General features: G+C 32.5%; 6 protein-coding genes across 6 annotated transcripts; all 6 read right to left on the bottom strand.

Annotated features, from left to right (window-relative positions):
- Nucleotides 1-8,728: 8,728 nt before the first annotated feature.
- On the bottom strand, nucleotides 8,729-11,718 carry LOC149896949 (uncharacterized). Its single transcript, XM_090117151.1, has 3 exons — nucleotides 11,659-11,718; nucleotides 10,939-10,995; nucleotides 8,729-10,873 (listed from the first exon to the last, which is right to left on the bottom strand). Exons 1-3 carry the CDS (start codon nucleotides 11,716-11,718, stop codon nucleotides 8,729-8,731), a joined length of 2,262 nt encoding a protein of 753 aa, XP_089973277.1.
- A 631-nt stretch (nucleotides 11,719-12,349) lies between these two features.
- LOC149896948 (uncharacterized) lies at nucleotides 12,350-15,437 on the bottom strand. The gene is made up of 3 exons (XM_090117120.1): nucleotides 15,378-15,437; nucleotides 13,910-14,779; nucleotides 12,350-13,794 (listed from the first exon to the last, which is right to left on the bottom strand). Exons 1-3 carry the CDS (start codon nucleotides 15,435-15,437, stop codon nucleotides 12,355-12,357), a joined length of 2,370 nt encoding a protein of 789 aa, XP_089973246.1. The 3' UTR covers nucleotides 12,350-12,354.
- Nucleotides 15,438-16,562: 1,125 nt separating this feature from the next.
- Nucleotides 16,563-20,614, bottom strand: Glo1 (Glyoxalase 1). The gene is made up of 5 exons (XM_090117167.1): nucleotides 20,477-20,614; nucleotides 20,271-20,343; nucleotides 19,693-19,916; nucleotides 18,193-18,303; nucleotides 16,563-17,149 (listed from the first exon to the last, which is right to left on the bottom strand). The coding sequence occupies exons 1-5, from the start codon at nucleotides 20,584-20,586 to the stop codon at nucleotides 17,023-17,025; spliced, it is 645 nt and encodes a 214-aa protein (XP_089973293.1). The 5' UTR covers nucleotides 20,587-20,614; the 3' UTR covers nucleotides 16,563-17,022.
- A 1,297-nt stretch (nucleotides 20,615-21,911) lies between these two features.
- Nucleotides 21,912-23,161, bottom strand: LOC149896946 (uncharacterized). Its single transcript, XM_090117331.1, has 2 exons — nucleotides 22,873-23,161; nucleotides 21,912-22,304 (listed from the first exon to the last, which is right to left on the bottom strand). The coding sequence occupies exons 1-2, from the start codon at nucleotides 23,063-23,065 to the stop codon at nucleotides 21,970-21,972; spliced, it is 528 nt and encodes a 175-aa protein (XP_089973457.1). The 5' UTR covers nucleotides 23,066-23,161; the 3' UTR covers nucleotides 21,912-21,969.
- Nucleotides 23,162-30,595: 7,434 nt separating this feature from the next.
- Nucleotides 30,596-52,468, bottom strand: LOC149896944 (uncharacterized). Its single transcript, XM_090117191.1, has 6 exons — nucleotides 52,200-52,468; nucleotides 46,851-46,985; nucleotides 40,318-40,492; nucleotides 38,659-38,718; nucleotides 35,815-36,500; nucleotides 30,596-31,025 (listed from the first exon to the last, which is right to left on the bottom strand). Exons 1-6 carry the CDS (start codon nucleotides 52,211-52,213, stop codon nucleotides 30,866-30,868), a joined length of 1,230 nt encoding a protein of 409 aa, XP_089973317.1. The 5' UTR covers nucleotides 52,214-52,468; the 3' UTR covers nucleotides 30,596-30,865.
- Nucleotides 34,666-35,767, bottom strand: LOC149896945 (uncharacterized; the record flags this gene model as incomplete). Its single annotated transcript, XM_090117189.1, has 1 exon — nucleotides 34,666-35,767. A coding segment is annotated over one exon (870 nt), but the record flags the coding sequence as incomplete, so codon positions are not given.
- Nucleotides 52,469-68,711: the final 16,243 nt, after the last annotated feature.

Below are 68,711 nucleotides of genomic sequence, written 5' to 3'. Positions count from 1 at the left end.
AAAACAGTTTAAAAAAGTTCTGTCTTGGACGTCCGTGTGTCTGTATGTGCGGATCCTTTTTCTTGTTAACACGATAGCGACCGAAATACTTTACTAATCGAGTCTTTTTTAGGGTTCCGTAGCCAAAATGGCAAAAACGGAACCCTTATAGTTTCGTCATGTCCGTCTGTCCGTCTGTCCGTCTGTCCGTCTGTCACAGCCGATTTACTCGGAAACTATAAGTACTACAGTGATGAAATTTGATGGGAATATGTGTTGTATGAACCGCTACAAAAATATGACACTAAATAGTAAAAAAAAGAATTGGGGGTGGGGCCCCCCATACATGTAACTGAGGGATGAAATTTTTTTTTTCGATGTACATACCCGTGTGGGGTATCAATGGAAAGGTCTTTTAAAATGATATAAAGTTTTCTAAAAAACATTTTTCTTAAAGTGAACGGTTTTTGAGATATCAGCTCTCAAAGTCGTAAAAAGTATGTCCCCCCCCCTCTATTTTTATAACTACGGGGTATAAAATTCTAAAAAAAATAGAGGTGATGCATGCTAATTAACTCTTTCAACGATTTTTGGTTTGATCAAAGTATCTCTTATAGTTTTTGAGATAGGTTGATTTAACTGTAATTTATTATATTTGCTGCTACGGAACCCTTTGTGCGCGAGCCCGACTCGCACTTGGCCGGTTTTTTTCTCTTACGCTTGAGTATGCTCAGGAATAGAACCCTTTCATTTTTCAGGGTCTGATTCGATGTGGTTTAATTGTTATTAAATAAACAAAAATAATAATTAATAAATATTTATTAAAAAAAAATTATGAGGCGTGCACTTTTGGATTTCCAAATTATTTATTCAATTACTACCTACTCCTTGAAGCACTTTTGAAGTTTTGAACCGTCATATTAAACCATATCCAAACTGTTATTGCTTGGTTATTTGCGATTTGACCACGGTTTGACCTTGATTATTTTTTGGCAAAGTATCGGGTGGGACCATAAACAAAAGAGACGAAGAAAGAAGGTTTTATTTAAAAAGAGACTAATGTTATTATATTCGGTACCTACCAGAACTGCTTGTTTTAAGTACTATGTGAAAAACGAATATCCATCATAATTAATTGAGGTAAAAAATTTTGTTTATTATTCGAAAATCGAATAAAGTTTACACTTTAGATCACGGTTTGCCTTAGATTAATGTACTCGTACTAATACCTAATCTGTGGATTAATGATCTAAGCGGTTTGCACATATTTTATGTAGAGAAATGGAAAGAAGGAATAAGTAGGTAATGAAAAACATGAAGAATACCTAAGTAAAATCATAATTAATTTCAGATTTTCATCTACCTAAATGAGATCTGTAACATTTAAAATTATTCGTATTCAATCATCGAGATATATTACTATCTCGATGTATTCAATGTTCATATTTTCAAAATGACGTGTCATATTATCAATTATTGTTACTTGATGTTACCTGCGTTTCTAAGAAACAAACAAAATATATATTAATAAATATCAAATAGTTAATCAAATTAGAACTATACTTAGGAGTTAGGAACTCAGGAGTCAGAGAAACAACATACATATCTAATCATCGATTGAATTTTCATACTTTTTAAGAACGTGTAACCACAGGTGTAACGTTGTGGTAGGTAATCTCTATCTATGTTCTATTTATCTTCGATACACCGTGATTTTGTTTATCCTGTTACTAATATTATGAATTTTTCATCCATTAATTCATTTTATATTTGTCATTTTTTAACTCAAACAAAATAAATAGGTAACCACGCGGTAATCGACTTGCCTGCAACATCGCTCGGAGCGCGTGACCAATAGGAAACGACGAGATAGGTCCCGAACGGAATGAAATGGCAATGAAATAATTCTGTGCCTCCAGTGAATAAGGGAGTAAGACGAGTTATTCCCTTTGGTTTTTATTGCAACATTGGATTCAGCTCGTCAAAATACACAACATATCAAAAGGTCATATCTCTAGATGCGTCCTAACCCATTTTTTCGAATGACCCAAACGGTATAAGTAGGGTGTGATTAACGGTATAAGTTACCTTATCCATCATTTTAGGCAATCGCAAAGGAACTATTCGTCTCGAGTCAAAAGTACCCACGAACACAAAGACGTATGTGTAGTTATACTTTTTGAATAAAGACTTAATTCATTTTGTTCCATCAGTCCTAACACTATTTTAGTATAAACGCATTTGTGTCATTTTTCTAACATGAGCATAAAGGAACAACTCTTTTAGTGTCATTGGTTCAAGTGACGACATGAGACAGTTTGGCATTAATGCCGTGTTGCTATTGGTCTATTAATTGAATACTGCACGGAAACAACACACACTATTCCTTATTATTTTTAAATCGTTTTTTTCAATAAATCTGCAACAACAAATCTTTATATTTAAAAAAAAAAAAGGTATTTATCAGTTAACTTGGGATACTAATATATCTGTGCCTCCAGTGAATAAGGGAGTAAGACGAGTTATTCCCTTTGGTTTTTATTGCACCATTGGATTCAGCTCGTCAAAATACACAACATATCAAAAGGACATATCTCTAGCTGCGTCCTAACCCATTTTTTCGAATGACCCAAACGGTATAAGTAGGGTGTGATTAACGGTATAAGTTACCTTATCCATCATTTTAGGCAATCGCAAAGGAACTATTCGTCTCGAGTCAAAAGTACCCACGAACACAAAGACGTATGTGTAGTTATACTTTTTGAATAAAGACTTAATTCATTTTGTTCCATCAGTCCTAACACTATTTTAGTATAAACGCATTTGTGTCATTTTTCTAACATGAGCATAAAGGAACAACTCTTTTAGTGTCATTGTTTCAAGTGACGACATGAGACAGTTTGGCATTAATGCTGTGTTGCTATTGGTCTATTAATTGAATACTGCACGGAAACAACACATACTATTCCTTATTATTTTTAAATCGTTTTTTTCAATAAATCTGCAACAACAAATCTTTATATTTTTTAAAAAAAGGTATTCATCAGTTAACTTGGGATACTAATATCTATATTTCTATGGAAATTAACTATTTTTTGCAATAGATATTAAAAATACAGTTAACACATTAAGTGCATTTAATGATATTATACTCTTTGTTTATATAAATACAGAACGATAATTGAATCATCTAAAAAAAGCCAACAAAAATGTTAAACTTATATTTTCTTCTTATAATTGGGTAAGTTTTTAAAAAATAACTCGTTTTTAATCTTTTTTTTTTTAAAAATTATCTAACTACAATAATCAAGGCAATAATACTATAGTCTATAAGTCGCATAAAAAAAAAGTATTTATAACCAGTCTTGACAATTATGAATATTGTTTTCTCTGCATAGCGTTTTAGCCACTGTGCTTTGGTAATTTGCCTTTTTTATAGGAAAAAAATCCGCAATATCGATACTTTTTGGTCCTGCATTTTCGTAAACATTTTATGGATACTCTGGTACCACATATTTTGAAAAAATTTGGCTATTGTCACGTAGAGTCTCTTCAAAGTGCGTGCCACAAGTCGTATTTGCATCCAAGGCACCTTCAAATCTGTGCTTAATTTTTTCATAAAATCTTTGCGGCTCATTGTATTTTCTTTATTTATTTTTTTATTGTGTGATAGGGAAGCGCTTGACCACGATCTCGCCTGATGGTAAGCTGAGATGTGGCCTATGATGGAGCGCGCTTCCCTAGAAGGAAGCATTAGCATTTATCTACATTATTTTGATATTATATGATATAGAAATTGTTAAAATTCTATATCATGACGTAAAATATCGCCACTGACCACCTATAACTTTTCCTGTATTAACTGAACATACAGGAATATGGTTTTCGGGCTTCTCTTATCTCTTTATAGTGCTTGTATCCTCAATATATACCACCATGACATTGTGGCGTTGCCACTTTTATTATCTATATTTTATTATGTGTGGCGTTCCGAAACGGAACGCACTTGATCGAATTTTAAATTGATTCGACTATAGTGAAAATGATTCACTAGGACAATAGTTAATAGGCAAAACGCAATACGCAGTTGATACGTATTTAATACCAATACTCAATGATTGTCTCCTGCTAACCTGTACAGACTAGACTCATTGTGGTGACTGGTGAAACATTGTATAGCATTAACAACATAGTACTGTATTATTGAAAGATCGATTAAAGGTTTATTTTACAATCTACGACTTTCATTATACATGGGTAACAAAACCCCATAACATATTCGGTTTTACTCCGGACAACATCTTCAGCCACCCAATCCCTTTGCTTGAAGTCCAAATCCAGCGGAGGACAATAATCGTCATTTACTAAAATTGAAGGTTTTTCGTCCTAGTATAAAAGTTGTCTGGATCCCATTTAATACTCAATCTATAGTATAATACTATAGATATCATGTGAAACGTGACTTGGAAAAAAATTATTCAAATAAATCACAAAATAAAAATTTGAAACAATTTTAAAAGTTATGAAAAGCCCAATTATACGTCAAAATGACGCACAACATCCTCTTTACAACCAAATGGCGGAATTTACATGGATGAGCCAACTATGTACTGCTAGGTCTCGACGGCTAATAAGTTGGTTCTGGATTTTGCAGCGATTCGATGGTAAATATAGAAGAGTTCATACGTCAAATTTACGTAGATTGGACTTCTAGGGTTAAATGCATAAATACCTAAATGATGTTTTGTTTTTATTATCTAATAACGATAAAAAAACCCGTTGATTTCATTCGTTTTTCAAGCTACGTGCATAGTTTTTCCACTAAAATGCCTCAATTGAGTCATAAAGTACACAAATTTCAAGCATAATAAGTCACATCATTTCTATAAAACCAAAACTGGCAATAATATAAGTCGTGTTGTGCGATTATGAACATAGTGCATAAGGGCATAAGTCGTTATATTGCAAAGAGTAAAAAAAAAATTATGTGAATACATTGAGTTATTCCATGAAGTACTCGTTCATAAGGCCACAACTACAAAAAAACACGAAAAAAGTATATTTCTGGGGTTGTTACAATATGTGTTCATATGTAAAAATATAGTCTAACATCATATCTTACACATACAAGCTTAAAATTTTGAATTAATAAAGATTTAGTATTGATATATAGTTTTTTGTCTCTCCTGAAAAGTGCTGTTTTTGAGTTATTCCCTTATTCACTGGAGGCACAGATATTTCTATGGAAATTAACTATTTTTTGCAATAGATATTAAAAATACAGTTAACACATTAAGTGCATTTAATGATATTATACTCTTTGTTTATATAAATACAGAACGATAATTGAATCATCTAAAAAAAGCCAACAAAAATGTTAAACTTATATTTTCTTCTTATAATTGGGTAAGTTTTTAAAAAATAACTCGTTTTTAATCTTTTTTCAAAAAAATTATCTAACTACAATAATCAAGACAATAATACTATAGTCTATAATAATCGCATAAAAAAAAATTTTTATAACCAGTCTTGACAATTTATGAACGTTTTAGCCACTGTGCTTTGGTAATTTGCCTTTTTTATAGGAAAAAAATCCGCAATATCGATACTTCTTTGGTCCTGCATTTTCGTAAACATTTTATGGATACTCTGGTACCACATATTTTGAAAAAATTGGGTTATTGTTACGTATTGTCTCTTCAAAGTGCGTGCCACAAGTCGTATTTGCATCCAAGGCACCTTCAAATCTGTGCTTAATTTTTTCATAAAATCTTTGCGGCTCATTGTATTTTCTTTATTTATTTTATTTTTTTTTTATTGTGTGATAGGGAAGCGCTTGACCACGATCTCGCCTGATGGTAAGCTGAGATGTGGCCTATGATGGAGCGCGCTTCCCTAGAAGGAAGCATTAACATTTATCTACATTATTTTGATATTATATGATATAGAAATTGTTAAAATTCTATATCATGCCGTAAAATATCGCCACTGACCACCTATAACTTTTCCTGTATTAACTGAACATACAGGAATATGGTTTTCGGGCTTCTCTTATCTCTTTATAGTGCTTGTATCCTCAATGTATACCACCATGACATTGTGGCGTTGCCACTTTTATTATCTATATTTTATTATCTGTGGCGTTCCGAAACGGAACGCACTTGATCGAATTTTAAATTGATTCGACGATAGTGAAAATGATTCACTAGGACAATAGTTAATACGCAAAACGCAATACGCAGTTGATACGTATTTAATACCAATACTCAATGATTGTCTCCTGCTAACCTGTACAGACTAGACTCATTGTGGTGACTGGTGAAACATTGTATAGCATTAACAACATAGTACCTACTGTATTATTGAAAGATCGATTAAAGGTTTATTTTACAATCTACGACTTTCATTATACTTGGGTAACAAAACCCCATAACATATTCGGTTTTACTCCGGACAACATCTTCAGCCACCCAATCCCTTTGCTTGAAGTCCAAATCCAGCGGAGGACAATAATCGTCATTTACTAAAATTGAAGGTTTTTCGTCCTAGTATAAAAGTTGTCTGGATCCCATTTTATACTCAATCTATAGTATAATACTATAGATATCATGTGAAACGTGACTTGGAAAAAAATTATTCAAATAAATCACAAAATAAAAATTTGAAACAATTTTAAAAGTTACGAAAAGCCCAATTATACGTCAAAATGACGCACAACATCCTCTTTACAACCAAATGGCGGAATTTACATGGATGAGCCAACTATGTACTGCTAGGTCTCGACGGCTAATAAGTTGGTTCTGGATTTTGCAGCGATTCGATGGTAAATATAGAAGAGTTCATACGTCAAATTTACGTAGATTGGACTTCTAGGGTTAAATACATAAATACCTAAATGATGTTTTGTTTTTATTATCTAATAACGATAAAAAAACCCGTTGATTTCATTCGTTTTTCAAGCTACGTGCATAGTTTTTCCACTAAAAAGCCTCAATTGAGTCATAAAGTACACAAATTTCAAGCATAATAAGTCACATCATTTCTATAAAACCAAAACTGGCAATAATATAAGTCGTGTTGTGCGATTATGAACATAGTGCATAAGGGCATAAGTCGTTATATTGCAAAGAGTAAAAAAAAATTATGTGAATACATTGAGTTATTCCATGAAGTACTCGTTCATAAGGCCACAACTACAAAAAAACACGAAAAAAGTATATTTCTGGGGTTGTTACAACATGTGTTCATATGTAAAAATATAGTCTAACATCATATCTTACACATACAAGCTTAAAATTTTGAATTAATAAAGATTTAGTATTGATATACAGTTTTTTGTCTCTCCTGAAAAGTGCTGTTTTTGAGTTATTCCCTTATTCACTGGAGGCACAGAATTTTGAATACGCTTGTAATCATGGGTTGAATTTGAGATCGAACGATACTTGCCTCCTTAATGTACCTATACATAAAACAAAATTTGTTAACACCTCATTCACTGTCAAAGCTATTAGACTATGGAATCAATTACCAATAGCCATACGCAAAGCTAGATCCATTGATGTTTTCAAAAACATGCTCTTTGATTACCACATGTCCTTAATTAAGTGATGACTTTATATATTCTTTCTCTTATCTGTATTTATTTATTTTATTATATATTACATATATTATTTTCTTTATTGTTGTAAATTATGTATTATTTATATTCCTACTTTCTTAGTATTACTATATTATTATTATATATATTGCTTTAGTATGCACCACCTACTTTTATTCTTTCTTTGTTACTGTTTTCCTTGGTTGGGTTACCTGGAAGAGATGGCTCTGTAGCCATAAGGTCGCCTATTGTGCAATTTGATGTATATTTTACTTAATGTTATTTCATTATTTTGGTGTGTACAATAAAGCTTTCATTCATTCATTCAATGGCAAGAGTCGGAGGTGCGCAGGCGCATGTTGCAGTAAAATGTACTTGTAGATGTTTGTGAAAAAATCATTTAAAATTTATTTTTAAGAATGTATTAATTTTAAAACTTTGCTCCAATTAATCAGTATCATCGCGAGTGTAGGTACGTATAAAGAAAATTAACATTGTAAACAAAATCATGGTGAATAGAAATAGAAATAGAAATAGAAAGCGTTTTATTTGCCACCATGTAACTCTTAGTAATTAATACACAAAACAGAAAAAAAAAAGATAGTAATGGAGGCAAAAAGGACTCCCCGTCAGCAAAGAATAAAATTCTCGTGTCACGATTTTAGTTAAGTAATATACTCCCCCAAAATAATCCGATTCTCGTGAAATTTTGTGTGCCTATTGGCACAGATTAGATTACTATTGGGTAGATCTGAGAATCGGTTCTAACAAAAATATCGTCTATTTTTCATGCCGCTAAGTGATATAAGAGTGGGAGAATGTTTGCTGGGACAGCTAGTGTATAGCTGAAACGAAACACATTTAAATAATGAACCAAAATTTTTATTTGCAGTATTATTCATACTAAATTTTTGTATTTTTTTGAAGTGAAACTTCTTTATCGGGGTTGGAAAAAATTTTAGTGTAACATTTTTTCGTTACGCGTGACATTTTTCCGTTACGCGCCATCTTTTTCTTATCCCTACCACGCGTGATTCGACGTATTTCTGTAATGTTGCATATAAAAAAATATTTTTTTAAAAATAAGGTCATAAAGAAGTTTCACTTCTTACATGTGTACACTAGTACACGCACACATATTTTTTTATATTATTAACCGAATAAAACTTGTCTATTCACATTGCTGCCAGGATAAACATTTCGATTTCCCGCATATGGAGAATTATATCGATTATTTCTAATTGCTTGTTGCAAGTACTGTTGATTAGTGATTAAAGGAGTCATTCCAAGTGTTCTACTATTCACTGATCTATTCAAAACATCAGCTATGGGTGCATTTATAACATTAGCTTCAAGTTTAGTTGTGTTGCTTCCATTATTCATTGCTGTCTCTATATTATTAACTGCTAATTTAGTTGCATTGAACATTCCCTCTGCACCTAATTTAGACGACAATTTCAATATATTTTGAACTTCATCTGTGATAACTGCATCAACTGAATCTTTGCCATCACCTAAAACTTTTGCTTTTACTAAAGAGCCGTTGGTTGTTACTAATTTAGTAATTTCGTGCTTTTCTAAATCTTTTAAGTCCTGCGATGATTCTGTCATGTTAGCCACAGCAAGTAATTCTTGATATAATTGAGCTGGATTGTTTCTTAGGAATGGTCTCGTCTGTAACAAGTTCTGGAGATTGTACATATAGGTCTGGTACGGTAGGATGTATTTGACGTAATATACAGGGTTATATTGTAATGCCTTTGGGCGCTGCAATGTAAACGTCAGTTCAATCATGCCATTTTTATTAGGTGCTATGTTTAATTTAGGCCCATTCGTCATACTGGTCAAGCGATACAAATCTTGTAATGCAACTGTGTTATTGACGTTTTGTAACAAATTATTAACTCCCGGAGCCGTGTTGTATGAAATTCCTTGATTTATTTGCGGATTTAGTAGCATGTTTCTTTGGTTTCGTAAATAACCGAATTGATTGGTTACAGGGGGCTTCAAATGGAGCGGATTCTGATAGTTATTGTTATAGTTCTGTAATATATATTTAGATTGTGGAGAGTTTAAATAAGCATATAGTGGGTTCTGAGTATAGATCGATCCCAATTGAGGATTATTCTGTTGCAAATGTAGGTAGGCATTTAGGGGATTGTTTCCGATTTGAAACGCATTTTGTGGCGGTTGCAGAACATTGTAACTAGGAACTTGATTTGGTACATTATTAATCACGTTTCTATTTATCACGTTGGATACTCCGTGCTGGTAGCCTTGCATTGGAATACTATTGTCTCCAGTATGGCTGTTCATTATAGTTGAACCAGTACTAGGCATGGTTTGTTTTAATATCAGATTTTCAGCTGATATGGTGGGTGTTCCAGTAATATTTTGGGTCATTTGTATACTACCGATATGTCCAGGCGGTGGCATAGAACCTGCACCATACATTATATGAAGCGAAGCATTTGTTACCGGTGCCGTGTGAGCAGAATTAATAGCCGTTGGAATGGAATCTTGGTTAACAGTATACCCTGAAGGTTTATCCAAGATTGTATAAATTTCTAGTACTGAATTTTTTGCACCCTGCGTTTGACCGTTCGGTAATCCATTATTTAGATTTGTATTAGCAAGCACTTGTTCATTACTTGGATTATTATTACCGTTAACATTGATAGATGTAGAATTAGGTCTATAGTTTTGTAGTATAGTCATAATGTCTATATTTTGCGGAAAAGTTCCCAATAAAGATAAAATATATTTATTTAACTCTTCGTTCGTTTGTGGATTCTGAACAATTCCTCCGATTACATTTTGTTGTGGTGGCCCTGGTGGGATTGAAATTTGTGGTGGAGTAATGTCATTGTTAGAGAATTTGCATTTGCCAGATTCTGCACAATACGCGTTCATTTGCATATACGCGGCGTTTATTGCATTCAGAATAGCTCTTAAAAGTGTTTGGCAATCCCCGTTACTAAATTCAGGAACTTGATATTCTAAAGATAATTTACCCGTTAATATATTTCGTGGATTACTTTCGTCCATTTGAGATACTCGTAATACTTCTTTCCTTGGTCGACTGTTACTATTAATTATAATATATGAATCTTCCACAATTGTATCATTTATTTGTCGTATAAATGTTCCAAGGGTGTCTTTAAGTATATCAACATCAACTTTTTTATTATCAGCCGGAAGTAAGTAATCCCTGACAAAAACTAAAGTTCTTATTATTAAATCTTTGGAAGGACATTTATGGTTTTCTTTTGGGTCTGCGTCTTTTTGGTTCTGGGCCTAGAAATATTTTAAAAATTAATATATGTTACTGATTTTAAATGCATAAAACTTATGGTACATACCTGAATATCAGATCGATTAATTTCTGCTTCGTTTGGAATCGGTGTACTTGTTTTTGTCTGTAAAAGTATTGTTAAAAAGACGTGTAAGATATTAAAGTGTGAGGGTGAAGAGATTGCACAATATTATTAATATTTATTTTGGCAATGTCAGAAGCGCGTCCTGCCCATACAGATAGACATTTTTTTAATTGGTTCATCTAGATAATCTTTTACGTAAGTAATTTACTTAAAAGACAGAATTCCTACTAAATTGAACAAGCTAACAATTTTATATTTAACAGTTATTTTATTTAGAAAAGAACTTCAGTTCACAGTTTCTCTCGTTATGTACATATCAATGTTCAATTTTAGACCTTAGTTATAGACCATATCCATAATCTATTTCTATGCTACATTTCATACATTCTTGTTCAAGGGTCATTAATTCATCGATATCCATCCACTCTTGTTAATATATAGTAAAACTAGCTTTCCGCCCTCAGCTTCGCCCGCGTTTTCAAAGAAAAACCCGCATAGTTCCTGTTCCCGTGGGATTTCCGGGATAAAACCTATCCTATGTGTTAATCCAAGTTACCCTCTATATGTGTGCTAAATTTCGTTGTAATCGGTTCAGTTGTATTTGCGTGAAGGGTAACAAACACACATCCTCACAAACTTTCGCATTTATAATATTAGTAGGATAGTAGGAAGTAGGATATTAGTAGGATATGATATAATTACCTCTTCATTTAAATAAGCTGGTGCGATGCCAATCAGAAACACAAACCACGCTAATTTCATGATGTTATCGAGAACTTCAGCCAAAAGCGAGGAGCAAATGAGCGCATTGTTAAAATATCAGCGTGAAATCATCTCCCGATAATTGCTACAATGTGATTATTGTAATTGGAAATTGTGATTACATGATTATTTTTGAGCAAGTGCGTCAAAAGATTTTGTCCACGTTTTAAGTATTGCACGTACTTAACCTGTTTTATGGTAATTGCAGGGTTCTGGATAGTATTATAGGGTTTAAAATTTAAATGTGCTCCCGATTGTGGAATATAACTAATTGCATACTTCAACGAACGAGCCTTATTACTTAGGTACAAATGAGACTTTTTCGAATCTAACTAGCGCACTTGAAAACCTTTCAGAATACTGTAAATTCCTGCTTCTAGATTTGAAAAGAATTAAATGTAAAAATTTCTCCTTCTCAGACACCGATAAGCTAGGAGATTATTAAAGATATACCAATGAGTAAGTATTCATAGTAGTGTACATTAAATGAGATTTCTGAAATAGAAAATATATTAATTTGATTTGTATTCAATTACAATTTCTTACTTACCTGATGCTTACTCTGTTGTAAGGATGAATAAAATACATTTTGAAATACAAAAAATTTAATGCAAAATATCTTAAGGGCAAGTATTACTACAGGGACACTTTATACTTCTGTAATGCCGTTTTAATACCCAGATCAATCTGGCTTTGCACCTTCGTTGAACAAATTTTCAAACTTTGAGCTGTTATTTTCAACATTCCTTGTTCAATTAATTCCTTGATTATCGTTCTTATTCGTATTTGCGACACGTTTCTCCTTCGAAGCGCGATTAGGATCTCATACACATTCTTTATAAGCTTATCTGTTGCTGTTTTTATGGAAAGTCGGAAAGCGTCACTTGTTATAATTTCCTCATCTATATTATCATTATTATTTGGCTGTATTTTATCGAAAATTGTTTCAAGGAAACTATTATATTGGCCGCTCAGAAGGTCACGGGTGATTTGAGTAATCAATTCCCTAGTCACTGGTTTGTACGTCATACTCAATATTTGAGCTATAATCAACTTCAATTTGTTTAGCTTCGTTTTATCTAAATGCTGATTTTGGAAATCTCTGTTAAATTGACTTAAAGTTTCTTCAATAATAAGACTCAAGTGCGATCTTCTGTATTCATCCGTAGTATCCTCATCATCGTCCTCTTGTAAAAGGTTTAGATCATTTAAAATCTCATCGCTATCATCAATATTTGGTTTCTCATGATCAAAGTGTTCGTTGTGGTTTTGGAATATCACGTAAATTAAGAATGGTTTAGCTTTATTGTATTTGATATATTCATCAATAGGTTTATTAGATAAAATTGGTGGTAATTTATCTATGTGTGTGTCATCTATTACGTAATTAATCAATTTTTTAAGTGTTATTACGTCTGTTTCATATAAACCATGCCTGGAATTATTTCTGTTTCTTGATCGATGTTTCGTTAAATCACTTCTGTGTATATTGTTATTCATTGATAAATGAAGCTTGGGTTTGCCTTCATTACTTTGAGTGTTAATAAAAAATTTATGTGCGTGTGTACCTAACGATATTGGTACTTCGGCACTAGCCAAATCTCCTATTTGTGGTTCAAGTGAATTTTCATAATTCTGATAGTTCTTTTCATTTGCCACTTCTTCTAAAATTTTGTGTTCAGCTACTTTTGTGTATTTTCCGTCAGGTTTGATCGTAATAGGTATAATGTGACCCTGAAGTATTTTATTTCCTATACTCTTAGCGTCGTTATCGTCTTGTTCAGTCAATGGTTTTCCTTTAATGTTAAATTCATTTAGTAGATCTATCCAGCGATCCAGTTCGTCCTTATTATTATTCATTTTCACTGTTTCTAGCTTTTTTGGATCATCTCTCTGAATTGTTTGCAAAATTTCATTATATATGTCTTTTGGCATCTCAATCGATCCTTCTTTATCCGTTTCACTGTTTTTATTATCGACTTGCGTCTTGTGATTTAGAACACTATTAATTATATCTTCAACATCAATGTCATTCTCAACTATTTGATGGTGATTTACATCAATATCATACTTTTGCTGAAATTTAAAAATAATAGTTGGGTTCATGAAATTTATTCAAAGTAACATTTATGTTTTATGTTTATTATTTTTTAATATAAAAATAGATAAAGTGAATTATTAATCAACTTACTTGAGCTAGATGACCTTTTGATTTGTTATTTCTTGCTACGATAGCCTTAATGTCGTGAAGAATATCATCATGTGCACTATTATTCGCATATTTATTTAAAGCTTTTAAAAGCTGGATAATATTTTCATTATCGCCTGTTTCAAAGTTCCCTTTAACCATGGCATTTTGTAGAATTTTATAATAAATACCTGGCGTCACACCATACTTCGTAAATAACTCAAGGACATCCTTATAAATGGTATTTATGTTGTTAATTGATTCTTTTTCTTTTGGAACATTATCGATAATTACTTCTTTAGGACTTCCGTTGTCATCGTCGTCATAATATAAAATTAGTTTTCCCTTACGGAGCTTTTTACTGGCTCCATCCAAGTGAGGCATATTGTAATCTTGAATTATTTTGAGCAAGGCTTCTCCACTAAGGTCAGTTTCATGTTTTGCTGCATACTCATCATCATTTGCAACATTTTGTGACTCACCACTACCGCTAATATGAATGCCTCTGTATGGTGTAACATATGCTTTTTCATCGCTGTTACCACTCGTTTCTGTGCCATGTGTAACTTGCATATAAGGTGTTTTATGAGATTTAATGTGTGCTTCTGCGCTAATCCCATTTCCATGTATATTCTGTTCATGATGTGATGCTCTATAAGGTATAACGTATGCTTTTTCGCTTGAACCATTGCCGTGTTCTTCAGTGCTATATTGTATACTTTTAACCCCGTCTTCAGTCGGTATTCTAATGATGTCTAGTAATTTGGATGTTTGTGTACGCGGTGCGGAGTGAGGGCGGGTAAATATACGGGATATCACCCGTCTCGCTCTTTTTGTTTCTGCACTTGTTGACGCATTTTCTGCACTGGTGTTCTATAAAGAAATGTTTTGTGTTATAAGAATACGTTAATTTAATATAATGTATTGTTAATGTAATGTATAATAGGACATGTGAATTACCCTGGCCTAAATATCAATATACCTACTTCAATAACCTATAGTACGTATATATGGCATACAAATGGCTAAAACTATTTGTACGATACTAAAATAAAATGTTCGGTACCTACTTCAAAACTAAAAACTATATCCAATTTATAGCGATAACTGGCCTAATGATTTATTATATTTATTATTTATTTCATTACAATCGGTTCAGTTATTTAATTCAGCAGCACATATTATAAGTTAGTTGTATGAAATTTGCAGAGAGAAAGATGTACAATGGATCTGGCTCAAACCCTACTGAGTTATACGTAATTTATTACATTTTAAAATCACTTATTTATAGCATTATTCACTTTTATAAAATTATTAAAATAAAAAAAATAATTCCTAACAATAATATTTTAACGTAATTAAAACTAGATGGCGCTGTAATAAAATATCGTTAACGTTAATTTTTCTACTAAAATGGTAGTTATTATTATCTGTCATTATTGTAGGTCGGATGTACTTTTTAAAAACTTACCTGAATTTCAGCAAAACAAGCAGTCGCGTACACAACTAAGAAAAATATAAACACCTTCATCGTGACTGGCACAGATTATCTACATATTACAATTTATACAGCAATAAATTGACTGTGAAGAATTATAACAAGCTATCGATATGGTTCATAATCCTGAATTGTAATAGCGTGTAATTATATTATAATATGCTTTTATTTTGTTGTGCGCATTATTGTTATGTGTGATTACACAATATAATATGGGTTTTAAATTGTGTGCATAATTTTATTTTAATATGAAATAACTATGTTCTTGGGGTTAGGAGGTGAATATTGCAGTGTTTTATGTATAATGCTATTAATAATTAGCTCAATATGATTTTGTTTAATTATTTTTGCCTAAACGAATAATTCTGGAAATGAACACTACTGTCTACTGCCAAATATCCCTGTGATTCTAAATTATGATAAACACAGACTTATTAAAAATGCTGCAATGTGGCTGCAATAAATGTATAAATTAACAAAAAAACTTTAGTGGTTCGGAAGTCGGAACCCTAAAAATTGTGTCCATGAAGTTACTTGTTTTATACACACTTATACATTATTGAAGTGAAACTTTTTAAGGCGCATTAGTGACGATCTTGTTATCTTTGAATCTTTCCAAAGAAATTTCACAATGACACGCGTGCTCGGCATACAGGGTATTTTTTATGTTAATAGTTCAGTAACGATTAAACACCTACCATGGACCAATATAACTTGATATATATTGGTCCATGCACCTACACCAAATTTCCTAAAAAATATCTTCCTACAGAAATCGATCTGTTACTTTTAATTATAGCATATATTAGAAATTAACCTCTGTCCATTTTCATAAAAATAATAAAACGAGTTATTTAAATATATCGCAAATTTTTGGGAGAGAATGAGACGCTCCAGTAATAGTATTCTGGTGGCTGTCTCTAACTTTTATGACAATCCTTTACATCTGTACTGGTGCAAAGTTCATTCATCATATTATGCTAGGGATAAACCTATAAAGCCAAGAAAAAACTATAAATGATGCTCTAATTGTCTTTAATTTTTTTATATTTTATTTTGATTGTAATTTGTAACTTGCATATGGGAAGGGACATTTCCTGAAATAAAACAATTTTATTTTATTTATTTATTTTTTTTTATTTAAATAAAACAAAAATGTATAACAATAAAAGATATATTTGATAAAGCATTTACAAAACATGATTACAAGTGAAAACTAATAACTATTAACAAAACAAAATTAGAAAAAAAGATTAACATTTAAAAAAATCTTAAATTATCCTAATTCATACAAAATACAATTCACAAATTACGCAAATTAGAACACCATAAAAAAACAATTTTTATAAAAATCTAATTTTTACTCTTACAATTACTTAATATTTTCCTTCCATAAATATTAATTAATATAATCATTATATGTTTTAATCGTAATTATTGCTCAAGTTACGAATATTTTTACATATTATAAATTTCTATGAACATAATATTTTCGATATTTCATGAAAGTTTTACATAAATAGTATATAGATAAATTCCACATTAAAACTGAATATTTTAAAGCCACATCAATAGCAATTTCACCGTTGCCTAGTTGCACATGTACATACACACAAAATTACTGAGCCACACACTTATTGTTGAATATTTCAATCCAGTAACCATCGGGATCTTGAATAAAGGCCAAACCCTTCATTTTACCATCTTGCGGCTTTTTAATAAACTTCACACCTTGTTCTTCGAATCTGCAATAAAAATAAAATAAAACAATAAGTATTTATAAAAAAATTTTTTTTTTCGATTGTTGAAATTAGACTGAATGAAAACCAAACCAAAGAACCATCTTTAATTTTTTGTAAATCTTGATTAAATTTTATTGTATAAATTGGCCCATCCATTGAGAAGGTATGTATACATAGTAATCTACACTAATATTATAAAGAGGATAACTTTGTTTGTTTGTTTGATTGTAATGAATAGGCTCATAAACTACTGGACCGATTTTAAAAATTCTTTCACTATTCGAAAGCCACATTATCCACGAGTAATATAGGCTATATATCATCATGCTAAGACCAACAGGAGCGGAGTAATGCGGGTGAAACCGCGCGGCACAGCTGTTGTTATACTTAAAATGATTTCCGCATGATAGCCCTGAAAGTAAATACTAAATACAAAAGAAAAGCTAAGGCTTATAGCTTAACAATAACGGTCGAGCAGTTCTCGAGTTTGCTTAGCACAGTTTATTTCTCGAGTTTTTTTCAACACATGTTATTCTGACGTTTATATTTCTGTAAAATTTCATCCAAATTCGTCCAGTAGTTAAATCCAAAATATTAACAAATATCCATATTATTGAAGTGAAACTTCTTTATCGGGGTTGGAAAAAAAATTAGTGTAACATTTTTTCGTTACGCGTGACATTTTTCCGTTACGCGCCATCTTTTTCTTATCCCTACCACGCGTGATTCGACGTATTTCTGTAAAATTGCATATAGTAAATTATTTTTTGAAAAATAAGGTCATAAAGAAGTTTCACTTCTTACGTGTGTACACTAGTACACGCACACATTTTGACGTGACAACGTCTTATAATTCGATAGAGCCGGCTGCACGCACGAAAAAACATGACTCATGCGGCGTTACCTCGCTCTGAGGCGTTCCATGTAAGGCTTGAAGTGCGAGCGGGAGCGCGGAACGAGCGACAAGAAAGCACAATGGGACGATGTCACGTTCAACTATCGTCAGTAAACCTACTTTACAAACAATTTTTATGATAATAAATTACCTCGCACAAGCCGCATCAACATCAGGCACAAGGATACCAATATGGCCGAAGCCCCTCGGGTCGGAGTTTCCATTATGATACGATGAATCATCACTCTCGCTGCCCCAGTTACTGAAAAAAAAAAAATGGTTGTCTGTAAAGTCGGTTTACTGACGATAGTTGAACGTGACAACGTCCGATTGTGCTTCTTTGTCGCTCGTTCCGAGCTCTCGCTTGCACTTTAAGCCTTACATGGAACGCCTCAGAGCGAGGTAACGCCGCATGAGTCATGTTTTTTCGTGCGTGCAGCCGGCTCTATCGAATTATAAGACGTTGTCACGTCAAAAAATAATTTATTTAAATATAGTTGAATTTTGGAAGGTTTATTTAGTAATAAATGTTTAAGCCATCTTTCTATATTATGTTTGCTTCTCATAGAGTTGACTATACTGTATATTTACATGTGTTTTCTTGACTGCATATATACAGGGTGTAATCGTTAAGTGTGCACAGGCGATTATTCCGTAATTATTACAGATATCAAAATACTTTAAACTGACATTGAAAGAACTATACCTAATGAGAAAATGCCTGAGTGACATATTATTCTATATTTTTCCTTTTTTTAACCTGGATATAATCAAAGTCAGGATCAACGGCTTATAATAAGTACATGTAAAACTTGTAACGGTGTAAATTAACATATAAACTTTGATAACATTGTTATAATCACTCCAGTCATTGACTTAACGACCTTCTTATCTAAAACAATACCATAATAACAATATTCAATAGTATATAATATAAGCTATTTGCTATTAATATTGTTAAGTACTTTTAAATCAATAATTACTTATGATTATTATGGGCAAGAATAACGAAAAATATATATTTTTTAATAATAATATTTAAAAAAAATCTTCAATATCAGAGTTTATTCTGTTTAAACAACTAAGGGCCGATTAATCAATCCTTGGTTAAAATGTATTCGTCTAATAAAATATTACACAAACATATTGAAATGTCACCTGTAAACTGTCAAATACGGACAATTAGAATACATTTTTGAAATGGTAGTTTAATAAGTTATTCGACGAATAAGTTTTAACCAAGGATTGAAGAATCAGCCCTAAAATTTATACTTATTTTAGGCTATTTATATACATTTTTTTTCTAAATATTGTGTACCTAATGTAAAACTGAATATACTGAACAAACAGAATACTTCCTAGCATATTAAAGATTTTTAAACATTTAAATAAGTATTTTATTGATCGTAACTATCCTTACCTTTCCTAATTATAAATATAAAAATATATTTATTTGTTTCTTTCTTGTTCTTGTGATAAATAGATATCAACTTACAGTAATGAAACAATATCTCCCATTTCCTTTAACCATATTACAAGAATGCCAAATTATTCTGTCCAAATATCTGCTCATAGTCCGTTGACTAATCGCAGATGTCAATAATAATAATAAAAAAAAAACATTACAAGAACTACTTAATCATGTACTTACTACGTCAATTCTAAAGTAGCCTTCCTCGACATAGCCCAAGCAGTTCTTTCCTTATCATCGGTTGGTATTTCATTGGGATTCTCATAACCCATGAAAAAGAGGGAAAATTTCATTTCGGGGAAGTGTAATTGCTTAAGGAGTGTCATTCCGAGCACTCCAGTGTAGAATGGAATTGATTGGCGAGGATCTTTTATACGGTACATTGTTTGTTGGAAAACAAAGTCCTGGAATGTGGAGTAGTGGTTATGTTAATTATTATAATTATTTGTAGGTAAATGAAATTACGAGTGAGAATTTTTTTTTTTGACTGAATATAAATTTTTAAATCTTACACAGCTTCTAAATTTCTAATTCCTACTCATGTTTTAAACAAGCAATTTTAAATTTTAAATAAAAAAAATTTTAAATAACTCCTTCAAAAGCAGCTGGATCAATTTATATAGTCTATTTGAAATATATGTACATTTAAACCAGTTTTAAATTCTAATGTGGCGTAATGAGCGTTAGAATAACAGTTTTCTATCGATTGACTATTTCAATAAGTTATTTATAAAGTGTATTGGTAAGCAAGTACAAACCTTGGTAGAGGGACTTGGTGTTTTGCATAGTGCTTCAATTTCTTGCGGGGAGATGCCTTGGCTCGCCATCGTTCTAGAAAATAAACTTATTAATATTAGCAACTTTACTGAAGTTTCATTCTAAGTTAAATAATTACTTATAGTCTTGAAAATTTAATAAAGAATGTGCTATAATTGCAATGTAAATAGACTAATTTGAAATTTACCTGTTTATTTCTATAAATCTACTGTTCCGATTTCTATCAATCAAGTGAAAACGATTGAATTTCTTTGCGGTTGAATAACCGGCCCGACGAAATGATAACAAAAATGACATTTTAATTTTTTTTTGTTGGACACTGAACCGTAATGCCATTATGACAGATGCATTTATTTATAGTAGTACTTCAAGAAAGCAACAGATGTCGCTGTATTAAAAAAGATGTTGATATTTATTTTGGTAAATTAATGTAGATAGCGATATTATGTATTTAATAATTTTTGTTTTCAATAAATTAGAGACCAAACAATTCAAATATATATTCACTAGCTTTCTGCCTGTTTAAATTTTCTTTGTTGGACACTGAACCCTAACTTGATTACATATGCATTTATTTATAGTAGTACTTCAAGAAAGCAACAGATGTCGCTGTATTCAAAAAGATGTTGATATTTATTTTGGTAAATTAATGTAGATATAGCGATATTATGTATTTAATAATTTTTGTTTTCAATAAATTAGAGACCAAACAATTCAAATAAATATTCACTAGCTTTCTGCCTGTTCAAATTTTCTTTGTTGGACACTGAACCCTAATTGATTACAATATATGCATTTATTTATAGTAGTACTTCAAGAAAGCAACAGATGTCGCTGTATTCAAAAAGATGTTGATATTTATTTTGGTAAATTAATGTAGATAGCGATATTATGTATTTAATAATTTTTGTTTTCGATAAATTAGAGACCAAACAATTCAAATATATATTCACTAGCTTTCTGCCTGTTCAAATTTTCTTTGTTGGACACTGAACCCTAACTTGATTACATATGCATTTATTTATAGTAGTACTTCAAGAAAGCAACAGATGTCGCTGTATTCAAAAAGAGGTTGATATTTGTTTTGCTAAAATCTGTGCTAAAATGAAGATAGCGATCTTATTAATTCATAATTTTTGTTTTCAATAAATAAGAGACCAAACAATTAATATATTATACACTAGTTTTCTGCCTGTGGCTTCGACCGCTTAATAACTGAAATATTTCTCGCTCCCGCAAGACATACAGGATACAAAACATAGGTACCTTAATAGTACTTTTTCGGAACTCTAATATATCTGTAATAAATTTCATCCAAATCAGTTCAATGGTTTATTTTATTGGTTTACAGTCGACTATTACACAATATCTTGCCTGGCAGAGATTGCTGTGCAATAAGGCCATCTATTATTATTGTGCAAAGCTTTGTACCATAATAGATTGTACCACAGACTAATAATATTGTACTAGATTTCCTACATTGTTTTGTACAATTAAGTATTATAAATACATATATGTATTAGTTATTACATTTTATTTGTTTCAATTATGCTATTGCATGTTAAGGGAATGTAATAGGAAAATGAAATACAGAAATATATTTTTTATAACACAGCATTTTATTCAGGCACCATATTTTTAAAATCTAAAATAAATAATTAAAACAACTCTAAAATTTCTTTACTTAATATAACACCTATCATATATATCTCTCAATTCTTCCATCCAAATGATATCTTTTTCAATACTGGTTACATTACAGTCATACCCTGAAATCATTCTTGTATCCTTTAAGTCGTCTACAAAAATATCACCAAGCACACTTATGTAATCACCTTTTTTTAACTTTAAATTTGAATTCCTCTTTTCAATCCTTTCTAACATAAAGGACATTGTTTTTACATCTGTATCAGGGATGCGCGATACTTTTGCAAAGCTTTGAACAATATCTTTCATACATTCTGCGTTTACATGTTTATTGGCTTTCGTGAAATTATAGTACACTTGTACTGTTCCTGAAAATAAAAACATTAGTAACTTAAGTTGGTTGCAAGAAAAAAAGGAAGTCAAAAGTTTATTATATACTAGCTGTGCACCACGGTTTCACCTGCATTGCACCACTCCTGTTGGTCTTAACGTGATGATATATAGCCTATAGCCTTCCTCGATAAATGGACTATCTAACACTGAAAGAATTTTTCAAATCAGCCCAATAGTTCCTGAGATTAGCGCATTCAAACAAACAATCAAGCTCTTCAGCTTTATAATATTAGTATAAAGAAAGAAAACTAAAACCTTTTTACCAATTAACATTTGTGTTATTTTTCTATCTTAGCTCAACTCGAAAGAAGCAACTAAAAGACAATTATTCGTATCTAAATTGGCCTAGTAACTTAGAATGTAGGTTTAGTTAAATTATGATTAAAAAATTCCTTAAAAGATGTGTTATAAAAAGTCCGAAAAATAGGAGTTGGAAGTCATCAATAAGTAGTAATGTCTTGAATATAAAAATATGTTTGTAGAATATGACGATTTTCAGAACAAACTAATAATAATAATAAAAAAATAATTGAAGATATGAACCTGTTGGATCACTCAATTCAAAGTTAGTGTAGCGTTCCGAAGTATTATACACTGCTGTTACAACACCGTGTAATAAAACATTTTTAAACTTAACCCCAAACATTTCATAGACATATTTGTTAATCTCCGATTGCTTGGCGCGAAAAATATCTTGAATGTACAGTTTAAAAGGAGCTTTTCTCCAGCGCTCCATTTTCAAGCAACTTTTCAAGTTTACACATTAATTTCTTGATTTCTGGAAGTAAGTTTTACTTTTAAGTTTTAAAACTTTTGATGCAGTTTCGAAAGTTACAAGCAAAGAATACTTATACTCTAAAAAAGAGGTTACAAGTTTTGCCGCAAATAATTGACAAATTGACATTGACACTTGACAGTTGACTTTTTCTCATAAACGCTCGGCTTAAACGTTTCAATGTACGCTTTATGTTACATTGATGTTATAGGAGTGATAAAATAAACGATGTAATTATTTAACTGGTTTTTATTTATCAATTCCTTCTTATTCCCTTTCCTTTTATAATATTATAAAGTTAGTAGCAATATAAAGATGTAGTTTGTTACTCTCTCATGCGAAAACCAATGAACAGATTTTGATGATACTTGGCAGTGATGCAGCTTAACTAGGTAACAGATTATTACACAAACTATAGAAATATGTTGTACTTAAAATTCCTTTTCCTATGTTAGATAATGAAGTCAGTATCATTTATTTAATGTACCTAAAAAATAAACATTGCGTACTTATTTATGAGCACTGTAGATAAATAATAATTTGTTAGACAATATTATGTAATCAATTTAGATGCCGTAGACCGAGGTTTCCAAGTTGACGCTATCTACACCGACTTTTCTAAGGCTTTTGATAAAGTCAGCCACCGCATATTGGTTGACAAGTTGAAACACGCCGGAATTACAGGAAATATTTTGAATTGGTGCAAGTCTTATTTAGGTGGAAGAAGGTCGTCGGTAGTTCTGGATGGAGTTCAGTCCGAGTATTTCTTAGCGACATCAGGAGTGCCTCAAGGGTCAACCCTGGGCCCATTATTTTTTAACATATTTATTAATGATTTGCCTGATATTTTCCAGCACAGTACACCATTTTTATTTGCTGACGATTTGAAATTAATTCGTCAAATAAATTCTCGTGCTGATTCCGATTTAATACAATCTGACCTGGATAGACTGACTAATTGGTGCGAAAGAAACGCAATGTAGGTATCTGAATTGTGGCAAGTGTTACCAGATATCTTTTACTCGTTCCCAAAATAGAATACTCTCCAAATATCACATTAAGGGTAACATGCTAATGGAAGTGTCTACGATTCGCGATCTGGGAGTGCACTTGGATTGTAAGCTACGTTTTATAGAACATTATGATGTTGTCATCGCAGCGGCGTACCGTTCTCTTGGATTTATTCTGCGTTGTTCAAAGGAATTTAAAAACACCTCTACTGCTCTACTTCTTTATAATAGCTTCGTGCGCACTCGTTTGGAGTATTGCAGTATAGTTTGGAACCCCTGTTATCAGATTCACAAAAATAGAATTGAAAATATTCAGAGGAGACTTGTACGCCATCTTGCTTACCGAGCTGGTATCGCAAGATCCATAAGCTCTTATGAAGGCAGGCTTAAACACTTTAGCATGACATCTCTCGAATCGCGTCGCACTATAGCTGATCTTTCGTTCTTATACAAATTGTTGAATAACGGTCTCGACTGTCCAGCATTACTTAGTAGACTCTGTATCAATGTACCGTCTAGACTCCCCCGTCAACCCCGTTCCCTCCTGAGTGCGCCTTCATATAGGACAAATCTTGGCAAAAATTCACCCATAGTGAGACTCTCCCACGAGTATAATAAGCTCACGAGTATCTCGGGAGACATAGACATCTTCGGTCAATCATTAACGAAATTTAAATCGTTAATCCTCAAAATCTCTTATTGAATGACTGTAAAAATGTTATTGAATTCCGACAATTATTTTTGACAATATTGTTTTCACATTGCTCTACATCTAACATTTTTTTTCTGTGTATAATTATTTAGATAAAATATTAAATTCAATCCAATTCTGAAGTAATGCTGTATGTACCTATAATTAGTAGCCAATTTAGATTAAGACTTTATGTACGATTATTTAAATAATGTTACAAATTGAGTTACTGTTGGTGCATCATAAATAAATAAATAAATAAATAAATAAATTTACTAGGTACTTAGTACATTAAAAAAACATAAGTCTTTATAAAGTACATATTTTATCGTGGCTACCCGCCAAACTCAATCTAAAAAACGAATTAAAAACCCAGACGTATTCCCAAGTTAACGTTCAACACTTCAACTTCGAAATTTCCCGCGCTAAATAATCAAACAACTCGCAAGTTGTTGTTGAAACTTCTGACTTCATTGAAATTCGATAGTTCAAATTCCGAACTCGTATAATAGCTGAAAACAAAAGACGTGTGAAGAGGCCACTCTGAATACGCGGGAATTATGGTAATTGTGTTTATGTTCTGTGCCACGTGGAAGTTGGAGGGAAAACAGCAATATGAACTTCGCTTTACATTGCATTTTTTTTTCTGTTATGGCAAGAACAACGTCATTGTATTGGTTGTTGATATTGGGTTGATATTATTATGATCACAGACATTAAAGATGCTAAACTTTATTTACTATAAAGTTATAAATATTTACTTAACTAGCGGTCCGCCCCGGCTTCGCCCGTGGTACATATTTACGTTTTCTCTACATAAAAACCATCCTCGTACTTCAAGGAATATAATAAAAAAAGAATTATCGAAATCGGTTCAGCCGTTCTCGAGTTATGCGCTTACTAACACATTTTGCGATTCATTTTTATATATAAGATATATCTGTGATTATTTGGTAGACCTTATGCACAGAACCACCTGTGACCGTATGATTTAATTATTAGAAGACTAGCAATGCCCTGCGGTTTCACCCGCATAGATAGCGATATCGTTACAGTGAAAAGTATACTATAGGTCGGACTATAGGTTTAATTTTTAATCACATGAAAATCACCTTTACCCCGTCCCGCACTACGTCCTTTTTTTTTTGTTTTAGTGGGGAAATCTTTCATAGATACCCACGGCCTCCCGGGGAGGGGCCGTGGGTTATGTCGGATTCCTACCGACGAAAACCCCACTGTGTTCCGTCAAGACGCATATTGGTAGAATTCCTCCGTGACCCCCGCACTACGGCCTGCTCGAACAGTATACCTACTATTTTCTGTAGATTGACACTTTTAAAAATTCGTTATATCTTTTGAATGGAATATCCAATTCTTTTCATTTAAAAAGTATTTTGCTGGTATTGAAACAGTCTATAATAAAACATCATTTAATGGGATAAGGATTGATATATGTGTATGGATAACATGGTTTGATTACTGTCGGCACTTCTATTTACTTTAAAAACGTCAAAAAGTTGTTGTAGTAACATAACTACTGAAGATGGACATATGGTATCGCGGACTTTCTTGTAGATATTGATCCATTCTATAATACCGTAGAACATTTTTTTGTTCTATCTTCAATAGATTCCGCAGCGCACGCGATGACAGAAGTTTTATTGAGGATTTTTTTACACCTTGGGTTACATTATTGCATTTTTGGTAAGGATCTCTAATTTTTTTGAAAATGCAATATAGCCTATGTTGCTCAGTAAAGATGCAGCTTTCTAATGGTGAAAGAATTTTTGAAATCGGTCCAGTAGTTTTTGCGTGAAAACCATACATACATACATACATACTTACATACATACTTACAAACTTTTCCTCTTTATAATATTAGTATAGATGTAATGATGTTAGAGGGAATTAAAGTATGCAGACATTTTCGTATTTTTTAAATAATTATTTTAACTATAGATAGAAAAGTATTACTATTTGAATTCTTAAATTCACTATGTAAAACTACCAAAACATTACTAACCGAATAAAAGTTTTCTACTCTAGTAAATAGGTATTTAATAAACAAACACACAGCAGATACTTAAAAATATGTTCACATGCAGTTTATGGTAAAAATATTCAAGACATAAGCTATTATTTCTAAAACAAATACATTTTGCCGCCATAACGGGCGGGTCGGCCATTTGCAGTGCTTACAAAATGGCCGCCCCCATAACCGTATCTCCTTGCTACACAGTCATTAAAGGAATTAGCTGAGGGTTTTTGTTTTATTTCTATTAGCTATGGTATTCAGATTTGCCCGAGATCATAAAAAACGTTGTTGTCTTTTTTAATGAAGTGTCTGGAAGAAATATTTTTTGTTTATTCTGTTGTTTTTGTGCGCGCCAGAGTAACGGTGCTAAATTAAAATTGTATAAGTTGTTTATAATGTAAAATGTTTTAGCTTAAGAAATGTTATCTCGAATGAACCACTTAGTCGAAATATAATGTTCATGCACTTACCTAAAAGTTATAGCAATGAGGAATACACGCGTACCTATTACATAGATAATTACCAAAAATAAATATGTAGGTAGGCAACATATAAAACCTGAATTTTTTAATCCATACTAATATTATAAATGCGAAAGTAACTCTGTCTGTCTGTCTGTTACTGAACCAATTTGCATGAAATTTGGTATGGAGATATTTTGATACCCGAGAAAGGACATAGGCTACCTTTTATTGCGAAATATGTACCACGGGTGAAGCCGGGGCGGACCTCTAGTAATATTATAAATGCGAAAGTTTGTGTGTGTGTGTGTGTTTGTTACTCTTTCACGCAAATACTACTGAACCGATTACAATGAAATTTAGCACACATATAGAAGGTAACTTGGATTAACACATAGGGTAGGTTTTATCCCGGAAATCCCACGGGAACGGGAACTATGCGGGTTTTCCTTTGAAAACGCGGGCGAAGCCGCGGGCGGAAAGCTAGTTTAGTAATAATTGTTTAAGCCATCTTTCTAAATTATGTTTGCTTCTCATAGAGTTGAGTATACTGTAGATTTACATGTCTATTAAGAGATAATATTTTAAACCTACTTTACAAACAACCAATTTTTTTTATTATTAATTTACTTAGAATAACAATAAATATCTAATTAATCAATTAATACTAATTATTATACTAATATCTATTTAATTCATGTTACATTTGTAGTGTTGTTGTACATAAAAATTTATAAGCTAAAAATTGAGTGCAAAAAATGCATAAATTTCATAATATTTTCGTCACAAAATGTTCCCGAGTCGCACTTGGCAACCGGCCAGCGGATTCAGCTAGCACGTGACTTTCACATCACTAGTGTTGTGCTGAATAATCGACACTTTTAGTTTATCGACACTTTTTATCAGATTTTTTTTTATCGAGGTTGCCATAAAATATTTTCACCTTTCACTGCTTGCGAAGTTGCGAGGTGTACCTAGTCTTAACTAACATCTCAAATTTAATTATGATTGCGAAGTATTACGCAAAATTAGCCCTTCATTATATTATAACTAGGTTTCCACCCGCGGCTTCGCTCGCGCAGTCAAAGAAAAACCCGCATAGTTCCCGTTCCCGGGGGTTTTCCGGGATTGCGTCATTTTCCCTAGCCTATGTCCTTTCTCGGGTATCAAAATATCTCCATACCAAATTTCATGAAAATTGGTTCAGTAGTTTAGGCGTGATTGAATAACAGACAGATAGACTGAGTTACTTTCGCATTTATAATATTAGTATGGATACAGAATTATAGGATTTTGATAAAGATAATTATTGTAGTTAATTAAGATTTATACTTTTGTAATTAAAAAAAAAACATTACACTACTTTTACAGTTATTTGAGAACAAGGAGACAGGAATCAAAACTAAAGTCATTTTGCACGCCTCATAAGCGAAGCGTTGAGGTGGGTACTACTGTCACTTCGCGCAAAACGTCTGATTTTTCAAACTTAAAATGTCTTTATGTAACATACATTGCACTTGTAAGATAATACATACACACACATATTAAGAAAAGACACTATTTTTAACATTCATGATATTTTTGATGTCATTTTTGTTATTTAAACTAGTTAAAAAAAAGGTTTAAAAAAGTTCTGTCTTGGACGTCCGTGTGTCTGTATGTGCGGAGGATTTTCTTGTTAACACGATAGCGACCGAAATACTTTACTAATCGAATCTTTTTTTTTCTCTTACGCTTGAGTATGCTCAGGAATAGAACCCTTTCATTTTTCAGGGTCTGATTCGATGTGGTTTAATTGTTATTAAATAAACAAAAATAATAATTAATAAATAATTATTAAAAAAAAAATATGAGGCGTGCACTTTTGGATTTTCCAAATTTATTTTATTTTTATTTACATTTATTACTGGTACTTTCAATCCTTTAGCACGTCTTGCAAGATGTTCAACCCAAAAAAATGTTTTTAATAAAATTTATCGATAATAACATACCGACATCACTGGCAGTATCGTTGTCAATAATCGACAGACCATAGACCACAGCTTATCTTCACTATCGTCTATAGTCTATACTCTATACATTGCTGTTTTATACTCTATGCTTTTTATGAGCTTTCCGTAGCATCAAATTTTGTAGTAAATTAACTGGTTTTCTAATACGATACAAAATATATAAATACATATACTGGATACAACAATCTGTTCAAATATTATTGTACAAAAAAATATAAATGTTAAAATGCTCCTGCAGCTGCAGCTCCTTTTTTGGGAGTTGTAATTCATTAAAGCGCGTCACACACGGTGAAGATACTACAGGGTGTCCCACTGTTGGTATACAAAGCAGGTTATAGTTTTGCATACGCTGAGTACGTAAAAAATACTTATAAAATTCCAGACGCATTTTTTTTTCAAATAGATGAATTCTTAAAACTCTATGTGTTATGTGTATACCCATAACAAGCAACCCGCCCAATTTTGCCACCAGCACGTGAGCTATCGTTTAAGATTATATTTTCATAGACAAAATGCTCACATTAGAGAAGCGGTATATGCCGGCTGCGCGAAGCTAGAGAAGAAAACATGAATTTTCAGGAAAAATTTAGCAAAAAATTTTTGACGTAATTTTGTTTAAGTATTTTTTACGTGATCAGTGTATGCAAAACTACAAGTCCCTTCGCGTTTAGTATACCAATAGTGGGACACCCTGTATAATATTTTATATTACAAACACCCACAAAATTTCGCGTCATTTGTAACAGGATGGCGGTTCTACAGGAGTCTTAGTACGCAATGACAAAAAGAAAAATGATGGTCCGAACGCTGATACCGGATGCGTTAAGATACTGTAATATAAAATATAACAGTATCTTAAGATAAAATATTATAGTATCTTCACAGTGTGTGACGCGCTTAACATGTTCGTATATAAAATATGCAAAAATAATTTGTCATTATAATATTATTATCTACATTTTTAAAAACTTCAGTCACAAAAAAAATAACTTGAAAGAGCTTTATGCGGAGCTGACGTGCTGATGTTCTATTAGGTAAAATAATGCTTTAAAAATAATATAAAAGGGATAATAAAAACACAGTTTTATTTTAAAACATTTATTAATCGAAATAAATAATCCCTAAATACACCTAATAATTACATAAATTTACAATTAAAACAGTAAAAAAAATACGAGAAAATTAAAATTTTTATACAAATAATAATATTATGGTTATTGTTTATAGATTTTCATTTGCAAAAAAAATGTAGAGAACATAAAAACTATCCGTCTAATGTTTCCTTTCCACACCATAACCGCAGAACGAATTTAGAAGAATTTTCATATTAGAAAAGAGGGAAGTTTGAGGACTTACAGGTGACAAAAGGCTATTGGTCTTACCACAAAACAATTTAAACACAGTCTAACTCTAACCAGGGATCTGTCACTTTTATAGTTGTCTATGTGAAATACGACAAAACCAGATTATAGAGAACGCGCGCTTAAACTTAAACCATGTTTTAAATTTTTGTGTGGTAAGACAGTATGATTCGTATTTTTATACATTTTATTCATTTCTTTTTAAAAGTCAAATATTTATTAATTCGCGTATAAAAACTATCAGATAACACAGGTTTTGTATTAATTCTATCAGACGCACTATTTACAGACGATATTATATAAGATGTAGGAGTTGTTGATATTAAATTATTTTTATAATTTTGTTTATTAAATAAATAAATAAATAAATAAAATCTTTATTTGAATTCATACATTAAGTTACAACTTACAATAGATTGGGGTTCAGGCCCCCTTACTAGGTATAACCTGTATTAAGGGGACCTGTTCCTTCCCTAGGATTGATTGCAAGGGTGCATGAATTAAAAAAAAGAGAGACACATAAATTTAAGAAATTAAGAAAAAGCTAATCCAAAGTCCAAAAACAAACAGGGTGTGTATGATGTATAAGTATGAATGTAATTATGTGCGTGTGCCTGTGTGTGTGTGTGTGTGTGTGTGTGTGTGTGTGTGTGTGTGTGTGTGCGTATGTTTGTGTGTGTGTGTGTGTGTGTGTGTGTGAGCGTGTGTGAGAGTATTTATTATAGTGATCTAAATACGAATTAAATTTTCAAGACTGTCATAGTCATAATTTTTAAGCCAGGTTAGAACCGTTTTTTTGAATATATGCCTATTGAGAGCTTTAACTTTATGTTTTTCACTTAACTTATTGTAAAATCGAGGGGCTAGTCCCTCGAAAGATCTTACTGCAAATTTACTTTTAAAAAAGGGAACAGGGCATCTCTCATTACGTGTATTCCCTTTCTGTAAGGTGGGAACAGTACCTATATGAAATCTTTGTAACAGACACAAAATGTACAACTTACGGACACTAAGCTCAACAAGTCCTTCTTTATATAGTTCAACAGAAGGGTGTCTAAATGGCAGTTTAAGCGCGACTTTAATTAAACATCGTTGTGCTCGTTCAACTGGAAGGAGGTGTGATTTCGCCATACCCCCCCACGTGCAAATACAGTAACGTAGAACGCTTTCACATAAGGCTTTATATGTTAGTATAAGGATGTCCTTGTTAGCTACCGAGTTAAGGTTTTTAAATATATGAACTAATCGACGAACTTTCGTAGCTAGATAGTTAGCATGAGGTAACCACCTTAGATGGTGATCAATCTGGATACCCAGATATTTGCACTGTTCAACACGTGTTAAGCTTTGGCAATTACAACTGTTACCATCCAGACTCTGTCTATTGCAGGGATATGTATGAATTCTGATATTGAAGTCACTTTTTGGTAGGGTAATTTTGGTTTTGGCAAAACATATAAGATTGGATTTTTTAGCGTTTAGGGATAAAAGGTTGTCCTCTAGCCATTTTGATACAGCGGTTAGACCACTTTCGGTCGATTTTTTGACTTCGGGCCACGTCTTGTGATGGAATAGCAATACCGTGTCATCTGCGAACATGGTAATATCTGCTTGCGGAATAGACAAATTGCACAGTGGGTTTATGTAAATTAGGAATAAAATTGGAGCAATAGTACTTCCTTGCGGAATACCATAACCTGAATTTAAAACCTCACTGCTTACTAGATCATCAACCTTTACACATTGGGATCTATTAGTCAGATAGCTCTGAAACCAATTTAAAGTTATTCCTCTTACGCCGATATTTTGTAATTTCGTGATGAGAATGCTGGAAGACACCGTATCAAATGCTTTCTGAAGATCAAGAAATACACCAAGGCATTTCTCTCCTCGATCCAAATAGGTGGTGATAAGTTGAGTGAGTCTTAGTGTCGCGTCTTCTGTAGAGACACCCGAACGGAAACCAAACTGAAATTTTGAGATAATGGAATGCTTATCGAGGAAGTTAACCAGTCTTTTTGAGACGATCTTTTCCAGAATCTTGGAGATACATGGAAGCAGTGAGATGGGACGGTAGTTGGATGGTTCACGACTGTTACCAGATTTGTAGATAGGAACTATAACTGATTTTTTTAGCAGATTCGGAAAGACGCCAGTACTAAGACTGAGATTGCACAGAAATACTATAGGTTCGACTAGAATGTGTGAAAATTTTTTAAGGATATTTGTTGTCATGCCATCCCATCCAGGAGCGCTATTGGGTTTGAGCGAGTTGACTATAGTGATAACTTCAAAGACGTCTGTTGGAGTGAAAGCCATGGAGTGCAGAGGCCCATTACTATCTCCCGCCTTTCTTGTAAGCTCATATTCTGAGCAATTTATAGTTTTAATAATCTTATTCGCTAGATTCTGCCCTACATTAGCAAAAAACGTATTAGTTGTGTTAAGTGACTCAATAGGAGATGTTTTTAGTGAGAGTAAATTATTTGTACCATCCTTGCGTTTGTGAAAATTGCAGATTTCTTTGATTGTATTCCAAGTCTTTTTTATATTACCTTTATTTGATATTAATTGAGTTTTATAGTATAGGTGTTTTTGTGTTTTTATAATTTTACCGCAGATGTTTCTATAGCGTAAGTATTTTCCACGCATTTCTGTGTCATTTGAGTTTTTCTTTAACTTCTTGTGCAATGCGTCTCTTTTTCTTATTGACCTCAGGATCCCTGGTGTGATCCAGGGTTTTAATATTTGCTTATTTTTTGGAATCTTACTATCTTTAGTGCTCTCTCGAATAGCATTATTTATACAGTTTAGAAGTATTTTTGTTGCAGTGTTAGTATCCGTTATGTCATAATATTTAAAATCCAACCAAGGTCTTTTTTCAAGTAATACATCTAGTTTTTGCATGTCTATTTTATAAGTCTTTTTAGGTTGCGGTTTTGTTTGTGACGGTTCATCGATGAAAAGAATAATAGGCTTATGGTCGGTGAGTTCTGGCAATGTAGCGGTATGGCAGGGTTTTAAAGTTTTAATCATGAAATGGTCAAGGCAAGCATTATTCCGTGTTGGTTGGTTGATACCTGGAAGGAGACCATGCATTGCCATAAGATTTAAATATTCATTGGTATGGTTACTTATATTATCATTAATTGTATCTAAATTAATATCACCGGTGAATATAATATCTTTAGTGTTAATTTGCTGTAATATTATGTCTAGTGACTGTAGATAAGGATAAGGGTTAGTGAAGCTAGGGGGTCTATAAGAGCAAACTACACTATAATTATTATTTATGGTGAGCACTAAGCAGTTACCTTCTGCCATGACCGGTTCATGACAAGTACTATTCCATTCACTTCTTACATATGCCACAATACCGTCATTTTGGTTGAGGCTATTCCTAGAATAAAACATGTTGTAATGCGCTAATAATGGTGGAGAGCTCTCTGCGCTTGTCCAGCATTCGGTAAGCACGATAACATCTAATTGTAAGTCCATTGCACTAATGCAAGCTACAAGATTGTCAAAATTACATTTTATACTTCTTATGTTCGTGGTAAAAATACAAAAACCGCGTCTCGCATGCAAACCCATTACATATCGACATTCCGAGTAAGTATCAAGATTAACACATTTTATTTTAGTACTGTTTTCAATGTCGGACACTATATCATTTATTAAGATGTTGAATGTTTAATTTTATTAAGAAATGTCACTAAGTAAATTGCCCACGAAGAATAGAATTCATTCAAGATACTTTCAGAAGCGTTGTGGTAATAAACGAATCGCGAAGTATGCATATAAGTATTTAATTTAGATGACGAAGTGTGGATATGAAGAAGCGAGGCAAAAACTATAATAGAAACGGGATCATTATTCTTGAGATTGTAATAATAATATGATAGTCTCCAGGAATACAAACAAAAACTATACGCATGTCGTACAGTACAGTATATTAACCATTTGAAGACAATTTGCTCAGATTTTACACAAAGGCGCAATAAAGTGTGTTTTGATGAATTATAGTTAAAATATAGTTTATAGTATTTGATAAAGATGCAGTGTTTTATTGTAAGTGTGTTTATGAATGTGTTTATGTAAGGATAGTAATAATAATTAATGTATTGGAATTTGGATTTAAATATAGTTAAACTTAGCTTATTTATATTTAAAGTAATCATAATAATTGATAACAATAGAGCAACAAGGTACACAAAAACTAGTCACATTTTATTTTTAAGCTGTTTGAGTTGTTCTTCATTTTTAATATAAATATGTGGAGCACCTTCTTTTTTACGTAGGTAAATCCGGCCATTGGTCATCCAGCAAAAAGCATAACCTTCTGATTTAGCGAATTCCCTCGAGTGATAGAACAAACGTTTGTCTAATTGAGTTAGGAAATCCGAAATATACACAGGAATGGGCTGTCCCTCAAAGCCGAAGTGATTAGTGTTGAGTTTAGGACTTCCTGTCCGTCTGTTAAATTTTTTAACTGCTTCTATGACTATGTCTTTAACATTTGTGTCTGGGAACTCCACAATCAAAGTTGACTCCCGTGCTTCCTTTCGGCTTGGTAGACGATAGACATCTCGTATGTTAATATTGGATGATTCTAAACAAAGAGAGTTCAATAAGCTTTTAGCAATTGAGAATAGTTCGTTCTTCTTCTCGTTCACTTTTTTTGGAATTTTCCTGATTTCAATGCTAGTTATCCTATTGCTTTTTTCTAGACTGTTCAGCCTTGCATCTATGGTACTAAATCTTATATTAAACTCTTTTGACTCATTTTTAATTATTTTTATTTGGTCGTGCAAGTTTTCGATTTTTTCCGACAAGAAATTTATCGATGACTCGATGTCGTTATTTGTTTTAATCACTGAAGCTATATTTTTATCCATCTCGGCTATACTTTTTTCTAATTTATCTAAGCGAAGGTTCTGACTTATTAACATTTTGTTGAACATTTTTTGAAGTAGCTCCTGCATTTCTGACTTAAACATCGCGAATTCATCAATTTCACCTCCAGACAGTCGACGCCGTTTTTCACATCTTAATGTAACATTCGCTTCTGCGTCATTCTCATCCGAAGACAAATTTAAAAAAAAAACTTTTAAAAAAAAAATTTTAAAACAAATTATTACCAATAAGAACTACATCATCAAATTTGTATGAAGAAGGACTGTTTATTTCTATATTATTTGCGTAATTTGGTGTAGTGAATAAATGTTTTATTTCGTCATAAGATGGTCTTACTGTTGTTGGAGTAAATTTGTATGATATTGTGTTTGGATGAAAAGGTTTGATCGTTGTATGGAAAGGTTTGGCAGTCGTGGATGGTTGGAATAAATATTCATCGGGATTTTTATAATTCTCAGCAGAATAATCATAATATTCTTTAGAATCGTATGCGTTTTCTTTTACTGGTATTTCGTCTCTGTAGTTAAATTGGTTGTAGTCTAAATTAGGTTTAACAGGATTAGGATTATAATTGAGGTTGTAGTTATCATTTATTTTGTAATTTTGATTTAGATTATAATTGTCTTTAATATTAAGATTTGTATTATAATCATTTTTAACATTTACACTATTATAAATATCTTTGTAATTATTCATATAATTAGTATTAGGTTTTATTTCATCGTCATATCTGACGTTGGCTTTATATCCATTTTCGTCAGCTGTATAGGACACAATTTGCACTCTGCCGTCTGGGAGTCGAACCCGGTACTCCCCGTTGGTAGCTGAGCCTGAGCTCTCTTGTTTGTGAGAGAAGTCGTCTCCGGTCTTTTGGTCTTTTACGATGTATGAGAATGCGTAGTTTTGACCCTGTAAGGAAGAAATTAAATTATAGAAATCACTACATAGTATAAAACAAAGTCGCTTTCTCTGTCCCTATATCCCTATGTATGCTTAAATCTTTAAAACTATTCAACGGATTTTGATGTGGTTTTTTTTAAATAGATAGAGTGATTCAAGAGGAAGGTTTTAGTATAATGTTTTAATATAATTAATAATTAATAATATAATTAATAATTTATTATGTTTTAGACAAAGCGGGCGAAGCCGCGGGTGGAAAGCTAGTCTAATGATAAAAGAATTAATGAGAACAGAATTAACTTATGTAATACTAAAAGAAAACGCATGTCCTGTGTAATAATTTTTACGGTGCATTTACATCAAACGAGCGAATGCTCATTCTAACCCCACTATGTCAAATTATTTTAGTGTAAACAGGCGTAGAGCATTCTTTCGTTATTCTTAGTGCGTTCGAAAAGATTCTATGCAATGTTCTTATGCCGGGTCCAGACTGGTGAAACGTAACATGCAATGTAACATGCAATGAAAGAATTCACCGTCCACATTGCTGCAATGTATCATGAAAGGTAACACACTTTGTAACAATTTCTCATAGTTTGGACGTCTTGCGCGCGCGAATTGTGCATTACACGCGCATGCTACGAGCATTACAAGCCGCGCGCGGAGCGATCCGAAATTTGTCGGTTTTTCGACGAACACAAAGGGGCGCGTTGTGTGCGCGGAGCAGCCAATGTGGACGGTCGTTTGAGAACGCAACGAACATGGAGGACGAGACTGCGTGGAATGAGCAAAAGAAAGGGTCTTCGGCGTGTTTTCATGAGTTGATGTATTATTAATAATGAAGTACTGATAATCGTCATAGCAAGAACGTGGTCTTCGGACTCCATGCTTCGTGTGATCTACCGGTTTGACGCGCACGAAAAAAACGTGTATCGAAGGGCCGTGTTCGCGGCAGAATGGCGGAAACAGACGAACGCGGGATGTTCGTAGTGAATGCGCGTTATGAGCGCGCTATGCGTCCACACCAGCAGCGAACATGCAATGAAAGGCAGAATGTTACATTGCATGTTACGTTTCACCAGTCTGGACCCGGTAAACTGAACAACACTGAATACGTGTTTTCAAATAATGCTCTTGCTCTATATAGTTATAGCTCTATGTTCGTTTGATGTAAATGCGCCCTTATGTTGTTGTGAATTCTTAAAATTAATTTTTTAATTTTTTTCTTTCAGGTCAAGATGATGCATCATGCAGTAGTTACTGACTCGACTTATCAAAGATGTGCTGTGTGAAGCTGGAGCAGCTTCAATATTGAAAATAAATTATTATTAACATTATGTTTTGTTTAATTTTACCACCCTGGTCCCTGTACCTGGCACATTAGCATTGAATAAGAGATTCATAGTTCTTCTTCAGAGATTGGTGGTAAATGTTAAAAATATGTAATGACGTTTCAAAAGTGCTTCTCGAAGAAGTCTAATTGAATATACATATATATACTATATACATTACAGAACACAAGTACATTACAGTATACATACATATACATTACAGAACTTATCCGTATATTTTAATAAAGGATAAAGACAAAAATACTAATAAGACCCTCAAGAATCAATATTCAATACTAATATTATAAAGCTGAAGAGTTTGTTTGTTTGAACGCGCTAATCACAGGAACTACAGCCCCCCTAGTCAAGTGGCTTTCTGTTAGCGTAGCGTTCAATAGAATAGACTACGAATGTATGAGATTGACGTAGGCTGTAGATAAACGTATCTACAGGTTACGTCAATCTCATACATTCGTAGTCTATTCTATTGAACGCTACGCTAACAGAAAGCCACTTGACTAGGGGGGCTGGTCCGATTTGAAAAATTATTTCGGTGTTAGATAGCCCATTTATCGAGGAAGGCTATAGGCTATATATCATCACGCTAAGACCAACAGGAGTGGAGCACTGCGGGTAAAACCGCAGGGCACAACTAGTAATGTATCTATCTGCTGGTCAAAAGACTATTAAAATCGGTCCAATATTATTTAATTACTCTACCAACATTCAAAATACAAATCTAAATTACGAGAAATATACTTTTACCAAAGATTTTGAATAGTTATAAATAAAGATTCTTTTTTATTCAATTGAGTATTATTAAAATAACTTTTTACCTCATTATAGTCGAGATCACGATCTGGAACATTGTATTGTGATGCTGTAGGTTGCTGCGTCTGAAAAGATGTAATTGTATTACTTGATAGTTATGTTTAGTTAGTTATTCTTTGATTGTAACAAAATATAATAGAAAATCATGATTTTATGCACTTCTTATAAATTGAGAACAACTGAACGGATTTTAATGAATTTTATTTGTATTTCGACGATTTCACCTGCGTGGCCCCACTCCTGTTGGTCTTAGCGTGATGATATATAGCCTTCCTTCCTCGATAAATGGGCTATCTAACACCGAAATAATTTTTCAAATCGGACTAGTAGTTCCCGAGATTAGCGCGTTCAAACAAACAAACAAACTCTTCAGCTTTATAATATTAGTACATATAGATTTCTACGCTTGTTAGTTAGAAATGCATTAGAATTCATACAAATTCAAAATTAAACATTTAAATTCATTAAATTGTACATTTTTTTAACAATTATTAGAAACCATAATTCCAGAGAGCTTTGAGAGATTGAGATAAAGATTTTTATAAACTGTTTATTTTAAAACTACGCTTGTATAAAACAATGATGTTAAAAGCCACAATATTTTTTAAAATCCTTATCATAAAATAACCATCCTCAACATAGAAAAAAAGTAATAAAACCTGCAAAGAAATAAACAGAAATAAAATAGTCCTCAAGAACATTTACATACGCACATTATTCTATAGAAACAAAACATGTTGAGAACCTCACCTGTCAAATACACCCACACTATATTTCTAGAACATTCTATGAAAACCTTTAATAAAAACACTACACAAGTTACAATGAGCACATATTATTATAACGTATCTACAACTTTTTACTTATAACATCACTAGCTGTGCTCCGCAGTTTTACTCGCATTGTTATGCTCCTATTTGTCTTCGCGTGATGATAATTTATAGCCTTCCTCAATAAATGGGCTATCTAACACTGAAATAATTTTTCAAACCGGACCAGTAGTTCCTGAGATGAGCGCGTTCAAGCAAGCTAAGAAACTCAATGTTAGTAAGTAGGTATAGACTTAGACTAATATTATAAAATAATGTAAAGTATGTAAGTATTGATGTTCGTTACTCTATCACGCAAATATTACTGAATTGATTACTATGAAATTTGGAACACACATAGATAGTAACTTGAATTAACACACAGAATAAGTTTTATCCCGGAAATCCCATAAGAACGGGAACTATGCAAATTCTTTGAAAACGCGTGCGAAGACGCGGGCGGAAAGCTAGTAATGGTTTAGATTGCGCTAAAACACTATACAATGAGTATTATCCACTTAGGAGTAAACAAAACACCTGCCGTCACTCACAGGAGGGCTGCAATCAATCAAATCAATAAGGGCGGGAAATAATAAGATCCCTTCCGCTATAGCTCGCAAAAACGCGGCAATTTATTTGCTTTTCTTTTATATGAACTAGCTTACCGCCCGCGGCTTCGCCCGCTTTGTCTAAAACCTAATAAATTATATACTAAAACCTCCTCTTGAATCACTCTATCCATTAAAATAAACCGCATCAAAATCCGTTGCGTAGTTTTAAAGATTTAAGCATACATAGGGACATAGGTACAGAGAAAGCGACTTTGTTTTATACTATGTAGTGAATAGTACTTACCACCAATCGGAGTCCATTATAATTCTGTCGATACACAGGCCGTATATACGTTGATGCAGCTACTGTGTTGTTAAGTTCGCTTCTTGCTACGGATTCTGCGAGAGGTCGAGATGTTACCACCAGGGGAGGTCGTGGTGGAGGGGGGGCGTCGTTAGGGAATAGAACTGGACCTTGTCTGTAAATGATATTATTTTATTAACTAACTGTCCAGTGGTGATGATAAAATATGTATAGCCTTAATAAAAGAGCTATCTAACACTGAAATAATTTTTCAAATCGGATCAGTAGTTCCTGAGTTAAGCGCATTCAAACAAACAAACTCTTCAGATTTATATTTCAGTACCAGCTTTCCGCCCGCGGCTTCGCCCGCTATGTCTAAAATCTAATAAATTGTATACCTAAATCTTCCTCGTGAATCACTCTATTTATAAAAAAAATTGCTTCAATAACCTTATTGCGTAAGTAAGAAACACGTCAAAATATGTACTTGTTTATATTGCAAACTAGCGGTCCGCCCCGGCTTCGCCCGTGGTACATGTTTATGTTTTCTTTCCATAAGAACCATCCTCGTACTTCAAGGAATATTATAAAAAATAGAATTAACGAAATCAGTTCTCGAGTTATGCGCTTCGATTAGTTTTTATATTATAGAAGATCTATCTTTCTACGGTAATATTCTATAGTCTATACTAATATTATAAAGCTGAAGAGTTTGATTGTTTGAACGCGCTAATCTCGTGAACTACTGGTCCGATTTGAAAAATTATTTCGGTGTTAGATAGCTCATTTATCGAGGAAGGCTATAGGCTATATATCCTCACGCTACGACCAACAGGAGAGGAGTCACGGGGGTGAAACCGCGCGGAGCAGCTAGTTTTAATGTATAATAAAACTACAGTTTGATCTACCAGCTATACAAAAACTTGTAATCAAAGTATGTATACTAAAACTAAAGGTATACCCGAACAAGCAAACTTTATACCACCTTCTAAAGTTTCTTCATAGTTTTTTACTGTTTTGTACAAAGTTATTAATTTTGTTCTGACTCTAGACAAAGATAACACGGTCTAGCGGTTTTGGAGTTATAAATAATTTTGGATAGGTATAGGTAATAACTTCAACTGAAATTTCACTTATTTATTGAAGTGAAACTTGAACTTCTTTATCGGGGTTGGAAAAAAATTTAGTGACATTTTTTCGTTACGCGTGACATTTTTCCGTTACGCGCCATCTTTTTCCCACTATTCCCTACCACGCGTGATTCGACGTATTTCTGTAAAGTTGAATATAGTAAATTATTTTTTGAAAAATAAGGTCTTAAAGAAGTTTCACTTCTTACGTGTGTACACTAGTACACGCACACGCCAAAGTAGTTTTTATTCAGCTGCTGTAAATTCAAATTATTCTTTATACAAATTTCTTGGAACAAGCATCAAAATTTTTTTTTGAAAAAGAAGACAATTTTATGAAATTTATGTATAGGTTGATTTTAACCAGAATGTTGAGAATTTTACATACAAAACAAAAACTTCCCTGCTGTAACACAGTCGGTGACTAGCACGGTGGGAAGTCTTACTTTTTGAAGTGAAACTTCTTTATCGGGGTTGGACAAAAATTTAGTGTAACATTTTTGCGTTACGCCGTACACGTGACATATTTGCGTTACGCCGTATGCGTGACATTTTTGCGTTACGCCATACTCGTGACATTTTTAAGGTCATAAAGAAGTTTCACTTCTTACGTGTGTACTCTAGTACACGCATAAATTTTTTTTATTTGTATAAGGGCCGATTTTTCAATGCTTGGTTAAAACTGATCCGTCCAATAAAGTATTACACGATAATATTAAAATGTCAAGTACCTAAACTGTCAAATACGGACAATTAGATTACCTACGTTTTTAAGGGCCGATTTTTCAATGCCCAGATAAACAGCTAGATAGACTTTATTCTTCAGTTAACAAAATATTCAATTTTTCAATAGACGAATAGGACTTATCTATCGAATAACTACGTTATTTGAGGAATAAATCTATTTGCCGCTCCAACGGCCAGATAGCGCGCTATTCGACTGTTAGGCGTTTGAGTTGACAACTGACGCGTCAAATTTGAGATATTTTCGTATGTCATAACATAGAGCGTAGAATTATTAACAATTAAACCTCTTTCTATATAATTATAATCAATTAAAATCATATTGAAATTGATGTTTTTGATAGTACTGATGACCATGCCATTGAAAATTTGCCGAACGCTGCCTTTAAGTATGTCGTTTCCATCGTAAAATATATAAATTGAAACACAAATTTAACCAAACTCTTTACTCGAATCAAAACAACAATCAACAATCATAGAAGACAAGTGCACTCCTGACGTGAGTCATAATGACGGTTGTTGACAAATTGCAAGATTTGACTCTATCCCGCTCTAACCTGACTAATTTAATATGTTTGTTTCGCCACTCCGAGAGCAGTGCTGCCAATATGGAAATATTTGGTCAGATAGTTATTCATCCAATAAATCACGATTGAAAAATAGGCGAGCCGTAATGAGTTAGATAAATAATTGAATAAATCTATTCGAGGGGTACTTATTAGACTGTTTATCTCGCGATTGAAAAATCGGCCCTAAAATGGTAGTTTTATACATTATTCGACGAATAAGTTTTAACCAATGATTGAAAAACCAGCTCTAATTGTTATGTATGTTCTTTTGTTAAATAAATAAATAATTATTTCAACTACCACAATCATAAAAATATTATGTTGTTGCTTTAGATTCAGAATAATAATGGTCTTGTTCTTTTAGACAAAATCACGGGTAAAATCTAGTTTTGTACAGGTAAATAATGTTTTGATGGCCAAATGAAAGCCTTCAAGATAAATCCGATTATAACTAATTGCTAAATTCCATCCTAATAGTGATGATTCGGTGTAATGGACGTCAAAACGGATATAAAGTACTGGATGTGCTATTCAATTATGACAATAGTAATAGAGGATAGACTGGGAGATATAAGGAAATAAATTAAAATGACAGCTAGTGTCATACATAATATTATGTCATACAGCTATCTTACATAAATGCAGCAAGTTTTAATTTTTTTTAATGCTCTACCTCTAGCTATTATATTAGTAAAGTTAATATTATATTTAGAGGGAGAGCTGTGCTGTGATCTGTGCAATTATATTACCTTTCTATAGGCTATATATAGTACTTGTTTATAACATTATTTATGAATAAGTAGATATTCTGAATTCAAAATAGAAAATGGCACCGCCATGGTATATTATGTAGTTTTTAACCATATTAATTTACTAGCGGTCCGCCCCGGCTTCGCCCGTGGTACCTACATGTTTAAACTATCCTATCTCTCAAGTTGGATCGAACTGCACATGGTGTGTGAATTTTATTATAATCGGTTAAGTGGTTTAGGAGTCCATTGAGAACAAACAGTGTGACACGAGATTTATATATATTAAGATTATACCAATGACAAGAGCTATTAACAGTTGTTGTTTTAAACTTATGTAAAATAGAATATATGAAATAATATGCATATTTTTGCGATTTTAAATTTTAATAAATATTTTTCATTTCCATTTTAATTTTCATTCCTAAGAGAAAATGATAATCAGTTTTAGCATACACTTTCCATCAATTTTTATCATCTAGTACTCTTTATATCTTTGTGCTATAGCTGGCTAATGAGAAATCGATAGCCAGTTCGATGTCCGGCTAAAACATTTAACTATTCAGCTAAACGACCGTTTACTATCAGTTTTAGAACTCTTGTTTACTGTTTTAGGTGTGGGTAAGCAACGGCAGGCGCGGTTATGTTTGGATGGGTTTGTTATAATGAGCGTTTAATATGTACATATTAATAGAGTTATAGTTATACTAGCGGTCCGCCCCGGCTTCGCCCGTGGTACATATGAAAAATAGATGTTGGCCGATTCTCAGACTTACCCGATATGCACAGAAAATTTCATGAGAATCGGTCCACCCGTTTCGGAGGAGTATGCAGACTAACATTGTGACACGAGAATTTTATATATAAGACTAGCGGTCCGCCCCGGCTTCGCCCGTGGTACATATGAAAAATAGATGTTGGCCGATTCTCAGACTTACCCAATATGCACAGAAAATTTCATGAGAATCGGTCCACCCGTTTCGGAGGAGTATGCAGACTAACATTGTGACACGAGAATTTTATATATAAGAAGATTAACTTTAAAATTGAATAATATTGTCTTTACTACGTATTTATCCATCGTTTATCTGTTTACATGTTTCTTCTGTGCGTGTCTATCACTGAACTTCTTCTAAATGGCTGGACCGATTTTAATGATTTTTTTTTCTGTTTTCAGGTGGGACTTACAATTTGAACTGGAGCAAAACAAAAATATGCAATGACAAAAATATGTACTTTATTTATTTTCTTGTTTCAAAAGCCCTTCTATAAGAAGTCTAGTTGAAAGAATAAATGTTTGAATTTCAGTCAACATTTAATATCCTACTAATATTATAAATGCGAAAGTTTGTCAGGATGGATGGATGGATGTTTGTTACTCTTTCACGTAAATACTACTGAACCGAATACAATAAAATTTGGTATGTAGGTAGCTGAAGACCCAGAGTAAGACATAGGTTACTTTTTATCCCAAAAATGCCACAGGAACGGGAACTAGGCGGGTTTTTGTTTGAAAACGCGGGTGAAGCGTGGGTAAATCTAGTAATAGACATAATTAATAAACTATAAATAGATAGAAAACCACTAGCACGCTTTTTATCTACAAGATATATTACATTTACACGTAAATAACAAAAGGATACCTTTACATCGATTAGAGATGAATGGTATCAATTTATTTCCCGCCAGCGATCGTAGATATTAGCAGATTCATAGCCGCGCTATAATTCTGCGTCAAAACAAAATGTTTATTCATTGTTGGGGTTTTCTTATGCAGCTGTTTGAGGGATAATGTATAATTTTTATAATAATAATTTATACAATAAAATCTATAGATACTAATATTATAAAGCTGAAGAGTTTGTTTGCTTGTTTGAACGCGCTAATCTCAGAAACTACTGGTCCGATTTGAATTCTTTCGATGTAGATAGCCCATTTATCGAGGAAGGCTATAGGCTATATATCATCACGCCAAGACCAACAGGAGCGGAGCAATGCGGGTGAAACCGCGAGGCACAGCTAGTAATTTATACAATATAATATTTTATAATACTATTTCTTTAGTAAGTCGATTTAAATTATGTTTTGTTGGTATTGTTACGGTGCATTAACATCAGCGAATGCTCATTCTAACCCCACTATGTCAAATTCTTTTAATGTAAACAGGCGTAGAGCATTCTTTCGTTGTTCTTAGTGCGTTCGAAAAGATTCTATGCAATGTTCTAATACACAACACTGAATGCGAGTTTTCGTTTACACTAAAAGATCACGAATGCTCTTGCTCTTGCTCTAGCTCTATGTTCGTTTGATGTCAATGCACCGTTAGAGACACTGTCATCAAACAATCCTCAAAAATAATGTCAAATTGAGAAATTCCGTTATTTTTATGAAGGTCAATAAAATTGCAGTTAACCTGTTACCTGTTATTGAAATACGAATTTTCCGGAATCATGAATCTTTTGTTGGTGTCTGCTATAATAAAATATGGTATAAAAGACTATAAAAATATATTTCTCAGAAGTGTATCATAAAAGTCATAAAAATATTATTTATCAGACAGTAAAACATAATATGATTTAGGCCCGATTTTTCAATCCTTGGTTAAAACTTACCTGTCCAATAAACTATTACACGATAATATTAAAATGTCACCATTAAACTGTCAAATCCGGACAATTAAAATGCATTTTTAAAATGTTAGTTTAATATGTTATCCGAAGAATAAGTTTTAACCAACGATTGAAAAATCAGCCCTTAAAAAAAATATGTAGGATTTGTCTCCAAACCGAAATGATAACATTGACACTACATAATATAGTTCTGTGGACACTACACAGTACACAGGTAATAAAAATCAGTAAAAACTTAAATAGGATAATGTGATAAAGATTTTGGTTATACATACATATAATTACCTATATAATAGCATTAAAAAACGAGCGTGTGTGCCGTGCGCACGTGTCAGAAGCGAAACTTCTTTGGCAAAATCGTCGTCTTACTCCATGACGTGACGGTATTGCCATGCTGCCACCTTGAAATTTTACTCTCAACGAGCCTAAAGAAGTTTCGCTTCAATCTTAATACTATTATAAAGGCGAAAGTTTGTATGGATGTTTGTTACTCTTTCACGTAAAAACTACTCAACCGATTACAATGAAATTTAGCACACATATAGAGGGTAACTTGGATTAACACATAGGATAGGTTTTATCCCGGAAATCCCACGGGAACGGGAACTATGCGGGTTTTCCTTTGAAAACGTGGGCGAAGCCGCGGGCGGAAATCTAGTTATAAATATCTTTATCTCTTTAACTCCATTAAAAATATCACATAATACTTACTTCGTAGGTTCAGGTGTGACTTCTTCCAAATACTGTCTAATCTGGTAAGGGTGGTGGTTGTAATTCCTCGGCTGCAGGAGGCTGGATGGCGTCGAGAGATCCTGGGCTGCTACCATACCGAGTGTTAAATATATACTGGAACAAATATAACACATACAAATATGCTTCATTATCTTTCTTCTTTCTTATATATAAAAATGAATCGCAAAATGTGTTGGTAAGCGCATAACTCGAGAACGGCTGAACCGATTTCGATAATTCCTTTTTTATTATATTCCTTGAAGTACGAGGATGGTTTTTATGTAGAGAAAACGTAAATATGTACCACGGGCGAAGCCGGGGCGGACCGCTAGTCTTATATATAAAAATGAATCGCAAAATGTGTTGGTAAGCGCATAACTTGAGAACGGCTGAACCGATTTCGATAATTCTTTTTTTATTATATTCCTTGAAGTACGAGGATGGTTTTTATGTAGAGAAAACGTAAATATTATGTACCACGGGCGAAGCCGGGGCGGACCGCTAGTATTTATATATAAACTGTATTATTTTAAAACTTTTTCAATAAAGATTTTTTCTATATCTATTCTACTGTATTTCATATTGGCAGTATAATAAAGTTGTAGTATGTATAATGTAGCCTTAAGTTGGAATAAGCATACTATAAATCATTGTATTAGTGTATCTATTAATCTATACTTAATATTATAAAGCCGACGAGTTTGTTCGTTTGATTGAACACACTAAACTTATCTCAGGAACTACTGATCCGAATTGAATAAAATTTTAGGTTGAATAATCACGAATAATCCTTTGATAGAGCAAGGCTAATATAGGCTATAATATAACATCACGCTACGACCAATAGGCGCGGAGCAGCAATAAAAAAATGCAGGAATATTGCCTTAGAAATCTGACAAAGTTGCGTGATTCAACTAGTTATTAAATAAATTCTTAGCAAGAATTCAAAATCGTATATTTATTTATTATGAAACTATTCTTATAATAAGCGCTTTACAGACGTTATTACATAAACAAATTATATTTAAATATAGTCAGATTATGGACCCAGATAAGTGCTAAATATACTGTCTAGTCATTCATTAAGATCTATGGGAATTATTTACTACATAATTTATAAACATTACATTATGTTGTGTACATATTTTTGAATAAATAGCTATTAGGTAAGATAATTCTTTTATGGGACACTATGTACGTATATCTAGTCAAAATGAAGCGAAAAATAATTAATCATAGATACATGATTTAAAATTACTAACATTAGCAGTCATTTTACAAACAGAAATGTGTCATCTTACAATAAATGGAACTATTTTCTTGTATTACTTACACCATCTGGGATCTAACGTCGCTACGCTCATTACATATCCATCAAATAAACAAGATGTTTGTAAATAATGAATTAATAATTCTCATGTACGTAAAAAAAAAACAAATAATCAACAGTTAAAATGAACCATAATTCAAAATCACCAAATAAAAAAATCGAATTCGTTTTTCAAAATCTTCCAAATTCCAATTCAAAAAGGTTACACCAAAGAATAAGTAATAACACAGATATGACATAATAACAAAGGTCAAAGAGTAAGAAGTATGTCTAACGAAATGTTATAATGTTTTATGCTTACGTAGGTATATCTAAACGAAATTCCCCAGTGAAATTTTCAACCCAATTTCCCAACAATAACTCACGCTTGGCTGTATCATATATTGTTCATATCTAATTTACTTAGAAACGTATTCCGATGTGTATGTTTTTTGCTATTTTCATTGGTTGAATAAACTTTTGATTGATATGTTTTTACAAGCTTGATTCTAGCTTTGTGTAGGTATATATAGTTGTATGCCCGCGACTTTGTTTGCTTTTTTTAGAAGACACACACACAGATGCAGACAAATAGGTACCTACACATTTCAATAATTGTTAACTTTTTCAACCGACTTAAAAAAAGATTCTCAATTCAACTCAGAACTGGGTGACCCGATTTTGACGATTCTTTTTGTATTTGAAAGTTGGTGCTCTCTGCCTCTGGTATTCTGATTTTCAGATAGACAACATAAAACTATCAATAGCAAGTTGGTCTCGACAACTAGCTCTGTATCAGATAATATAGATTTACACTCAGAGAGTGTCTATCTATTTAGCTTTAAAAGATATCGACAAATAGAGGAACCTAGTAAACGAGGTAGGGTTGGCACCCTCTGTGTTTTTTATTTAATATAAACAGAACAATATAAAATATTAGCACTTTACGTATCGATTCAGTGTTTTCACATCTTTTTTTCTGGTATCCAAGTATCGATTAAGTTTACATAAAAAATCGTTGCACATACATAAACAATAAATAAATAAGTAAGTATATGAGAAATTATGTTTATTCGACTTCCTGTAATATTATGAACCTATGCTTTGAAACCTACAGCGAGCAATTTCCAAATCTTTTCTTACCTAGTTTTTTTTATAAAAAAGCCCTTACATAATTCATAAAAAAACAAGACGGTATCTGCCAAAGCTATATCAATAATCTATCATCCCTAGCAGAAAACGCGCCATTTTCTCAGGCGCGGGAAAACAATGGCGTTGCCATGACAACGACAATATGGCGCCGATCCATGGCCGAGTTCACACGACACAATGATGCAATCAAGATAACAAACGTTGTGTTTTTTTTTATTTTTTTCGGCGTTTTAAAGACATTGATTGCTGGATATTTGCGGAAACAATTCGATTTTGGAGTTTTATCAGGATGGTTGAATAAGGAAGAAAATTTTGCTATTTTAGTTGGCTGATACATTAATGGGGAATTTATGAAAAGACATCGATCTCGATAGCTTTTGAGCACACTTTGTTACGCGCGTAGAGTCCAAAAAAAATCAAATCATTTAAAATAAAATACCTAATGTAATGACTAAACGTATGTAAAACAAGATTTTATAATTGATGTATTAAATAGTTACCTAGGTTCTAATTTTTTTTTAAATACGCCTGAGGACTGAATCCTTAATATAAATTCTTATTATCTTTTAAAAATACATTAAGCTTAAATATAAACTGTATTTGCGAAATGATAATACAAACAAAACAGGGTAAAATGATTCGAAATTTATCCAATAATTTAAAATTAATGCTCTTTAGGATAATATTAATTAACAAAAGATATCACATAACGGCAAAATAATAAAATAAACGTACAAATAATAAATTTAAAGATAAGTGAGTTTCACTTTTAATTTTGAATGGCTTTCTCTGATTTAACGATGCGATATATTTCTGTTTTATATCTTTATTGGTGAATTCGTATATTGTAATATCATTCTGATTGGTTTTATGAGGAGGTGATAAGCCGTGAAATGCAGCTACCCCATACCCCACAACTCACAAGGGTTATACAGGTATATCTAAAACTAGACTAGCGATCCGCCCCGGCTTCACATACACGTACATATATAGCCTATAGCCTTCCTCAATAAATGGGCTATATTGTAACACTGAGAGAATTTTTCAAATCGGACCAGTAGGTCCTGAGATTGGTGCGTTCAAACAAACTCTTCAGCTTTATAACATTAGTATAGATTACCAATGAAGACAGAAAACAAAAGTTTAATATTGTAGCTTCAAAGCATAAAACAATAAAAATAAAACATAAAGTCCTATGTCAGAAATTAGGCTTCATTTTCCAATTCAATTTCTTTCCTTTTGCACCTAGAACTTTCCAAGCTTAACCAAGGCTTAACCTAATTATATTTTCAGCTATCGAGCCGCCCCGGCTTCGCACGGGTGCCTTTTAAATATTTACATACAAACCTTATTTTTAAATCTATTTATCTACATAATAAAGAAACCGCATCAAAATTGTAGTTCTTAATTCAAACTCAAACTCAAACTTAAACAGACAGCCGCAGTAGGTACCTAGTTATTTAATAATTCAACAACAATATGACATAATTAATAATAATTAGTTACTATCATCTACCACATCTACTACCACATCGCTATTATAGTAGGTATAAAACAAAGTCGCTTGTTCTGTCCCTATCTTTATATAAGTACTGTAGGGATTTTGATGCGGTTTTTTTTAATAGATAGAGTGATTCAAGAATATATAATTTATTAGGTTTTAGACATAGCCGGCGAAGCCGCGGGCGGAAAGCTGTATATTATAGAGATCATTCGAGGAAGAGATCTTGAATTTATTATACAACTAGCTACCCGCCCGCGGCTTCGCCCGCGTTTTCAAAGAAATACCCTTTCCCGTGGGATTTTCGGGATAAAACCCATATTTGTGATAAATTTCATTGTAATCGGTTCAGTAGTATTTGCATGAAAGAGTAACAAACACACACATACACATCCTCGCAAACTTTCGCATTTATAATTTTAGTAGGATCTAACTTAATTTATTTTTACACTAATAAGTAGATATAATACTTATTAACTTGATGAACACCAAGTAATTGAGACGTTTAATATAATATAGAATACTAGCGGTCCGCCCCGGCTTCGCCCATGGGCCGTGGTACATATTTACGTTTTCCCTACATAAGAAGTAAGAACCATCCTCGTACTTCAAGGAATATAATAAAAAAAGAATTAACGAAATCGGTTCAGCCGTTCTCAAGTTATGCGCTTACCAACACATTTTGGGATTCATTTTTATATTATAGATAAGATTAATAATAGTTTAACGAGTCTGTTTTTCCGAGCGTAATCCTTCAATCTACTTATCTGATTAAAATATTATTTCTTAGTAGTCTAGACGTATTGCATTGAAATATTTGTTAGAGAATAATAATTGAAAAAGGGTATTTTCTAGTGTTTATTTGAAACTAGCTTTCCGCCCGCGGCTTCGCCCGCGGCTTCGCCCGCGGCTTCGCCCGCGTTTTCAGACAAAATCCCGTTCCCGTAGGATTTCCGGGATAAAACCAATCCTATGTCCTTTCTCGGGTATCAAAATATATCTATACCAAATTTCACGCAAATTGGTTCAGTAGTTCAGGCGTGATTGAGTAACAGACAGACAGACAGAGTTACTTTCGCATTTATAATATTAGTATGGATTATTAGTATTGTGAACAAAACCTTAGTTATAATATTTCATGCATAAACGAAATTTTTATTTAATATTGTTTAATATGATCAAAATTTCTATCTGTAGGTATGTATGTTTGCTTATCGCCGGAATGGCAGGTTGATTATTTTGGTAAAGATTTTGTTTTCTACACTACATATTATAATCTGGGTTTAAGTAGTCGGTATGTAGTACATTATATTCAATTATAAATTAATGTCATCGATATTAAACAACAAAAGCAAAAAAAACTTACCTTAAATATTCCATTGTGTAATTTTGCAATCCAAATGATAATTAAAAAGTTACCACTCAACAAAAATTATAAGTAAAATAAATTATAAATAATAATAAAAAAATGTCTAAAACTGCAATCAATAAAAATTATTTCCAATAATTAATAAATTAATTTATCGTCACAGAACATCATCGATACTTTTTTTCACCAATAAAAAAAAATCAATATGGCGCCAAATGTCAAAATGCGCGGGAAGCAGTGAACATAATGACAGCGCGAATTTAAACAAGCTCTTATAATACAAGTTGTATAGAAAGTACTCCCTTGTTATAAGTTTTGCAAGTTTGTCGTTTAAATACGTATTCCAGCTGATTTTGCTTTGAGATTGTTATAAAAGTTGCTGTTAGTTTTTTTTATAGATGTTTCAACTTTTAGGTTACGACTGTACTTATATTTTTTACGGGTCAACGACCGTGTTTTTAGGTTATCTGTGATAATTATTAAGGATGAATTCATAGAAATATAAACTATGGTTTGTAAAATGCTAATTGTAACTTTACATTGAATTTGTGTTATAAATAAAAGTTTTTACTAAGAAAACTGCTCTACTTAATATTATGTATTAATGTATATCGATGTAGGTATTAATTTATGCGTAAATTGCGTTTCGAATTGTAATCGTAATTTTACATTTACTTATTTTTTTCCGGTAGATATACGAATACAGCTTATTATTCCTTTTAGGGTTCCGTAGCCAAAGGGTAAAAACGGAGCCCTTTTTACTGAGACTTTGCTGTCTGTTTGTCTGTTTTTTATAACTATGATGTTAGGACTGTTAGAAGTTTTTTTAATATGAATTATGTCTCTAGATATCAAAGTTTAAATTCGATTCGATATTATACAAATAATTATTATGTATTTATGAAGGATCAATAGTAATATGATTTTAACTAGTTTTAAAGTATAAATATAAATTTATAAAGAATAGAAAAAATTCGATCACGAGGCGGGACTCGAACCCGCATCCTTCGCGCCAGTTTTAAAGTGTCGCTAACGAAATGTGACGAGTATGATTTGTTACAGTAAATATAGATTAATGTAGCGATTTATATTAGGTTTTGTAAACTATTTTATTATGACTTAAAAACACAATATGACCTACTAGCTGTGCCGAGCGGTTTCGCCCGCGGGGAAAAGAGACTATTTCCTAGCAGCTTATGTGCTACTTGGGTATATAAGCTACATCACTGCAGAGTACCTATCAGAATATTATCAAAATCTGTTTAGTGGATTTCCCGTGCAACAACAAACGAACTTACACACAAACTTTCACGTATTGGAAAAGTTTTGGATACTTGAAAAGTTTGAAGTTCGTCAGTCAATCGCAAACTGCTGAACAGATTTTGATGAGATTCAACACAAAGATTATTAAATTAAATTATGTCATACATAGTCTTTTAAGGTATAATAAATATTAATGAAGTGTGTCAATAACCGGAACTAAAAATAACTCTTACGGAAGTATTAACCATAAATCACGACATCAAACTCACGACCTTTTATTGTTAAAATATTCAATTATCTAATACTTATTGAGAATACAATAAAATTAGATAATACGAGGAAATTTTGTTTTTGGGTCATTTTTATAAGTTTCCGTAATTTTCCAAATGGCTAAATAATAAGGTAAAGTAATTGGGTTCGAATCCTGATTGTGATAAGTAGGGATGTAACGATACCGATATATCGGCCGATATATCGGCAAGCCGATATATCGGTATCGCCGATAATAAATCAACCGATACCGATATTTTTTTATTAAATTCTTCCTTTTCTTTTATGTTTTTGCATTGTATTCATTCATATTGTTTTATTTCTGTTTCTGTAATAGTGTTAAGGAAGAGCGGAACCTCCTGACACAAGCATTTTATTTGCTTACTAGGAGTGTTCCAATCACAAATAAGTTTATGTAAAGGAAAGAAATAAATAATTTTGAATTTTTTTAATTTTTAACGTGATAAAGTTTTTAAAATCGTTTTATTCGGGTGACATGTTCATAAACTTGTGTCACACCAAAACCTCACGAGCGCGATCGCAGGTATAACGAGAGAGAGACGGACCGATCTCCCGTTTCATCTCGAGCGCTGCCACTGTATTATGTTATCACGTAAAAATCTCGATCGTAAACCTACTTTACAAACAACCAAATTTTTTGATATCAAATATGTAATTCAAAAACCCGCGCCCAATGAACGATGCGGGAGGCCGCCCGCGCGTGCGCACTTTGTTTTCTGAAAAAACTCTACCAATAGTAAACTTTTATTAGGTACTGATTGTATGTGTATTACTTAAAGTTTACAAACTCAAACTCAAACTCAAACATTTATTCATTCAATTAGACTTCTTATAGAAGCACTTTTGAAACGTCATTACATATTTTAAAATTTACCACCGATTCGGAAAGCAGTATCTACGGAGAAGAACCGGCAAGAAACTCCATAGTTGCTCTTTTAAATCATGTCAGTTTTACAATTTTACAAAATACATATGTAACATCATAATATATTATAATAACATGCCAAAGAACTGTCCTGTGGTTTTTTCGCGACAACCCTCCATGGGTTTTTATCGTCCATATATTCCTGAATACTGTAGTCTCTCTGAACTAGTACATTTTTTATATAAGTTTTAAATTTAGAACTACTAAACTCTTTAATATTATGAGGAATTCTATTGTAAAAGCGTATACCTTGACCCATAAATGAATTTTTAACTTTAGCTAATCGGAAAAATGGCATTTCAATTCTATTTCTGTTCCTTGTGCCATAACAGTGTCTATCTCCTACTCTTGTGTGTAAGTCGGCGTTTAACTGACTTCGTAAAATAATAATACTAAATTAATGGTTTTGTTGTTTTTTGATTTGGCATTTTTATTTAAAAGAATACGATTAACAGTTGTCTCTGTTAAATGTTGGTAGCTTTTTATGCATAATTCACTATTTATTTTTCTACCAAGCCATCGATATCGGTATCGGTATCGGTATCGCCGATACATTACTACAAATATCGGTATCGGTATCGTATCGGCAAAATCATGTATCGTTACGTCCCTAGTGATAAGATTTTGTTTAGTAGAAACCTTTTTATTCTACGTATACAAACACTAGAATAATGATACTAAAGGACTAAAAATTTACTTAATTTAAACTCGAATTTATTTTAAAACTAGCTTACCGCCCGCGGCTTCGCCCGCTTTGTCTAAAACCTAATAAATTATATACTAAAACCTTCCTCTTGAATCACTTTATCTATTAAAAAAAACCGCATCAAAATCCGTTGCGTAGTTTTAATTAAGCATACAAAGGGACATAGGGACAGAGAAAGCGACTTTGTTTTATACTATGTAGTGATTAATGATATAAATATTTCCCACTTACTATATTATGATATATCTTTAGGTAGAGTACCTATTTCATCATATTTCTGTGTGTAAATTTCATCTAATCTTGCATTGAAATTGGTTTCGTCGGTAGTATTTGCGTGAAAGAGTAACAAACATACACAATCACATACACATATATCCATCCTCACAAACTTTCGCATTTATAATATTACTAGCTTTCCGCCCGCGGCTTTGGCCGCGTTTTCAAAGAAAAACCCGTTCCCGTAGGATTTCCGGGATAAAACCTATCCTAAGTCCTTTCTCGGGTATCAAAATATCTCTATACCAAATTTCATGCAAATTGGTTCAGTAGTTTAGGCGTGATTGAGTAACAGACAGACAGACAGAGTTACTTTCGCATTTATAATATTAGTACATATTTATAATATTATTATATTAGGATAAGATAGGATTTATATAATTGACCAGTTAAACCTATATCTAATATTATAAGCTATCTGCTACACAAAACTAAATTGGTTTTGGCCGTCTGTATTGGCCATCTCCCAACCTGCTAACTAACCTGGATGTATTCAAAATAAAATTAACTTTTTGGCATTTACTTGAGTTTTCTGATAGTATATGGAAGTTATTTTTTTTGATTGGCTATCTTAATATATATAAATCTCGTGTCACAATGTTTGTCCTCAATGGACTCCTAAACCACTTAACCGATTATAATAAAATTCGGACACCATGTGCAGTTCGATCCAACTTGAGAGATAGGATAGTTTAAACATGTAGGTACCACGGGCGAAGCCGGGGCGGACCCCTAGTTGCTCTATATTAATTAAATAATTACTAGCTTTTCGTCCGCAGCATCGCCCGCGTAGTTGAAAACCCACATAGTTCGGGAAAATGAAAAACTATTTATTTATTTGGAGAACACACAAGTACAATAATAACAAACATAATAATATATCCTCTGTGATAATTTCATGAAAATATCTCTGCAATTTTTGCGTGAAGGAGTAATCATGAAACAAACATACAAACTTTTGCATTTATAATAAATAATTTAATTATGCTAGCACTGTCATAGGTCCCCGGTTACTAGCATCAACTAAAAAAATAATGCAGAGGGTACAAAATGCTTGCACTCGCTTTTGTCACAATATTCCACCACGAGCCCATGTCACCCCGTATTTGAACAGCAGTAACACTTTAAAAATGGAGTATCGACGGCAAATACATCTAGCTACACTTTTATTTAACGTAGTTAAGTACAAAGTACCAGCCTATTTGTACAAAAAGCTAAAGTGGTTGTCGGAGTCAAACACGAGTCACTCAACACGGTACAGGAATGTACTGATGGAAGTGCCCCTCCACAGAACTGCAGCATTTAGGGGTAGCTTTAAATTTAGTGCCTCTAAGTGCTGGAATGACTTGCCACCACCGATCCGCAATAGCAACAATGTACTGGGCTTCAAAAACAAACTGAAGTCCCATTTGCTCTGCTTACAAAAAGGTTCTGAGGTCGGGGCTCCAAACACGTGACTCGGTACGGCTCTGGTAATTATTCTATTTGTAATTGTTTTTATTAATTATAATAATTATGATGTATCGCGTATTAGTATTGTATCTTCTTGTAGAATGTATTATTGTCTGTTATGTAAGTAATAATTCTTTATAATATATAATATATATGTTTCCTATCTACTATATTATATTCTTATATATTATGTTATTACTTTTATTTTTATTTTTATTTTTTCATAATATGTACACTGCCACTGTCAGGATGTCAATGTGGTGTCCACTGAAAATCAGTGGAGAATCTAAGTGTCGTATATGTCCTTAGATTCTCAAAGCACTGAGTGGATATTATCCATTTTGTGCCGTTGTAACTAGTTATAAGTTAATTTTATTTATTTTTTATTTATTTTTTATGTATTAATGTGCATCGGTACAAATAAATGTATTTTCTTTCTTTCTTTCTTTCTATAATATCCGGTGAAAACTTGAACCAAAAAGCTTCATTATTTAGGTTAAATCTAATAATTCACAGTATATGTATATTATAACAATATATGTACTAGCAAGAGCCTGTGGCTTCACTCGCGTAGTAGGTAAGTGCATAATAAATATTTAAAAGTAAAGAAAAAAACTATGTATGAAAGCTTGTAATTAATAATTATTTTATCCTACTAACTTCCGCCCGCGGCTTCGCCCGCGTGGTGTTTCGATTAATGCCTTCTTTCCCAAGGTCTAAAGATTGTCTGTGCCAAATTTCATCAAAATCGGTTGAGAGGTTTAAGCGGGAAAGCGTAACAGACAGACAGACAGCATTTATAATATTAGTAGGGATTAAAATATAAAGTTCACACTCAGTGTGACTTAAGTTTAACTCAATAAATTCAATTGTGAATCGAATTATCAATCGCAAATTGACACATGACAGCAAAAACTGCGAAAAAATAACTGTATTGTCCGATTGGGGAAAACACAGATTGTATAAATAACTAGAAGGAATAAGCATTTAGTTTTTTTCCTAATAAAATTTACTTTGTCAGCAAATAGGTATGAAAGTTCATCAACGTAGATGACGCACCAAGTATCCTTTTAGAAAAATATTCAATGAACTGTTTTGACTTTCCTACGGTTTTATTATAATAAATTTGTTTCTCTACAAAGCGCGCGAAGCTACGCGCGGAAATTTCCTTGTAATAAATTTAAGATTATTTATTGTATTGACATAATGGGCAGAAGAAAAACCACAACATTTATAATATGGCCTTATCATTTAATAGAGATCTCTTCCAGACAACCAAGAAAGAACAAAAAAAGACGTGTGTCACTCGGGGACTGCCGTGGTAAAGCTATTGCATAGCATGCCTTCAAGCCACACCTCCGAGCCCGTCGGAGTGGGGAGCGTGAGGTATTTTCTCGATTCGGTCCCCGCGATTAAGGCCCACGATAGAAGCTATGCAATAGCTTAATAAATTTATGGGTATACACACAGGTTTTAAATTTGAGTAAATATTTACTAAGCCAAGAAAATGTACTGATAAAATCTATGAAGAAAACCTAGATTTATGTTACAAAATATTCAGTTCTTACAAGTTACGATACATTGAAATTGAGGAATCTTTAAAGAATCGATTTCATCTCCAATGAGGGGATCAATACGTGACCACATTTAGATACTGGGACTACATACATCTAGCCGCTTGGGAACGTACGAGTTTAATTGCCGTGTAAGGAAAAAAAAATCAATGTTTAGGTCTATAATAGTCTATAATCTTTCTTTCACGTAGCAATGGCCATTGGACTGTTTTTATGATATGATTTTTGTGTACAGAGATAGTTAGCAGGCTAGAGACTAGAGTGTGTGTTCACGTTGTTTTTTATACTATTTCCGTATACTTGATTCAACAACACTAGAATAAATAATGAATAATAATTAAAATTATGTACACCAATATTATCTTGCGAACGTACTTTCCACTATTGTTCTAAAATAATTTAATTACGTTTAAAAACTGTACAAATGATAGATGTATCTAGTCCCCTAATAAAGCACGTATGCGATACATGCGCTATACATAAAATCGCATAAAAATAGGCGGCAAGGAGTTCTCGTAGAGATACTAAGCACTTTAGAGGTTATACGTGAGCGTGCATAACTCGCACGAATTATAGATGCTGGATGTGTTAAGTCCCAGGAGAACACCATGAAAACATTATTTTAATAATAATTATTATTGGTTTATTCTAAAGTTTAAAACTATATTGCGTGACTTTATCAAAATCAATTCAGCTGGTTTTAGATTCAAGAGTATTTAACATCCATAACGGGTTTCAGTGTCACTTTTGAAATATATGTATGTCTACACTCAGAGTAATTCCATTTTTTTGCGAATTTTCAAAATTGTCTAATATTAAAGTTTCTGCATTAGGATGACCAATTAAAAAACCTTAAACTCTTTATTAATCGTATCATATAGATTTAGGTACAAAATATTGAACCTTCTAGTATCTCTATATCAATGTTAAATTGGGCAAACAATAATTTAAATATCCGTGTTGACGTGAATTTATTGCTTTAAAATATGATAACAATTATTTAGTTTGTTCACATTCTCTATAGTATATTCTTGCAGTTGAGTTTACGAGTTAACATGTTGAAATAATGTTATACGTAGAGCTACAGTTGTAGTGAAATTTCACTACAATCGGTTGAGTTTTTATTATATTTCGTATTCAATGTGTACTTTATTGTGTACTGAATTACTTCAGTTTTACACTCATTTAAAAACATTCGAATAATTTTAAACAATGTGAAAAAATTGATCATATTTAGTCCGAATCACAACCACTTGTAAAAACCCTACCGTTAGTTAAAACTAAAACTGAATTAATTAAATATAATCGATACATACCTATTTATTATTTATAATTAGACATCGGATTATATGCACTAACAAAATGCCAAAATATGCATGCAAATATACACTTAAAAAGGCCAAAATATGCACTAAAAACGACTGATATGCCTAAAATATGCACAATACAAAATCAAAAAACCTTTATTATTTTTATATATTTAAATCAAAGATTGTACAAAAACAGAAAAATTTTCTTGAAATTAAGTATAGTTTTTGTGCCAATATAAAATTAAGCATTTTTACCAAATTTTCGAGCGCAAATTTGTGACGTTACTCACCCGCCAGCCCAGTCTTGCCACCTTAGACCTTTCCGGGCTAAATCTAGCCCTTTTTTGGAATTCAACCTGTGTTTTAAGTTTTTAGCCTCAAAAGGGTAATCTAGCCCTATTTTGAATGGCTCAAAATTTTCTTAAAATGGAGCCCATTTTGTAATTTTTTGCCATTTTACCATGCCAAAATAGGGTTTGTTACTCGCTGAGCGTTCTGATTGGCTAATAAAGGTTAGTCGACCAATCAAAACTCCCGCTACTTAACGAAATATGCACGATTGGGGAAAAAGGCTAAAATATGCACTAACGCCGTAATTAGAGAGTTTTATGCATTTGCATATGCAAATATGCAAATGCATATAATCCGATGTCTATTTATAATTTATATGTTGTAAATATATAATTACCTCATCATTTACAGGAATCGAACATGAAAAATATCGCAACACAAAATGGAACATAGAACTAAGAATTCCATAGAAGTTCTCAAAAGTTTTGTATGTTCAACAAATCTCCGGAAACATTACACCAGTCACGTATTTTATAAATACTTTAAACTGGGTTTAACGCGATTTTGAAATAATACGAAAATAAAACGAACTAGCCATCTCTTAAACTCCGTAATAACTTTAAAGTCTAGTAAATCCGTTTGGAGCGGTATTATTCTGAGCAAGGTTTTATAATTTATTTAAGACTAGGTTTCCGCCCGCGGCTTCGCCCGCGCAGTCAAGGAAAAACCCGCATAGTTCCCGTTCCCGGGATTGCGTCATTTTCCCGGGATAAAAAGTAGTCTATGTCCTTTCTCGGGTATTAAAATATCTCCATACCAAATTTCATGAAAATTGGTTCAGTAGTTTAGGCGTGATTGAGTAACAGACAGACAGACAGAGTTACTTTCGCATTTATAATATTAGTATGGATTTAAGATTTGTTTTAATTTTATCTGTATTTAATATTTAACATTGTGTTACGAGAACATACGTCCAATATTCCCGTGTTTGTAATCAAGCTCCATCCAAACGGCTTGACCGAATTTTATGTTTATTTTTTCAGTTTACCCGATAGGTCTGTGAGTAAATTGTAATGAGAAGACGTAAGAATGTCCGGTTAAATTTGAATATACAAAAAATACGTATAAAATCATACAAATTTTTTAAAGCTATTACTTAACTAAAAAAAATGAAATTTTTGCTTATTTTCACCATGTTAATACAATTTTTAACATGGTGAAAAGAAAATGTGTAGGTGTAATAGTGTACACACGTAAGAAGTGAAACTTATTTATCACCTTATTTTTAAATAAATAATTTACTATATTATGCAACTTTACAGAAATACGTCGAATCACGCGTGGTAGGAATAAGAAAAAGATGGCGCGTAACGGAAAAATGTCACGCGTAACGAAAAAATGTTACACAAAATTTTTAACCAACCCCGATAAAGAAGTTTCACTACAATAATATACCTACAAAATATGTATAAGCTGCATGGAATTGAATGCATGCATATAATATAATGATACTAGCGGTCCGCCCCGGATTCGCCCGTGGTACATATGAAAAATAGATGTTGGCCGATTCTCAGACTTACCCGATATGCACAGAAAATTTCATGAGAATCGGTCCACCCGTTTCGGAGGAGTATGCAGACTAACATTGTGACACGAGAATTTTATATATAAGAAGATTTGGTATTTAACAAATTATTTGGATACCAGAATAAGCATCCATCCAGACAGTTTCGTAGCAACTGAAAAGTTAATACATACGCTAACTTGTACATTGTTGGTAATATCTTCTGGTTATTTATTACCTACATACTACAAATAAATAAACCTTTGAAAAAAGTTCAGTCTTTAATCTTATATTAGTTTTACGTGTATGCTTGTATAACCGACTAATATATGTATACCTTGTGTAACCGACTATAAGCGACTCCTTTAGGCACGATTTTTACTCACTTTAAAAAAAAAAATAATTAAAACTTTGTACACTTATCAAGGATCAATGAAACTACAATAATTTCATAAGTTAATCTCATAAAAACGTGTATTTTAGTTATTAAATTATATTTTTGTTATATATTTTTACTGGACTCTTCACATATTAGATGAATTGTATCTACGTATACGATTTTCCTTGTAAGTGAATATAAATTATTGTTTTATAAATACACTAGCTGTTCTCCGCGGTTTTACCCGCATTCCTCCGCTCCTGTTGGTCTGACCGTGATACCTATAGCCTATAGGCTACCTCCTTCCTCGATAAATGGGCTATTAATCTAACACTGAAATAATTTTTCAAATTGGAGCAGTAGTTCTTCAGATTAGCGCGTTCAAACAAACAAACTTTTCAGCTTTATAATATTAAGTATGGATTTTTTAAAGTAAATAGAAACTGCTTGTATGACTATGATATAATATTTTGTACTAAGTATATTCTCTATTCAACTTAGACAGAGCCAGGGCAACAAACTTGTATCAAACCAATAAAAACAACCCTCTTTTAATACCAACTAATCTTCCGTACTAGAAAATTAATCTCCATTAATTAAACGAACCTCTTAATTTTTATATCATTCAAGCTGAGGTAACATTTTCGGCTTACAAATGGCGGGCATTATGCCGAATTGTGGTTAAAATGGCCACAGTTTACTTATAAGGTTTTTTGTGAGATTGATGACTACCCTTATTATGTGGGGGTTAGGGTTCGGTTAGATAGCTTGCGATGTGAGAATGATATATTTTTATTTAAAAACTAGCTTTCCACCCGCGGCTTCGCCCGCGTTTTCAAAGAAAAACCCGTTCCCGTAGGATTTCCGGTTTAAAACCTATCCTATGTCCTTTCTCGGGTATCAAAATATCTCTATACCAAATTTCATGCAAATTGGTTCAGTAGTTAAGGCGTGATTGAGTAACAGACAGACAGACAGAGTTACTTTCGCATTTATAATATTAGTATGGATTTCCGACCGCAGTATTGCCCGCATTTTCAAAGACATAGCCGCATAGTTTCCGTTCCTGTTAAATTTCTGGGATAAAACCTATTCTATCTCTGTGTATCTAACCTCCATGTGTGTTCCAAATTTTATTGTAATCGGTTCAGTAGTATTTGCGTAAATGAGTAACAAACATCCATACATACATACAAACTTTCGCACACTGTTGCAAATATTATATGTTGGTGTAGTAACGCCTAAACATGACTTAAAAAGAAAAGAAAAGCAACATAAATATGAAAATTTGAACATCATAATGTTGCGGCTGCTCTTTCTTTTAGGGATCCAATAAAATTAGTAGAGCCATTTTTGAAATTAGCCCTGAATAACATAATTTAAATTTAATCATTCTGTTACTGTTAAGATTTATTTATATGACGAGTAGGGTCATAGAGCTTTATAGAGTACTAGCGGTCCGCCCCGGCTTCGCCCGTGGTACATATTTCGCAATAAAAGGTAGCCTATGTTCTTTCTCAGGGTCTAAAGATTATCTGTGCCAAAGGAGAATGGGCAAATTGGGCCTGAAACTTGGGCTAGGACCAATACACACGAAATATTGTTTTTGTGATAGATCATTACACATAACTTACGAAAAAAATAAAATAAAAAAATTAATCAACCGGGTTCTTGTACAGTCAAGGCAAAAAGTTTTATTTATTTGGCTATTATTTTGCGCACAATAACGGTGTTTTTAATTCAAGTGAAGTAAATATAAATCTAAATGTCATTGGAGTGACTGAGTTTAACCACAAAAAACGTCTAATTACGTTGAATTATAATATAAACACGGTATCAAGGTACCAGCTGTTACAAAACATAATATTAGTGTATTTCGGTTATTAGAAGGCTTAAGATTAGTACGTATTTGTAAGTGAAAGTGAATTGGAGTAACATAAAGATGTTGTCATTGTCTTATAACAGTTATTTATTGCAAAAAATATTATACACAAAGAAATAAAACTTTATGTGACTGTACAAAAACCCGGTTGATTATTTTTTTATATATATTTTTCCCGTTATGTATGTGTTATGATCTATTATAAAAACAATATCTCATGTGTATTGGTCCAACTCAAGGGTTCGGGCCCAACTTCCATAGTAAAATGCCCATTCTCCTTTCATCAAAATCGGTCCAGTAGTTTATGCGTGAAAACCATACATACATACATAAATACAAACCTTTCCTCTTTATAATATTAGTATAGATAGACATTACACATAGATAAGAATTTACCATGAATTTACATTCTGATTAGATAATAATTATATAATATTATTCATGCAATAATATTTCTATTGCACGCCTCATAAGCGAAGCGTTGAGGTGGGTACTACTGTCACTTCGCGCAAAACATCTGATTTTTCAAACTTAAAATGTCTTTATGTATCATACATTGCACTTGTAAGATAATACATACACACACATATTAAGAAAAAACACTATTTTTAACGTTCATGATAGATATTTTTGATGTCATTTTTGTTATTTAAACTAGTTAAAAAACAGTTTAAAAAAGTTCTGTCTTGGACGTCCGTGTGTCTGTATGTGCGGATCCTTTTTCTTGTTAACACGATAGCGACCGAAATACTTTACTAATCGAGAATTTTTTTTTCTCTTACGCTTGAGTATGCTCAGGAATAGAACCCTTTCATTTTTCAGGGTCTGATTCGATGTGGTTTAATTGTTATTAAATAAACAAAAATAATAATTAATAAATATTTATTAAAAAAAAATTATGAGGCGTGCACTTTTGGATTTTCCAAATTATTTAAAACTACTATCTGCTACCGTTAGTATCAAGACTATTATTCTAGTAGTAAATTACTGTACTAAAATAATAATAAAATTATTACGATTTATAGCTACCAGTCTAACCGAGGGTTTCTTGTAAGGAGTATGGTGTCAGCCGGGCATTATGAAAATATAATGACAGCTAATATCGTTTGACAGATAGTAGTCATCATTTTCTGTTTAGCCGTTTTTGGTTTGTGGTGACGTAATTTGTTTGATGAAAAATGTTTTAGAGATTTTATTTTATGATGAATTTGTATATTTGGGATGGATTTATCGTAAGAAAAAAATGTAGAAGGTGTGTAGGTAGTATAATAGCTTTTCGCTCGCAGCTTCGCTCGCGTAGTCAAAGTAAAGTGGGATTTTCGGGATAAAAACTATCCTATATAATATTCATCCAAGTTACCATCTATGCATGTACCAAATTGCATCAAAATCGGTTTAGCAGTTTTTGCGTGAAGGAGTAACAAACAAAAATTTTTTCCCTTTTACATAATAATTTTAGTAGGATATCGTAAAAATTCTAAATTGAACTGTTTTAATTACACATACCACTAAGTAGATTCTGATAAAAAATCTCTGTATATAATAATATGTATGTTTTATGTTCATGCCTAAACGGCTGAACCGAATTCGATGATGTGTATGGATATTGGATACGTAAGACATTGGCTATTTTTGATATTAGTTGGAATGTAAATTCAAAAATGCTTCCACGAGAAAGTTCAGTAAAATCTACTTATACACATTTAAAAACGTATCTGTCAAGGGGCATCCCTAGTCCATACAAAATTCAATATCGACCTTTGTTCAGTCGAGCGATGCCGGGTGATAGCCTTATATTAGCTCCTGTATAAGATTCCTAGCCGACGGTTTGGTGTAAGCGCCCGGCTATTTACATTGTCTGTAGTGATGTGTGATGGTCGATGGAATTTGTCGAGTTTTAAATTGGTGCAAAATTGAAAAAAATATTTAAATGTATTCGATGTATTATTGCTTCAATTTTATATTTAGTTAGCTATGCTTCATGCCTGTATAATTATGTTTAATGTCGGTTCACAACACACCATTCGTAGAAAAAACATGACTGGTATTTAACGATTAACATTTTTGTGCAGGTATTCTTGTCGAACAACATCACCAAGTTATGAAGTATCCCCTTCTCCAAACTAAAACTACAATCATCATCAAAGTGACGAGGAAAAACATAGAACCATTCAAGATTATTTTGGAGATGATTAAATATATTTTCTTTTATCATTATTATGTTTTATTTTAGTTAATGGTTTAAGCGATCTATTTGAATTAAGTATATGTAAAAATGACTTGCGATAATAATACTATGTAGTACATAATATCAATGTATCCTCGCTACTCAAAAATTGTTACTAAAAAGTGGCCTTATTCTGTCAACGTAGAGCTTTTATCGACACATGGCACATTACTAAACCGTTTGCTCCGCAAACCGCATTTTGTTGAAGTCACTCGGTGGCGTTTCCGAAATTAGATTTGTTCTGAGCGCTGTAATTCTGATTAAAACCCCTTCTTGCTATCTCCCGCGATATTTCATTATTAATACGCTACCCATTGGGTTAGTTTCACGTATTGTGGATTAGTGGTAGTGCGGGTTCGATTCCTGTTGAAAGCTAAAAAAAATATATAAAATATTATGTTATATTAATAACAGTCTACTCACTTTCAGGAGATTCACGCGTTGTAGCTTAATAGTTGTGATGATGCGGGTTCGATTCCCGTTAAAATAAAAATATTTTGTCAAAAAATGACATCCAAAATGTCAGTTTGTCTGGTCTGAAAGGAATAGTTTTTCTCATCATCATGTTTCATTCAAAGGATGGAGTCCTTTGGTCGTATGACGACATGAAAACATTAATATAATATGTATAATAAACAGATATCAAAACAAAATCAATAATAATCAATTCTCTATATCCTTAACTATATCTATCATAATCAAAAACTCAGTTTTTGAGATTAGCACGTTCAACCAAACAAACTTCCGCTTCAAAACATTAGCATGTAGATACTGACATTTAATCATACAAAAACAAAATATTCATAGATATTTATTCGAAAATATTTCTCAGAACATAGCAATAAGATAATCCGATTGCCTCTCCAATACCGGGTATCGAATCCACGACCCGGTCATGATATAACCAAAGATAATGTAAAACTAGATAGTGCTAAGAATTAGATAAATTATGTACTAAAGTTGGTGCTAGGCGTTTACATGTGCTAAAATAAAATGCAGTTTAGTATTGTATAAATACAGGAAGAGTAAATACGCAATTTATGTGTATTGTTCATCACATAAAATGGCTGATTTGTCGATAAATAATTTAAGCTTTGTATTAATAATTTATTAATAGTCTTATTTACTTGGCCAACTATGTGAAAAAGTACCTATGCATGATTAAAAATGGTTCTACAACTACGAAATTTTGCACTCCAAGCCTATTGCACGCCTCATAAGCGAAGCGTTGAGGTGGGTACTACTCACTTCGGTCACTTCGCGCAAAACATCTGATTTTTCAAACTTAAAATGTCTTTATGTATCATACATTGCACTTGTAAGATAATACATACACACACATATTAAGAAAAAACACTATTTTTAACGTTCATGATATTTTTGATGTCATTTTTGTTATTTAAACTAGTTAAAAAACAGTTTAAAAAAGTTCTGTCTTGGACGTCCGTGTGTCTGTATGTGCGGATCCTTTTTCTTGTTAACACGATAGCGACCGAAATACTTTACTAATCGAGTCTTTTTTTGCACGCCTCATAAGCGAAGCGTTGAGGTGGGTACTACTGTCACTTCGCGCAAAACATCTGATTTTTCAAACTTAAAATGTCTTTATGTATCATACATTGCACTTGTAAGATAATAAATACACACACATATTAAGAAAAAACACTATTTTTAACGTTCATGATATTTTTGATGTCATTTTTGTTATTTAAACTAGTTAAAAAACAGTTTAAAAAAGTTCTGTCTTGGACGTCCGTGTGTCTGTATGTGCGGATCCTTTTTCTTGTTAACACGATAGCGACCGAAATACTTTACTAATCGAGTCTTTTTTTTTCTCTTACGCTTGAGTATGCTCAGGAATAGAACCCTTTCATTTTTCAGGGTCTGATTCGATGTGGTTTAATTGTTATTAAATAAACAAAAATAATAATTAATAAAGGGGAATAATAAAACGAGCGACTGAAAATAAAGTGAGCGACTGATTATGAGGTACTGATTTAATAACTTGAGCGGTATGAATTTGAGTAATCGACAAATAAACTAAACAAGCAACGAATATTGGTTGATAATAAAATACAGATTGAGCGTACTAAAGGAGGGTTGTGATTAATCCATTTGATATATTAGAAATTCTAACTGTGTGATTACATTACTATATGAGCGAATAAATTACTAAGTGAGCGACTAAATTACGCTCATCTGGAGCGACAAAAACACTAGAATAAATTGTTCAAATAGTTATTTGATAAAACTTTCAAAACAAATTGAACTGATAGTACCTACTCTGTCCATTATAGTATTTTTCAAAGTGATTTTTCTATTCGAAATACCTCGATTAAGATAAAATGCCACTCAGTATAAATAAATCA

The sequence above is a fragment of the Colias eurytheme genome, chromosome 27 (genome assembly GCF_061535395.1).
Source record: "Colias eurytheme isolate Ceu_HAF_F1 chromosome 27, ilColEury1 Martin Lab GWU primary, whole genome shotgun sequence".
NCBI lineage: Eukaryota > Metazoa > Arthropoda > Insecta > Lepidoptera > Pieridae > Colias > Colias eurytheme.
Note: the sequence above shows the minus strand (reverse complement) of the source record. Positions and strands in the feature narration are given on the sequence as shown.

Excerpts from the sequence above, each read along its gene's own strand:
- LOC149896948 (XM_090117120.1), bottom strand. The coding sequence starts at position 15,437 with ATGAAGGTGTTTATATTTTTCTTAGTTGTGTACGCGACTGCTTGTTTT. Across the intron at positions 14,780-15,377 it reads CTTGTTTTGCTGAAATTCAG|AACACCAGTGCAGAAAATGC; the intron begins GTAAGTTTTTAA and ends ATTTCTTTATAG. Across the intron at positions 13,795-13,909 it reads CAAAAGGTCATCTAGCTCAA|CAAAAGTATGATATTGATGT; the intron begins GTAAGTTGATTA and ends TTTAAATTTCAG.
- LOC149896946 (XM_090117331.1), bottom strand. The coding sequence starts at position 23,065 with ATGGAGCGCTGGAGAAAAGCTCCTTTTAAACTGTACATTCAAGATATT. Across the intron at positions 22,305-22,872 it reads TGAATTGAGTGATCCAACAG|GAACAGTACAAGTGTACTAT; the intron begins GTTCATATCTTC and ends TTTTATTTTCAG.
- LOC149896944 (XM_090117191.1), bottom strand. Across the intron at positions 38,719-40,317 it reads ATAATGGACTCCGATTGGTG|ACGCAGCAACCTACAGCATC; the intron begins GTAAGTACTATT and ends ACATCTTTTCAG. Across the intron at positions 36,501-38,658 it reads GTGATCTCGACTATAATGAG|GGTCAAAACTACGCATTCTC; the intron begins GTAAAAAGTTAT and ends TCTTCCTTACAG.
- Glo1 (XM_090117167.1), bottom strand. The coding sequence starts at position 20,586 with ATGTCATTTTTGTTATCATTTCGTCGGGCCGGTTATTCAACCGCAAAG. Across the intron at positions 18,304-19,692 it reads GCTACTTTAGAATTGACGTA|TAACTGGGGCAGCGAGAGTG; the intron begins GTAAGTACATGA and ends TTTTTTTTTCAG. Across the intron at positions 17,150-18,192 it reads GTTGATGCGGCTTGTGCGAG|ATTCGAAGAACAAGGTGTGA; the intron begins GTAATTTATTAT and ends TTTTTATTGCAG.
- LOC149896949 (XM_090117151.1), bottom strand. The coding sequence starts at position 11,718 with ATGAAATTAGCGTGGTTTGTGTTTCTGATTGGCATCGCACCAGCTTAT. Across the intron at positions 10,996-11,658 it reads CAGCTTATTTAAATGAAGAG|ACAAAAACAAGTACACCGAT; the intron begins GTAATTATATCA and ends ATACTTTTACAG. Across the intron at positions 10,874-10,938 it reads TTAATCGATCTGATATTCAG|GCCCAGAACCAAAAAGACGC; the intron begins GTATGTACCATA and ends AAATATTTCTAG.